The sequence below is a fragment of the Pimephales promelas genome, chromosome 16, assembly GCF_988280905.1.
Source record: "Pimephales promelas chromosome 16, fPimPro1.hap1.1, whole genome shotgun sequence".
In the NCBI taxonomy this organism is placed as follows: Eukaryota; Metazoa; Chordata; class Actinopteri; order Cypriniformes; family Leuciscidae; genus Pimephales; species Pimephales promelas.
In genome coordinates this window covers 30,557,692-30,616,029 of record NC_142784.1, presented here as the reverse complement: position 1 = coordinate 30,616,029, position 58,338 = coordinate 30,557,692, and the positions used below count along the sequence as shown (strand labels likewise).

Sequence of the window (58,338 nt, the reverse complement as noted above, 5' to 3'; positions counted from 1 at the left end):
CGAATAGAAACTCATTAACAAACACGCACACACACACATTCATTGTTAACTTCTCCATTAAGGAGTTGGGTCGGTGTCTCCAGGGTCCAGGCTATTTGGCGTTGATTTAACTTTTTAAATGAGAGAGAATAATCGAGTGTTTTGCACGTGAAAGGACCCCCGTTTCCCACGCGTGTTTCCCTCCCGCGTGCGCCCCATTGTCCCCGCGCGCAGGCAGAAAGAAAACATTTGAAGTTTCCTTTTAGTCCAACAAAAGAGCCACATGTCATTGAAGTCACTGTGTGTGTCTCTGTGTGTGTGTGTGTGTGTGTGTGTGTGAGAGAGAGAGAGAGAGAGAGAGAGAGAGAGAGAGAGAGAGAGAGAGAGAGAGAGAGAGAGAGAGAGAGAGAGAGAGAGAGAGAGGGTGCAGAGAGAACTGAGAGAGTTAAATCAGTCAATCATCTGTGAATAACTTTGTTCATTTAAATTACTTCAGTCTGAGTTTCTGTCTTTAAAATGCGTTAGGCTATAATAATAAACATGTTACTTTATATATTGATTGATATATAAGTCTACTGTTTTTTAAATATTTTTCGGTAGAGTTTAGACATAGACTGCATAGAAAGTCCCTGGATATCTTCTGTAGCCTACACTTTGGAACGCTCATAAAGCAAAAGTGCACATCTTCGACCAATCAGCTCCCGGTTACCGAATCCTGTGGACCAATCAGAACGCGCTGTTCGAGTAATGGACAAGGAGGTCTCTGCAAACTAATGAATGTCTCAGTAGTTTGAGAACTCGCGCTCATCCCAAACGTCTGCTAATAACAATAACGCGGCGATTATAGTTGTCGTCACATAATGAGAAAACAAACGAAGGACCATACACGTGGAGTGGCTGCATCTGATTGATAACTTTTCATTCCATTCTCTACTTTCTATTTTCCTTGAGGGATACAAAAAAGATCACTGGAGTTTTTTTTATTGATCGTGGAATATTTACATGCATTTTAAGCCCTGGTGGTTTGCCTGAAGTGCACTTTTAGTCAACAATGAACGGGTTGGCAGGGACCGTTCCCAGGATGATGCGTCCATCTCTCTCTCAAAACTATTCCCGCACTGGCTTCCCAATGGAGGGTAAAATGCATTAGCCTACATTAAAACAATGCACATTCAAATATTTGTAAATAGGCCAATAGTAGAAATTTGAGGTGAAATGTAAACTATCTTTGCAATTGGGGTTGCAAGTTCTGAAAACGGTGATGTTATTTTTTTATTTTAGACAGTAAACGTTTAACATATTACATACTATTAAAAGCCTAAATTGAATTATGTAATTATAAAAAAAATAATATGAAATAAAAAGAAATGTTCTTCAGTGATTTATTGGATGAGCAAATTTAGAAACAATAGCTGATGTTAGATTATTACATTAGGTTCTGCTGACCAATGTGTTGATTTCTGGTTCTCTAAAAAACAAAAACAAAAAATCGGTAAGACTTTATTTTAGTGTCCTTGTTACAAGTTACTGTAGTAATAGGCCTAACTATAAATTATGCATAATTACATGCAACTATTCCTTAACAAAATACAGTGTAACAAAGACACCGTAAAATTGAGTGTTTACACTTTATTTTAAGGAGTATTTGTTACACGGTAATTATATTTAACAGAGTAGGCTAATATTAAGTAGGCTAACTACATGTTAAGGTTAACGAGTAACAATGACACTATAAAATACTATAACCAAAAGTTGTACAGTATAAGGTACAGTTCTGGCTATGAATATTTTTAATTGTTTTCATCATTAACACAACTTATTTGCTTCAATTGAACTCTTTCGGATATTTACTGACATTTCTATTTTGTTTTATTTAACTCAATTCTAATTCAATTCAAAATATGGAAAAACCATGCTATTTTGATTGTGACCAATTTGCAACATTTTATTTTACAGTGGTCTTTCTTGTACACGTTACATGTAGACCTAGTCATAGTAGCCAAACTATAAATTATGAATAATTTACATGCAACTAACCCAAAAGAAACCCTATTATTAACCCTTTAGTAAGTAGTCTGCAAGTAGTTCATTATTATTACACAGTAGGCCTAAAGTGTTACCGCTCAAAGGCTACATGCATCGGCTCTTCCTTAAATAAGCTAAACTGCATGAATACAATTTTTCTATCATGTTTGTGCCTACTTCGATGACCGTTTCTTACATAATTTTTGCTTCAATGCAGTTTCAACTCCGATGGGTCAGGGTCGAGTTAACCAGCTCGGAGGAGTTTTCATCAACGGCCGGCCTCTACCGAACCACATTCGGCATAAGATAGTAGAGATGGCCCATCACGGGATCCGACCGTGCATGATATCCCGCCAGCTCAGAGTCTCTCACGGATGCGTCTCCAAAATCCTGTGTCGGTATCAGGAGACTGGATCCATCCGGCCTGGAGCAATCGGCGGGAGTAAATCCAAGGTGAGGCCCTGAGGTGCGGGTTCATCTATTACAGCTGGCGCGCAGGGATTCTGTGAGCAAACTCAAAGCAACATGGTCGACCGAAAGCGCTGACTTTATGACATAACGAGAGTCTTTGAACTGAACCAGGCACATTGTTGACTGTTTTTTATTTTTATATTATTTTTAACAGACTACATCTCCAGATGTGGAGAAGCGCGTTGAGGAATATAAACGGAAAAATCCCGGAATATTCAGTTGGGAAATTCGGGATAAACTGCTCAAAGAGGGAATTTGTGACCCGGACAACGTACCATCAGGTATGGGATAAACATAGGAAAGTGTGCGAATTATTTTATTATGTTATTGCTGACATTTACGGGATTTAAAAAAGGCTTTATCAGTTGGCCGTCAGCCAAGCTATCTAAAAGAAGTAGGGCTTACACAAAAAGTTTATTTCTAAAATGTCTTTAATCTAGCCTATAATAAAAAATAGAGAAATAAACAATGACAATATTTATGTTTTTATCAATGTTAGCTCGAACAGGATTAGCCTATAGCCTATTCATGTTTTGTTGTCTAAATTTTGTGGTTAGCCTACTGAATGTTTGTGAACATTGCTAAAAAGTTTAACATGTTAAAAGAAAACATAATACACACTCAACAACTTTTTTAATAAATGAAGAAAAGAAAGAAAAAAATGTTTACAACAAGTATCATTGTCATAATACATTCTGTTTAACTCTTGATCAGTGAGTTCATTAAGCCGCATCATGAGAGGCAGATATGGTGAGAGAGGTGACGAGGAGGAGGTTGAGGATGAAGAGGACATCGAAAAGCATGAGCAAGAAGAAATCGCCCGCAGGAGCGGACACAGTATCGAGGGGATTCTAGCAGACAGATGTGAGTGGATCCTACACTCTTTTTAATTAAGTTACATTTACTTACATTCATTTTTCAGAACACAAATTAAGATCTTTTAGGTGAGATTTGAGAGATTTCTGTCACTACATTGACAGCTACACAACTGACACTTTGACGCTTCAAAAAGTTCATAAAGTGATTGCACACGAGAATGAACCTCATTGGTTCTTGCTGAAGCTCAAACGTGCTGCGTAACACAAGAACACGTATTTGTGATGTTTCATAGTAGCCTATTGATGACTTTACTATCATTCTAAAATGTGGAAATATTCATAAACATTGAGTAGTCCAAACATTCGATTGGTAAAAAAGCAGACATTTAAATAACAGAAATGCGAATTGATTTGTAATATATCTTCTAATTCATTCAACCATTTCTTTTTATTAAAATTAGTTAGTTTGTGTATCCTAATAATTAAAAAAATTGACAAATATTATGGCAACAGGCATGAATAGACCGGGAGACAAAAAACACAGAACGAGTTAAACATGGGATATCTCTGGAAATTGTGGCTGCAATGATAGATTCATTTTGCGGGTTAAAATAATACAAAAATAATTGTATATACTAAAAATGATATTTGGTCATATTTGGAAGAAAAAAGAAAGAAAAGTACTCCCCTTCATGTCATTCCAAACTTCTGACTTTTATTAAAACAGACTTATTAAGATGTGACATCACATGATAGTTAAGAGGACAGGGCAGCTGTACTATTTACTGTTCAAAGAGAAAAAATAGTGTCAAATAGTCTATTTTTTGCCTTCTGGCTGAAGCCAACAGCTGGAGTGACTGATGTTTTGCTGTTCTATTATGATATTTAATGAGCTAACAGTCTATCCCTGCGTGACTAATTAAGGTGAACGTTATTTGACTGCCACCAATGCCCTGCTAACACCACTTCAGATCCCTAAATAATACTGATCGGGATGCAGTGTCACACTTAATGGCGACGGGAGTTTATTAAAGGCTATTTCGGTCAATAGGGACCAGTGTTCTCCTCGGCTGTTCCTTCATGGCCCGGAGCGTCAGTCACAATGGGGGCGAGCCTCTCGTCATGCGCGCCTCCACAAAGCCCGTCCGTCACGCTCTGCCCGTCTCGCGATCCGAGAAAGACGAGTTGCCCAAGCCGATTAAATCGGGCTCTTTATTTGAACTTCACTTTCATCTTGCCAATGAGTCAAACACATTTTTCTCCTCCGTCCTCCCCATGCCCCGTGCTACCTCTCTTGGCCTGCGGCGCATTTTCGATTAATATCTGTGGGCCGTTGTCTGTCCGTTCCATTCTCCCACCATCGCCCCTCCTTCTCTGGGAGACACAGACAGGCAAGTTGAGTTCAGTCTTCACACCCTTCATTTGAACAGGCAGCAGCTTGATTCCTGAACCCGTTCCTTCATACTGACTCCATATTTCATCTTAAAGACTCAAAGATGTTGGCGTGTGTGCGGGGAGTGAAATCTCACTGTTTGCCATCCTCCAAAAATCCAATCATCCCAGTTTACAAATGACCCTATTAAGTTAAAGCGTTATTGAATGTCTGAATGTTGAAAAATGTCCATTCTTTTTTAAATGTTTACCAAATGTATCATCTTGGTTGTGTGAACATAAACAGTTTCATCTTATAATTTTGCAAGCATTCTGGGAATCCATGAATGATTTTGAGAGCATAATTAAAGACCAGATAACTTTGAACGAACGTCCTATTAACTTTACTGGAAAAATGTTTGTTTAGTAGCTTCAATGCGAAAATGCCTTGTTGACGCTAGAGGTCAGAGGAGAATGGGCCGACTGATTCAAGCTGATAGAAGAGCAACTTTGACTCAAATAACCACTCGTTACAACCGAGGTATGCAGCAAAGTATTTGTGAAGCCACAACACACACAACCTTGAGGCGGATGGACTACAACAGCAGAAGACCCCACCGGGTACCACTCATCTCCACTACAAATAGGAAAAAGAGGCGACAATTTGCAAGAGCTCACCAAAATTGGACAGTTGAAGACTGGAAAAATGTTGAGTCTCGATTTCTGTTGAGACATTCAGATGGTAGTGTCAGAATTTGGCGTAAACAGAATGAGAACATGATCCATCATGCCTTGTTACCACTGTGCAGGCTGGTGGTGGTGGTGTAATGGTGTGGGGGATGTTTTCTTGGCACACTTTAGGCCCCTTAGTGCCAAATGGGCATCGTTTAAATGCCACGGCCTACCTGAGCAATGTTTCTGACCATGTCCATCCCTTTACGGCCACCATGTCCCCATTCTCTAATGGCTACTTCCAGCAGGATAATGCACCATGTCACAAAGCTCGAATCATTTCAAATTGGTTTCTTGGTTTCTTGAACTAAAATGGCCCTCACAGTCACCAGATCTCAACCCTATAGAGCATCTTTGGGATGTGGTGGAATGGGAGCTTCATGTCCTGCATGTGCATCCCACAAATCTCCATCAACTGCAAGATGCTATCCTATCAATATGGGCCCACATTTTTAAAGTATGTTTAATGAATGCTGATAGGGTAGACATTGTAATAGTTTGATGACGAGTTGACTCCTCCCGAACTTTGTTTATAAAGTGTAACCAGAGAACCTTGCCAGAACATTAGTTAAAGTTCCCTGTTAGTTAGGATAAACCATTGTATCGTATTGGACTAGATGCATTTAAATACGGCCAGAATAGAAAATGCAACTTTAAAAAAGTGTAAAATGTCTGACACTCCTATAATACGCACATATGCACACGTCGCCAAACATATGCACATGCACAAACATGCAAGCACATGCATGGCTGCACACACACGTACACATGCATTCACAAACAGTGCCAACTGGCCCTGTGTGGGATGGTTTGTGTGGCACCATGGAGTGTGCAGTCAGCGGCTCGTAATTTACTCTGAAAGCCCACGCAAACATAAGCACATGCACACAAGCACAAAAACACAAATGCACCACCAGGAAGACCTAAAAAAGGAAACTTCGTCAAGACCAAATTGGCAAGACAAAGCCTGGACTGAAAACAGCATTGAAAAGTGCCGTTCATTGAGCCCCGACTTTTTGAAAAGTGGTTGCTAGGCGGTTGCTATGATGTTCTGTGTGGTCCACAGATACTTTACCTGCATAAAAACAGTATACTCACATAAAGCAATATATACTATAGCAAATCTCAGCTGCATGATTGTTTTTATATCATTGCAAAAATGTGAACTGTATTATTGGATAAGTATCTCCAACTGCACATACATACAGGCTTATACGATACAGAAAACCTCAAATGCTTGATTGCTTGTATTATTGAAAAATGTCAAAGAAATTATCGCCCAGCTGTAATGTGCTAAATTTGGCATGAAGATATTAAGATGTTATAAATATTGCCATCATGATTTCCTGTAAAGCTGCTTTGAAACAACGGGCCAGCTAGCACCAGCACAAACCTTCTTTTGCCAATAAAAAACTACTGTCAGGATTTACTAAAGACACACAGTGAAAAATTAGCGCTTAAACGGCACGAACAAGGTTATTTTTTGCATTTGTAGGAGTTTCCTTTTCAAATTTATGGGAGGAGAGTATTTAAAATCAATCATGCAAGGTGATTTACTAAGGTTTGCGCTAGTCAATTGGTATTGGTACTGGTATTAGGGCCATTATATGGCACACAAAATAGCTTGTCTTAAAGGATTAGTTCACTTTTGAAAAAACTTTTGCTGATAATTTACTCACCCCTATGTCATCCAAGATGTCCATGTCTTTCTTTCCTCAGTCGAAAAGAAATTTAGGTTTTTGATGAAAACATTCCAGGATTTTTCTCCATATAATGGACTTCAATGGGAACCGGATGGTTCAAGGTCCAAAAGACAGTTAATAACTGTTTCAGATGCAGCTTCAAATGTCTTTAAACGATATCAGACGATGAATAAGGGTCTTATCATGCGAAACGATCGGTTATTTCAAAACTTATTCCAAAAATGTAACTTTTCTAAGGACAAATGCTAGCCTTGCTCTATTCTGTGAGGCGCGTTTGCAACGTCACGTATTACGTAATTACGTTCAAAAGGTCACGGGCGACGTAGCCGAAAGTACAGAGTCAGTGTTTACAAGTTGAACGCATAGGTTGAACGTGCAAACTAGCTCAAACACCGTTTACAAAAAAAGGAATTAAAAGGAAAAACAACGATGTCGGACGATTTTGATTCTGTACTTCCGGCTACGTCGCCCGTGGCCTTTTGAACGTAATTACGTATATTACGTGACGTTGCAAACGCGCCTCACAGAATAGAGCAAGGCTAGCATTTGTCCTTAGAAAAGTTACATTTTTGGAATAAGTTTTGAAATAACCGATCATTTCGCATGATAAGACCCTTATTCATCGTCTGGTGTCGTTTAAAGACATTTGAAGCTGCATCTGAAACTGTTATTAACACTATCTTTTGGACCTTGAACCATCCGGTTCCCATTGAAGTCCATTATATGGAGAAAAATCCTGGAATGTTTTCATCAAAAACCTAAATTTCTTTTCGACTGAAGAAAGAAAGACGTGGACATCTTGGATGACATGGGGGTGAGTAAATTATCAGCAAAAGTTTTTTCAAAAGTGAACTAATCCTTTAAACTAGACACTAATTTAACACTAATAAACTATCTGCACATGTGTGCTTTAATTTGCGTGTCATTAGTAGATCACGTGCATAACTTTCTTCTCCCTTCAGTGCTTTTATGGGATTGCGCTTTATTTGCCCTGTTTAGTAAATCTGGACCTATGTGTATTGTATAAAAAACTGACTTGATTTCACACACCTAAGGTATTTTAAGTGGTTTCCAGGTCGGTTCCGATTGGTGATAGTTAGAATGTAAGCCGTTGCTAAGGTGTTGCTAAGGAAGGAATCTTCAGTGGGATTTTGTTCCAGTCTGATCAGAAATATAGGCTGTACCTTGTAATCTCTAAGAGGAGTTACATGTGAAAATTTTGTTTGTGGGTTTGGAAATGTGAAAGTACAGAGTGACATTTTTATCTATGAAATATTAAAGCGTACATTGTTTCCTTTTCTGATGAAAAGAGAGACTGAAAGGATTACAGTGAGATGGACAATGCGGGGAAACCCCCCAAACCAAACTGTCTCCATTGTGTCCAGTGAGCAGTGTCAGGGTCAGCAGACTTAGGAATCCGTGTCTGCTTGCGTTCAGACCCTGAAGGAAAAATTACAGTGTGTGTGTGTGTGTGAGTTATAACACAGACAGCACGAAAACAACAGAGAGAGTTGATAACTGAACCTATTATCAAATATGAATCAACTCACCCAATCACAAAGTGCAGTTTCCTGCTCTTTTTGCTAAAAAACTTGTTTTAGGTCGCGAATTCTTATAGGAGACAGTCAGCAAACACTTGTCTGAGTATGGGTTTTCAATTGGTAAACAGAGCGGTTTGAGGTCACTGGCGTTTGACCTCCAGGGAGCAAAGGTCACATTGGTGTATGTTTAGAGAGGCAGGTGACTACTTCCTGTTTCAACTCCTATTCCCTTCAGCATAAAACCACTCTAAAAATGCTGGGTTGTTTTAACCCAACTTTGGGTCAAAAATGGACAAACCCAAACGTTGGGTTAAAAATGTAATTAAAAAATGTAACCCAATGGCTGGGGTTTGTCCATATTTGACCCAAAGTTGGGTTAAAACTGCCCAGCAATTTTTTAGAGTATCTTTGCAATCTCTGTGTTGCAATTTCTCTGTGCACAAAATTAATTGCTAAAATGTGCAATATACACACCGCTTTGAATACTATATCCTACAATGCAATGCACTCCATCTTAAGTGTGAACTAATTATATATACAGCAGTCTTTTCTTGACTCGATTATTTGATCGGATTTGAAGTTTGGAGTTGGTTTCGAATTTTAATGTTTTTGAAAAAGAAAAAAGAGAAAATCTCTCATGTTCAAGGCTGCATTTATTTGATAAAAAAATACAGTATAATTGTTTGAATATATTTAAAAATGTAATTTATTCCTCTGAATTTGCAGCATCATTACTCCAGTCTTCAGTATCACATGATCCTTCAGAAATCAGTTAATTTGCCGCTCAAGAAACATTTATTATTATTATCTAGGTTGAAAACATGCGCTTCTTCATATTTTTGTGGATACATTTTTTTTGTAAGCATAATGTAATGAATATCAATCCTTGTTTTTGAACCGTAGTCAATGCATTTCTACACAAACTTGGATTCAAACTACAAAACTTGATGCCGAATTAAACGTGCTATGTGATGAGCCCATAGCGTGCACCATCCCACTGTTTGAAATGTTTACAGTTGCACACACACTAGCTTCTTTTACATAAGTCACACAAGCAAAAAAGCAAAGAAAAAGAGGCTAAACAGACGAAGAGCACATTTGGCTCAGAGCTGAAACGTGTGGTTGTTTGAGGCCAGCTGCGAGGGTCACAGTTGCTCTTTAGCAAGTCAAGTCCTCCCTCTGTTTCTCTCTGTTCCTAAACGCTGGGGGGCAGATGGGCCCACGAGCTGTCACTCATCCTTTCTGTCTCCGGCATCTGTTAGTTCTCTATGTACTGCTTAATGTAGTCGGGCAGTCACTCAGCCGGCCTCGGCGCTCAAGTGAACCCGCCTCGCTTTCCCCTCTTCGAGACGCTGCATTTGTTCCCAAGCTTTCTTTTGTTCCCCTCTTTGTCTTTCTTTTTGGGCTGTTTTTGATGGCGAGGGGGCATGTCATTGGCTCAATTAGCCCTCTTCATTATCTGCCCCCAAGAGAATCAGAAGAACACACACTAAAACACAAACTCAGAGCGCTACACACGCACATATGGTTTTATCTCGGACCTCTGTGGCGTGCCTCAGACCAAAGCTAAGTGTAACACGTAACAAGTGCAAGGATTTTCTTCCTTAAAGGAGTCGTTCACTTTTAAAAAAAACTTTTACTGATAATTTACTCACCCCCATGTCATCCAAGGTGTCCACGTCTTTCTTTCTTCAGTCGAAAATAAATTAAGGTTTTTGATGAAACATTCCAGCATTTTTCTCCATATAATGGACTTCAATGGGAACCAAACGGTCCAAAAGACAGTTTCAGTGCAAACTGTTCAAAGGGCTTTAAACGATTCCAGACGATGAATAAGGGTCTTATCAAACGAAACGATCGCTCATTAAAAAAAAAAAAATTAAGTTTTATAAGCTCAAATGGTCGCCTTGCTCTGTTCTGTGATGTGCGTTTGTGACTCTCCTGTTCGAACTCGTTCATCAAAATGGACAAATCTTTTTCCGAGTCATTTGGTTCATTCAACAAACGAAATGAACGAATTGACTCCAATGCAATCCAATTTCATATTTTATATTTATAAGTGGTCAAACAAAATCAATCAATCAAGTCATTTTATAAAAGTTTCGGTAACACTTTAATTAAAGCCCTAATGCATAATGCATTATGAAGGCATTCATAATGTACATTATAATGTATTATATCTTTTCATAAATAATTGTAATCAAAGTTTTAATATTTGCAGATTCTGAAATTGGTAGTTTATCATGTGTTTTAATGTATTATACTTTCTAAAGGTTTGTTCAATGATTATATAAGTATTATAATGTATTACAGTTATTTATGAGACTATACAATGACGTGCATTACAAGGCATAATTCATGCATTAAACTACTTTTATAATTTATTATACTAAAAGTCTTTAAGAAAAGTGTTACCAAAGTTTCATAAGAAACTGTGGTAAGAAGTGAAAGTGCCTTTGGGTTTGCCGTCCCACGGTATTAGGTGGATTGTGTGCATGAACCCAAGAGGTAAATGCACTCGGGGTGATGTTTCGCCTCCAAATATTGAATTTAAGCGACCAGGGCCCAGAGCTGAAAAGAAACTTTGGAGATGCTTTTAGTGACCGCACCGTTTACATAGCGGAGGGCTAAAATATCTAAGCATACTCGTGTGCACTATACGCTAACTTTACATGCCAAAGACACACACACACACATACAAAGGCAAACACTTACTCTGTGTAGGCTATTTACAGAAGGCAGGATACCTCTAGATTGTCCAGTGGTTTCATTTCCATGACGCTTTGGTTTTTGGTTCTGTGTGTTTAGAAGCTTGCGGCCTGTTTTATTCTTGCTCTTTCCTTCTGTTTATTGCATTGATTCCCGTTCACTCAGCAAACATATAAAAAATGCAAGTGCTTACTTAAATTTGCAACCTGATGATCAAATCTGAAAAAAGTGCTCCTAAAAAGCTCCTATAATGACAAAAGGCACCATAAAAGTATCATAAACACAGTCCATGCAACTTGTGCACTATATTTCAAGTCATACAATAGATTTGTGTGAGAAAATGCTAAAAACTAAAGTCGTTGTTCACTGATAATCTTCCCATCTGGTGTCAAATCTCATTTGAGACTGCATTTTTCCAATTTGCCACATTGCAATCACTTTACATGATGCGAGGAAGCGGTTTGATATTGATAATGTCTTAGAATATTTACATAGACAAACATATAAAAAAATAAGATTAAAAACAGAACAGAAAAACGCAGCCCATTTGATCATATAATTTCACTTAAATAACAATTAATAGGTAATTATCATTGCCATTTAAGTGAAATCACTGAACTTAAATATACAAGCTTGATAAAAATCATCATTAAAGAAGAAAATTTCAAATGGCATTTAGAGGCTTTTGCATCTGAACTCTTCATATATATGTATATATATGTATATATATATATATATATATATATATATATATATATATATATAGAATTTGTAAAGTCACTGAATCACCCAAAATACATAAGGCTACACCCCAAAATTAAATTTAAGTGTTAGATGCCGTAACATAGCCACTTACCAGTTTTCACAGCTTAAATCACCATCTACTTTAATTTTATGGAAAACAGAATCTTTTTCCATTTTGTATTTCGCACACATATTTTGGGACCCCCTCGAAAACAAGATGATACATCTCAAGGGCTTTATCCTAATAATAAACCAATTTGAACAAAAGTTATTTCAATCATGACAGCTCTCAAATTAGTTTTGGCATGTTGATGAATATGGCAATGTTAATGTGTTTGGTATTGTCGGACTAGATCTGCAATGCTCTGGCTTATTATTGCTCCAGTAAGGACTAATAGATACACAGAAACATAAGATTTGCTGCTGCTGCATAAATAGACGTACATTAATGGCGTAGCAGATCTAGGCAGGTGGAGCTGGGGGAGGTGGAGGGTTTCAGAGGGACTAATGAACCAGGCTATTAAAATGCTGAGCAAGCAATCTCATCAAGACCAATGTGATTGCTTGCAGATTGCCTGTAAAAGACAAATCAGTCTTCATGCCTGAACTAAATATGTATGCGAGTGCACAGAACTAGAAAACCCACTCATTATTCAGCTCTTATTCCTTTAATGGGTTGGATCAGAATCAGATTTGCATTGCATGGATTTCAGATTATCTGTGTCCGCATCCAGATCTGAGGTTTCAGGTGCTTCTGTGCTTCGTGTGAATGGGTTTTTGAAGAGATTTAGCTCTTGAACTACTCTGGCCCAGCTTTTTCACTTTTCGCCCCACACACACCCACCTTTGGCCTTCTGGATGCCCCTTCCACCCCCTCCAGGGTAGGTGACAGCCTCCACTGAGAGCCCTGGCCGTCGTGACGGATTCCACAGATGGAGCGTGCAAATCAATCCAACAAAGACTGAGAGAGCGAGAGAGAGAGAGATGCACTAGCTCAATGTCTGAAGATTATAAATTAAATAAATATGAATCTCCTTTAATTCCAGCCCAATTAATATATAGTTACCAGCTTCTCCTTTTGGCATGTGTTGTTGTGAAGTCATTCCATGGCTGATGAACAGTTTTCCACAAAGTTCAGCGTTCCCTAAGCCAAATCCCTGTGAAATTGTAGGAATTTCCCATAGTTTGCGATGAGTCCTCATTGGTACAATGGCTGATTTTGAAAAACTTTTACTTCGGATCAGGTTTGATTCATTATTTTATTTTTTCCATAAGTTTTTCTCCTATATGATTTTTTTCCATTTAATATTATGATCATCCATTCTTTCTTTTCTCCTTTGTTTTTCTCTTTCGTCCTGCTTAAAGTATTTTCACATGAAGCCGACTCCATACACAGGAGTTACATCAGTAATGTATTATCAGAAGTTCATCAACACAGAAAAGTAGTCCCACCTCAAAAGAACAATTTAGACACTTTACAACTCAAAAAACAGTTTTAACCGACAATTTAATCAAAACTATGAGCTCTAGAAACATTATTTGCTGTGGTAATTGACAGCTTAAACCCTAAACCACTGCATAAAAAAGAGATAAATGTTATTTAAATTTTTGCTTCATCGCTTAAAACTTAAAAACATAATTTTTTACATTTTTTTTTTGTTATATAGGTCTTAAATTTCATTCATAATGGTCTTAAAAAAGTCTTAAAAAGTCCTAAATTTGACTTTGTGAAACCTGCAGAAACCCTGTTTGTAGTTCTGCCAGTTGAGGGAGTTCTGCCACATTTGTGCTTCTGCTTGTTTGTATTTGTGTATGTTGTTGGTCGACTACTTTATATGATTGTATGGTGATTTACCATAAACATTAAAAAACAGTAAAAAAAACCCCAATCCAATTCAAATATTTAGGTTTAATTTGTTTTTATTACACATTTTTTAGAAAATGATATAATTTATCACTTATGGGGGTAAGTTAGGTTAGTTTAGGGGTGTGAGTGTAACTGTTGTAAAGAGCTATGTGTGTAAACCTCACTCCCCTGATCTCAAGAGATCTCTCATGCAGGCGACCCGGATTTGAATCTCACTCGGAGTGGTTCGAGTAGGACCGGTTACACTTGCAGGATGTTTTAGTAGTTTTTACAAAGACCTCTTATATGTCAAAATAACAAGGTAAATTAGATTTCTAATGTCATGACCCCTTTAAATAGATGTCTAAATAATCTAATGAAAAAATCTTTGCATACTTTGCATGTGTTTCAGCGAGTCCGTCTGATGAAGGTTCAGAGGTGGAATCTGAGCCCGATCTGCCTCTGAAAAGGAAACAGCGGCGCAGTCGAACAACCTTCACGGCCGAACAGCTGGAGGAGCTGGAGAGAGCTTTCGAACGCACACATTACCCTGATATCTACACCAGAGAAGAGCTCGCTCAGAGAGCTAAACTCTCAGAGGCACGAGTACAGGTACAAATACACCCATACTCCTCAAAATGAATAGACAGAATACAAAAAAAGGCATATGAACTGTTTCCTGTTTGTCTTTACTCAGGTGTGGTTCAGTAACAGACGAGCTCGTTGGAGGAAGCAAGCGGGAGCCAATCAGATCATGGCATTCAATCACCTGATCCCTGGTGGGTTTTCACATCCGGCTATGTCCAGTCTCTCCCCGTATCAGCTGTCAGAGAGCCCGTACCCACCCGCTGGCCTTTCTCAAGGTAAACATTTTATATTAAATTTCAGTGTTACCTAAAATACATTGTGATGTATTCTGCAACCATTATATGCATGTATCTGTTCTCAGACTCGAGCACCGTACACAGACCTCAGCCGCTCCCGCATCATCAGAGTCCAGAAGGGGCGGGGCCGGAGAGCGGGGCTTCCTACTGTCTCCCGAGTCGCCATGGTTACCCAGGATATTCAGATACCTTTGGACCTCATAACAGTCACGCTAACTCTTCCATCAATAATGGACTGTCTTCTCAGGTAATAAAGTCACAGAATTACTTTCTAGTCATTTAAAAATAATTTTTCCAAACCAGTCAGTATTATTAAGTAGATTCCCAGTCTTTTTTGGGGGGTCATGACTGGTTTAACCAATGACTTGAACATTAAAGTGGATCGAATAAGTAAAGCATCATTGGCCTGATGTTGATTAGCACAGAAAAAAAAGTCCCTTATTTTGCGTACAGTAACACACCCATCATGGATGTCCAGCAGCCAAGTAAAATATTAAAAAATTCTGACGTGGCTATATGTATATACTGAAAATAATAAGAATATTATTTAATATTATATTTTTCACTGAATATATATATATATATATAGTGAAAACCTTAATATTAAATAATATTCTTATTATTTAAATTAATATACTAATACATTATGTAGTATTCATATAATTTGATGTATGCTATAATATTTAATAATATACTAATATAATAAATAATAATTAATAATCTAGAATATATTGCATAATATTACATATAAATGTTATTCATTTAATATAATAAATAAATAAATATTATTGTAATATAATATTAATTTATAATATAATATTTAGATATTTTTTATAACTTTTATAGTATTTAATTTAATACTACATATAAATATTTAAAATATATAACTTTTTCGGTGGAAAAATGCAAATATTAGTCGTTCATTTGCTCAGTTCATGATTTAATTACTGTTACATATCCATATAAATGCATATGTGCAAGTAATTAAATATACTGTACCGTATAAATAAACCAATGGAGATTGATGTAATTTACTTATTGACGTTTTTAATGAAATATTTGTTTTAAAATGTAATAGTGCATTAAAAATCTGTAAAGTATTTTCACATGAAGCCGACTCCATTCACAGGAATTACATCAGTAGCGTATTATCAGAAGTTCATCAACACTGAAAAGTAGTCCCACCTCAAAAGAACAATTTAGACACTTTACAACTCAAAATACAGTTTCATCTGACAATTTAATCAAAACTATGAGTTCTAGAAACATTATTTCCTGTGGTAATTGACAGCTTAAACCTAAACCACTGCATAAAAAAGAGATAAATGTTATTTATATTTTTGCTTAAGCCCTTAAAACTTAAAAACATCCCAGTGAAGGTGTAGTCGATCCCCCACCTGTTGACCCACAGTGGAGTGTCAGTTTAATGGGCTCTTCTGGCTTCTGTACAAACTATTACACACTTCAAGGCGACGCATTACGCAGATAAATTCCTCCATCGCAGGTCATCCACGGGCCATTATTCATTCGGTTATCTTTAGCTTTATCACTGGACCGTGCAAAGCAAAGCACAGAAGACAAAGCAACACTCACACACAGTGTGATAGATGGGACGACTGACCCACACATGTTTCTCATCTGTACAAGGTTCCTCCACGGGGGGTGTTTGTCAAGAACACTGACAGACCGCTGTGAATTACAGGTTTGACGGGTGTGAATGTATTACAGTCTCACACTCTCGCTGTCATCATCTAGTTGTGATACTATTACTAATACGTGAAAAATGTTGCTAAGATTCAAAGCATCCCAGTGTAATATTGAGATGGATGTCTCAATCTGTGCAGGTCTCGCGGATATAGAATTATTTAAATAGAAATTAATACTTTTATTCAGTAAAGTTGAATTAAATGGATCTAAAGTAACAGTAAAGACATTTAAAATGTTACAAAAGATTTCTATTTTAAATAAGTTCTTTTGAACTTAGTATTCATCAAAGAATCCTGTCATGGTTTCCAAAAAAATATGAAGCAGCACAACTGTTTTCAACATTGATAATAATCAGAAATGTCTAGCTGCAAATGATCATGTTATAGACTGGCGTAACTTTTCGAACTGGCGAATTTTCGCCAAAGGAAAATTCAGCTTTGATTACAGGAATCAATAAAATTTTAAAATATTTTTTTTCATTAGCATACCGGTATTCGCATATTTCCTGTATTTGCATATTTCCTGTATTCGCATATTTCCAATATTAGCATATTTCCTGTATTTGTATATTTCCAATATTAGCATATTTCCGGTATTCGCATATTTCCTGTATTAGCATATTTCCCATATTAGCATATTTCCTGTATTAGCATATTCCCATATTAGCAAATTTCCTGTATTAGCATATTTCCCATATTCGCATATTTCCTGTATTAGCATATTTCCTGTATTAGCATATTTCCTGTATTTGCATATTTCCTGTATTCACATATTTCCAGTATTAGCATATTTCACATATTTCCTGTATTAGCATGTTTCCTGTATTCGCATATTTCCCGTATTAGCATATTTCCTGTTTTAGCATATTTCCCATAGTTGCATATTTCTGTATTAGCATATTTCCCATATTCGCATATTTCCTGTATTAGCATATTCCCATATTAACATATTTCCTGTATTAGCATATTTCCCATATTCGCATATTTCCTGTATTAGCATATTTCCCATATTAGCATATTTCCCATATTAGCACATTTCCTGTATTCGCATATTTCCCATATTAGCATATTTCCTGTATTCACATATTTCCAGTATTAGCATATTTCCTGTATTCACATATTTCCAGTATTAGCATATTTCCCATATTCACATATTTCCTGTATTAGCATATTTCCTGTATTCACATATTTCCCGTATTAGCATATTTCCTGTTTTAGCATATTTCCTGTATTCACATATTTCCCATATTCGCATATGCATTAGCATGTTTCCTGTATTAGCATATTTCCTGTATTCACATATTTCCCATATTCGCATATGCATTAGCATGTTTCCTGTATTCGCATATTTCCTGTATTGGCATATTTCCTGTATTCTCATATTTCCTGTATTCGCATATTTCCTGTATTCGCATATTTCCTGTATTCTCATATTTCCTGTATTCGCATATTTCCCATATTCGCATATTTCCCATATTCCCTGTATTAGCATATTTTCTGTATTAGCATATTCCCTGTATTAGCATATTTCCTGTATTCGCATATTTCCTGTTTTAGCATGTTTCTTGTATTAGCATGTTTCCTGTATTCGCATATTTCCTGTTTTAGCATGTTTCCTGTATTCGCATATTTCCTGTTTTAGCATGTTTCCTGTATTAGCATGTTTCCTGTATTCGCATATTTCCTGTATTCGCATATTTCCCATATTCGCATATTTCCCATATTCCCTGTATTAGCATATTTCTTGTATTCGCATATTTCATCTATCAGCATATTTCCCGTATTGGCACATTTCCCATCATAACACATTTCCTGTATTACCATATTTCCCGTATTAGCATATTTCCGCCCTCATCGACTTGTATACTGTCCACCAAGGCATCACTGTATGTGTCCTGTGTGACACCCCCATGGAAGAGAGGGGTGGGACGAGCAGTTGCTCATTATCATTTAAAGAGACATGCACCGAAACGGGTCGCTGTGAACAGAGCTGTTTTTGAGGTAAAAAGGGTGTTGTTTTACACAACCATTGAGGAATTTTAATCAAAGTATTTTACAGACTTTACATGAACACCCTAAAGAATCATACCAACTTGTGGAAAATGGGCATTCAATGACCCTTTTAAATATTACAAACCCATGTAATGTGTATTTTCTTAAATGAAACTTAAAAAATGAAAGCTACTTAATTAAATTTGATTGGAAATATGCTCTAAAAAAGTCTCATAGATATAGCCATAGAAACATCATTAGCGGCTAGTTTTATGGGCCGGTTACTATGTATATGTAAGCCGTTGTAAGCTGCAATAGACTTAGAAGATTTTTTACAACCAATAGCTGTGCAATGTTGTGGTGTCTTGGAAGTTTAAGTTTAAATACTATCCAGGAAATTTCATGTAAATAATTTTTTTTTCTGTTGCTAAATTTTCCAAAACTCGCAGAGAAAGTCTTCCAGAGCCGCAGATCCTGGATTCGGCTCATGTCACTCTGGGAAAGGGTTTAAGCGAGACCATGTGCGTGACCGTGTCTGTGTGTGTGTGTTGTACTGCGTTTACTGTGTCCACTGATGTAATAGGATCCTGTAGCCTGGGAGACATGCTTTTCTCTTTCTGTTTCTACGTAAAGGTGCTTATTTGGTGGAGCGGCTGGAGTGTGTGTTTATTTTGGCCATAATTCTGGTGGTAGATTCAATTATGCTTCAGGAACTTTTATTCCCCAGAGCACACATGCAAAATTCCTGAAATGCAGCACAGTGTTTTCTAGGTTAAATAATACGAGTACACACACACACACATACACTGCACTGCCCTCTGGCTCTGTTCTAGTCCTAGAATCAGATTAAAAAATATATATATTTGCATATTGTACCAAAGACCTGTCCATTTGGAGGACAATCTCATTAATATGACATCATTTTCTGTATTGATAATTTAGAGGTGTTTTGAATTATGCATTGCATTTTGTTGTGTTTTGAGTGAAATGATTTCTGAATATTAAATGCACTATAATTTTAAATGCTCTAATCCCATCCTCATATACTATGTAGACCAGACAGTGTGTGATTCACACTGAGAACTCCTTCCCTGTAGGTTATGGGACTGATAACGCCAGCTGGAGTCACACACCAGAGCCAGGCTGAGTTTTCTCTGGAGTCGTGTGTATCCGTGAACAGCTCGTGCTCTCAGCGCGTCGAGAACCTGCCGACTCTACCTGTCCGCTCCAACCTGCCCAGTCCTCCGTCTTACGGCCCGGCCTCCTTCTACAGCACAGAGCACAGCGCCCCCTACCAGTACAGCCAGTATGGACAAAGTAAGGTCGTTATTACTGTCAGCCTGCTTTATGTTTATGATTTGATTTACAGGTCTTTGCACACATGCTCTAATATCTGGAGTGTGTGTGTCAAATTTTAGTTTGCATCATTTGCTGATCGTATACCTCCGACTTTTCCCTGTATGCACAATTTATTTCTCAATAAATTAAAAGACGAAAAAAAAAATAATAATAATAATAATCTGACACCAGTCTCAGCAATTTTACACTCTTCATGACATATAAATTAAAAATAATTTATACATTAATTATTCTTGATTAATCTAAATTATTATTCAGCATATATATATATATATATATATATATATATATATATATATATATATATATAAATGAACGATTGTTATAATTATACACTATTAATTATTGTAAAAAAAATTCGACATCATTCGATATTTTATATAGCTAAAAAATTATTTACATATTTATATATTATTCTATTTAAATAATTTATTTATATAGTTAAATATATATATATATAGGCTAATGTAACATCAATAAATTCATCACGAACCAAATATATTTCAATAATATAAAAATTTTTTAAAAAAAATTGACATCATTCGATATTTTATATAGCTTAAAAATTATTTACATATTTATATATTATTCTATTTAAATAATTCATCTATATAGTTAAATATATATAGGCTAATGTAACATCAATAAATTCATCACAAACCAAATATATTTCAATAATATAAAAAAAAAATTCGACATCATTCGATATTTTATATAGCTAAAAATTATTTACATATTTATATATTATTCTATTTAAATAATTTATCTATATAGTTAAATATATAAAGGCTAATGTAACATCAATAAATTCATCACCAAGCAAATATATTTCAATAAATTAAATAAATCACTTAAAGGAGATGTCACAGTCTTCGTCTTCACCTGTTTGTCCCGTCAGCAGCACTACACTTCCCAGGATCCTCTCGTCACCCTATCCCGTGTTCACTCCCTCATCAGCCACCTGTTCCTCGTCATCATCATCTGTTTCACCTGTTCTCACCCCATTATGTTTGATTATTCTGTGTATTTAGTTCCCTTTGTTTTACCCATGATTGTCGGTCGATGTCGAATGTTACCCCGTGTTATCCTGTATCCTTGCCTGTATCCTGAATTAAATGTTACCTTCCGTGTGAATCTCTGGAATCCTCCTATTCCTTCCGTCTGCACTCCTGTTCTCCTGCACCATACCCCGTGACAGATCGACCGACCACCTAAAGCAACATGGACGCCGGGAGCTTCCAGGGGATTCTACCCCCGATCCGCCGGCCCCGTTGGATACTTGTCCCCAGAAAGCCTGCGTTCACCGTCAGCCCTGCCGAGCCTGCGCGCACCGTCAGTCCTGCCGAGCCTGCGCGCACCGTCAGCCCTGCCGAGCCTGCGCTCACAGTCAGCCCTGCCGAGCCCGAGTCTTCACCGCTGGTTCCGTCCAGCTCTCCAGAGACTGAATGCTCTTCCCCGCTGGTTCCGTCCAGCTCTCCAGAGACTGAATGCTCTTCCCCGCTGGTTCCGTCCAGCTCTCCAGAGATTGAATGCTCTTCACCGCTGGTTCCGTCCAGCTCTCCAGAGATTGAATGCTCTTCACCGCTGGTTCCGTCCAGCTCTCCAGAGATTGAATGCTCTTCACCGCTGGTTCCGTCCAGCTCTCCAGAGATTGAATGCTCTTCCCCGCTGGTTCCGTCCAGCTCTCCAGAGATTGAATGCTCTTCACCGCTGGTTCCGTCCAGCTCTCCAGAGATTGAATGCTCTTCACCGCTGGTTCCGTCCAGCTCTCCAGAGATTGAATGCTCTTCCCCGCTGGTTCCGTCCAGCTCTCCAGAGACTGAATGCTCTTCCCCGCTGGTTCCGTCCAGCTCTCCAGAGATTGAATGCTCTTCACCGCTGGTTCCGTCCAGCTCTCCAGAGATTGAATGCTCTTCACCGCTGGTTCCGTCCAGCTCTCCAGAGATTGAATGCTCTTCACCGCTGGTTCCGTCCAGCTCTCCAGAGATTGAATGCTCTTCCCCGCTGGTTCCGTCCAGCTCTCCAGAGATTGAATGCTCTTCACCGCTGGTTCCGTCCAGCTCTCCAGAGATTGAATGCTCTTCACCGCTGGTTCCGTCCAGCTCTCCAGAGATTGAATGCTCTTCCCCGCTGGTTCCGTCCAGCTCTCCAGAGACTGAATGCTCTTCCCCGCTGGTTCCGTCCAGCTCTCCAGAGATTGAATGCTCTTCGCCGCTGGTTCCGTCCAGCTCTCCAGAGTCTGAATGCTCTTCGCCGCTGGTCCCGTCCAGCTCTCCAAAGATTGAATGCTCTTCACCGCTGGTTCCGTCCAGCTCTCCAGAGATTGAATGCTCTTCACCGCTGGTTCCGTCCAGCTCTCCAGAGATTGAATGCTCTTCACCGCTGGTTCCGTCCAGCTCTCCAGAGTCTGAATGCTCTTCGCCGCTGGTCCCGTCCAGCTCTCCAAAGATTGAATGCTCTTCGCCGCTGGTCCCGTCCAGCTCTCCAAAGATTGAATGCTCTTCACCGCTGGTTCCGTCCAGCTCTCCAGAGATTGAATGCTCTTCACCGCTGGTTCCGTCCAGCTCTCCAAAGATTGAATGCTCTTCACCGCTGGTTCCGTCCAGCTCTCCAGAGATTGAATGCTCTTCCCCGCTGGTTCCGTCCAGCTCTCCAGAGACTGAATGCTCTTCCCCGCTGGTTCCGTCCAGCTCTCCAGAGATTGAATGCTCTTCGCCGCTGGTTCCGTCCAGCTCTCCAGAGTCTGAATGCTCTTCGCCGCTGGTCCCGTCCAGCTCTCCAAAGATTGAATGCTCTTCACCGCTGGTTCCGTCCAGCTCTCCAGAGATTGAATGCTCTTCACCGCTGGTTCCGTCCAGCTCTCCAGAGATTGAATGCTCTTCACCGCTGGTTCCGTCCAGCTCTCCAGAGTCTGAATGCTCTTCGCCGCTGGTCCCGTCCAGCTCTCCAAAGATTGAATGCTCTTCGCCGCTGGTCCCGTCCAGCTCTCCAAAGATTGAATGCTCTTCACCGCTGGTTCCGTCCAGCTCTCCAGAGATTGAATGCTCTTCACCGCTGGTTCCGTCCAGCTCTCCAAAGATTGAATGCTCTTCACCGCTGGTTCCGTCCAGCTCTCCAGAGATTGAATGCTCTTCGCCGCTGGTCCCGTCCAGCTCTCCAAAGATTGAATGCTCTTCACCGCTGGTTCCGTCCAGCTCTCCAGAGATTGAATGCTCTTCGCCGCTGGTTCCGTCCAGCTCTCCAGAGTCTGAATGCTCTTCGCCGCTGGTCCCGTCCAGCTCTCCAAAGATTGAATGCTCTTCGCCGCTGGTCCCGTCCAGCTCTCCAAAGATTGAATGCTCTTCACCGCTGGTTCCGTCCAGCTCTCCAGAGATTGAATGCTCTTCACCGCTGGTTCCGTCCAGCTCTCCAGAGATTGAATGCTCTTCACCGCTGGTTCCGTCCAGCTCTCCAGAGATTGAATGCTCTTCCCCGCTGGTTCCGTCCAGCTCTCCAGAGATTGAATGCTCTTCACTGCTGGTTCCGTCCAGCTCTCCAGAGATTGAATGCTCTTCACCGCTGGTTCCGTCCAGCTCTCCAGAGATTGGATGCTCTTCACCGCTGGTTCCGTCCAGCTCTCCAGAGATTGAATGCTCTTCACCGCTGGTTCCGTCCAGCTCTCCAGAGATTGAATGCTCTTCACCGCTGGTTCCGTCCAGCTCACCAGAGAATGAATGCTCTTCACTGCCGGTTCCGTCCAGCTCACCAGAGAATGAATGCTCTTCACCGCTGGTTCCGTCCAGCTCACCAGAGAATGAATGCTCTTCACTGCTGGTTTCATCCAGCTCACCAGAGAATAAATGCTCTTCACTGCTGGTTCCGTCCAGCCCACCAGAGACTGAATGCTCTTCACTGCTGGTTCCGTCCAGCTCACCAGAGAATGAATGCTCTTCACTGCTGGTTCCGTCCAGCTCACCAGAGAATGAATGCTCTTCACTGCTGGTTCCGTCCAGCCCACCAGAGACTGAATGCTCTTCACTGCTGGTTCCGTCCAGCTCACCAGAGAATGAATGCTCTTCACTGCTGGTTCCGTCCAGTTCACCAGAGGATGAATGCTCTTCACTGCTGGTTCCGTCCAGTCTTCCAGAGACAAAATGCTCTTCACTGCTGGTTCCGTCCAGATCACCAGAGAATGAATGCTCTTCACTGCCGGTTCCGTCCAGCCCACCAGAGACTGAATGCCCTTCACTGCTGGTTCCGTCCAGCTCACCAGAGAATGCATGCTCTTCACTGCTGGTTCCGTCCCACTCACCAGAGAATGAATGCTCTTCACTGCTGGTTCCGTCCCACTCACCAGAGAATAAATGCTCTTCACTGCTGGTTCCGTCCAGCCCTCCAGAGACAGTATGCTCTTCACTGCTGGTTCCGTCCAGCCCTCTAAAGACTGTATGCTCTTCACTGCTGGTTCCGTCCAGCCCTCCAGAGAATGAATGCTCTTCACTGCTGGTTCCGTCCCACTCACCAGAGAATGAATGCTCTTCACTGCTGGTTCCGTCCCACTCACCAGAGAATGCATGCTCTTCACTGCTGGTTCCGCCCAGCCCTCCAGAGACTGAATGCTCTTCCCTGCTGGTTCCGTCCAGCCCTCCAGAGAATGAATGCTTTTCACTGCTGGTTCCGTCCCACTCACCAGAGAATGAATGCTCTTCACTGCTGGTTCCGTCCCACTCACCAGAGAATGAATGCTCTTCACTGCTGGTTCCGTCCCACTCACCAGAGAATGAATGCTCTTCACTGCTGGTTCCGTCCAGCCCTCCAGAGACAGTATGCTCTTCACTGCTGGTTCCGTTCAGCCCTCCAGAGACTGAATGCTCTTCACTGCTGGTTCCGTCCAGCTCTCCCGAGAATGAATGCTCTTCACTGCTGGTTTCGTCCAGCCCTCCAGAGACTGAATGCTCTTCACTGCTGGTTCCGTCCAGCTCTCCAGAGACGGTATGCTCATCACTGCTGGTTCCGTCCAGCCATCCAGAGACTGAACGCTCTTCACTGCTGGTTCCGTCCAGCCCTCCAGAGACTGTATGCTCTTCACTACTGGTTCCGTCCAGCCCTCCAGAGACTGTATGCTCTTCACTACTGGTTCCGTCCAGCCCTCCAGAGACTGTATGCTCTTCACTGCTGGTTCCGTCCAGCCCTCCAGAGACTGTATGCTCTTCACTGCTGGTTCCATCCAGCCCTCCAGAGACGGAACGCTCTTCACTGCTGGTTCCGTCCAGTCCTCCAGAGACTGAACGCTCTTCACTGTTGGTTCCGTCCAGTTCCTCCGAGCCCGAGCTCTCTTCTTCGCTGGGCCCGACCAGCCCAGCCCCAGAGACCGTCCAGCCAGCGCCAGAGACCGCTCAGCCTGCTCCGCCCTGGCCACGCCCTCAGCCTGCTCCGCCCTGGCCACGCCCTCAGTCTGCTTCGCCCTGGTCTCGCCCTCAGCCTGCTCCGCCCTGGCCACGCCCTCAGCCTGCTTCGCCCTGGTCTCGCCCTCAGCCTGCTTCGCCCTGGCCACGCCATCAGCCTGCTCCGCCCTGGCCACGCCCGCAGCCTGTTCCGCCCTGGCCACGCCCTCAGCCTGCTCCGCCCTGGCCACGCCCTCAGCCTGCTCCGCCCTGGCCACGCCCTCAGCCTGCTTCGCCCTGGTCTCGCCCTCAGCCTGTTCCGCCCTGGCCACGCCCTCAGCCTGCTCCGCCCTGGCCACGCCCTCAGCCTGCTCCGCCCTGGCCACGCCCCTCTCAGGCCCCAGTTCGTCCCCCCTCCTTCCTCTGTTCCGCGGCGTGAGGTCACGCCTCCCGGGAGGGGGGAGTTCTGTCACAGTCTTCGTCTTCACCTGTTTGTCCCGTCAGCAGCACTACACTTCCCAGGATCCTCTCGTCACCCTATCCCGTGTTCACTCCCTCATCAGCCACCTGTTCCTCGTCATCATCATCTGTTTCACCTGTTCTCACCCCATTATGTTTGATTATTCTGTGTATTTAGTTCCCTTTGTTTTACCCATGATTGTCGGTCGATGTCGAATGTTACCCCGTGTTATCCTGTATCCTTGCCTGTATCCTGAATTAAATGTTACCTTCCGTGTGAATCTCTGGAATCCTCCTATTCCTTCCGTCTGCACTCCTGTTCTCCTGCACCATACCCCGTGACAGGAGAACTCCGGCGCAAAATGAACCTTTGGTCTAATAAAACATCGGTACTACCTAGTCGACCGTTCTCTGAGATTTGTTTTCATGATAATCGAATGTAAAGAGTTTTATCCCTAAAAACTGTTTAGCGTATACGCTAGTATATGGGGGCATATAATAAGTAATAAGAAATCATTAGTTTATACCACTAACAAGGCTCAAAATAGCCCCACACTCACACAGTAACATAATGAGGCTCCATACATGCAAAATGAAGCATTGAGAACTTTGTAAGAGTTCAGACTGTTTAATAAGAAGATAAAGACTCACTTCGTGTATACAGGCAGGAGCCATCTTAGCAAAACAGTCTCGACAAGTCGAACCACGAACGCCGTTCATACAGTTCAGCTCACTTGGCACTTGGCTCACTCGTTTGTGGTTCGAACGACGTTTAAAAAATAGATTTCATTAGTCAACTTGCATGTGTATTTCCAGTTTACAGCTGCAAGACACAAAAAAACATTGCTAAAGTAATCACTATGTCGATCATAGCGTGATAGTGTGATCATCTGTACACTGAGAATAACTCCGAAATGTGATCGTCACTCCCAATACTTGCAGTTTGTTCGTGACCTGAGATTTTGAACCTGAACATGTAATAGGAGGGTAAAATTCTTCACGCTCACATCAGATGTTTGGATATAGTTGTGTGTGATTTGCAGAGGTCTGATTCTGTAATATCTGGACTGGGTTTGCGTGTGTGTGAATGTCATGGTTGGATGCTAATCTCCCGTGGCAGTATCATGATGAGAAGCAGCTGCTCTTGTCTAACTCACTATCCCAGTTTACAGTCAGCTCATACAGTTACGCTCTGATGAAAAGGCCGTCGCACAAATACAGCAGCTCTTTAATGAAGAGGAGGGTCAGCGTTTGCCGGCATGATTACTGTGTCCAATGGACGACACATGCTTTCTTTCCGAGTCCGGCAGCTGCAATAACTCATGCAAACATTATCACAACAAATATTACTAAAGATCTGTATTACTTTTATATGCATCTTTAAATTTTTAATCCTTTTTTTCTTTTCTTCCAGATTCCTTTCATTATCTGAGGCCTGAAATTGCCTGAACGGGTCGCGCAACTCAACTGTCCCAAAGTCCTGCATTTTAAAAGCCGGAATTAGGATTTGATGAGAGATAAAGACTGAAATACAAATTCTTTGATTTGGCAATATTAATAAAACTGTTATGCCACAGACACACAGCCGGCAGATCAAAAGGGCTTTTTCTGTCTGAAACATTCCCTTGAACTCCTCTTCAAAAGCCCTTCCAGCTGAATTATCCACAATCTCAGAAAACACAACAAGACAAGTTGAATCAAAACTGAAACGGAGACATTTGTGTGTGATTTTACTGCAAACATGTTTAAGTGCAATATGAGAAATAGAAATGGCCACATTCATTCGAAACATTCGCAGCCACTGAGGTCTGTGCAACCGGCGGCGTCCAAATCAAGAGCGTGGAACGAGGTCGGCCGTTCTTATGATGCCAGACACGTCGCTCTCTGACCACGTTGTAAATATGCTTTTCCCAACGCATTCCTTGACATTTGAATGATGTTTTCGGGTTTTTTTAGACAAATGATTGGAACATTTTACAGCATTTCGGACCTTAATATTTACTTAAAGGGATTGTTCACTTTGAAATTAATTTTTGGTATGTTTTAGCTTACCTCAAGGGCATCCAAGATGTAGGTGTCTTTGTTTCCGCAGTAGTTTCAATTTTGATATTTTTAGGTCAAACCGTTCTTGTGTGTCAGTCATATAATGGAGGTCTATGGTCACCACCTCAAAGAGCATGCACAGAGACTCGTAAATGTAAGTACACATTGATGGCCTAAGACACGAAACGAGTGGTTTGTGTGAGAAAACGAACAGTATTTATATCATTTTTACCTCTTGTAAGCACAGCCACGTCCAACTGATCTGAGGGTGCGGACGCTTCGGTCTGCGCAAACGCCGGAAGTGATCTCTCGTGCGGTTGCGGAAAAAAATTCAACGTTGTCTGTTGATATATCTGTTCGTTTTCTTACACAAACCACTCCTTTTGTGTCTTAATCCATCAATGTGTACTTACATTTACGAGTCATTAAATCATGTTTAATTTGGACTTCTCTGCGCATGCTCTTTGAGGTGGTGACCATAGACCTCCATTATATGACTGATCATCAACGGTTTGACCTAAAAATATCAAAATTGAAACTACTGCGGAAACAAAGACACCTAGATCTTGGATGCCATAGAGGTAAGCTAAAACATATCAAAAATTAATTTCAAAGTGAACCATCCCTTAAAAGTACACTTGCATGCATTTTGTGGAAGAACATTGTTTTGGTTGTGCTTTGGCTCTGTGTGAATACAAAGTTCTGTCATGATACTCTAGATGGCTCTTTTCAAGACCAAACATATCAATTTTGTCATATCCATTACCATTGCAAACACTCCAAGAGTTGTCATGACAGAAATACATTACTCCTGCTGCTCATAAAACATTCACTACTAGACTTCAGAGATATAACCAGTTTATATGAAAGGATCTCAAGCTGACAAGCTGAACACATTACTGTAGCTTTACACATTAATAGAAATGCTACTTCTTTGAAAATGAATTCAAGCACACATAATGAAATGAGCCTTCATAATAGATAATGCTACATATGGCAATTTATCTGTTCAATAAAATACTTTACTCACCTGTTGAGTACTAAAACGGCATCTTCGCATACTTTTACAACATTTTAAATACCAGTTCTCGCCATCTCTGAAAAGCCAAGCCAATGTTGATTCATGTTTTATTACGAGCTCATTTTGCCAGCAGACTCTCCTCTGTTCTGTTTGTTTAAAACGGCTGATTCGGTTTGAGATGCTCAATATCAACCTGTCTCACTCGTTGTGACAACTAACCTGTGCCACTCACACACCATACGTGTGTAACTCTATTTATGGATATGATGAGACACAGAAGCTAGTGACATATACACAATTTCTTACGAAAACCATCCCGTCAGGTCTAAAATATAAACACTTTTAACAGGCTTACTATAAGACAAAAATTGCAATCGTTTCATTCTTTAAATGTTGTTAATTTTGAACATAAAAAGATGCATAGTGTACCTTTTAAAGTGAGTTCGAAATATACTCCTTTTTTACATTTCAAGAATAATTCCTTTGGCATTGCTGTAATTCGTGGTGTTGGAAAGATGCACTGTGAAAATTACTTTTTTATTTTTAGAAAATATATTTCTAATGATTTGCTTATGATTGCCATTTAAGTTTGTCTTTCCCCACAATAATTAAACCCCAACTTGTTGTTTTTCCTTACAAGAAATACAAGAGATGGTAAAAAACTAAAAACTCTCAACAATATTGACAATACAGCCACACAAACTCTGAATGTTTTTTTTTAATTAATTTATTATGTATTTGTATATGTATCCTACAGATATTTTGCCTAATTAAATCATTCATTGTATGACAATAAACCCTGTTTGTGTGTGTATGTACTTAGCTATACTTTGAAGACACAACTGCAGACATTACCTCATTTTGGTGAAATTTATGGATATTGTCAATTGCAAAATAGATTCATAAAGAGCTAATATGGCTTTTATTAAGGGTTCAATTAGTCTATAGTCATTATAATTCACTCAAAATGTCATTATAAAAACATCATCTCTCACACATCTGTCTCATAGCTGATGTTTCACACTTTCCAGGATGATTCATGTCTCTGCTCTTCCTCATCTGATCGAACGCTTCACCTGTGAATACTGAAACCCTCCTCAAAACACCTCAAGAATAACAGACAGTGAGACAGATGCTGTTTTATGACAAACTCATGCATCTTTCTTCCTTTCATTGGCTCTCTCAGAAGCTTCTTTTGACCCGCAGTCTTCCTCTGTAAATGCCAACCTTCAAACAGAGTCCTTTCCTTCACCCTGCTTCATCATCTGAGAGGTCAAAGGGTAAAGTTCATAGGTCTGGCACATGTTCATCACAGAGAGAGAGAGGACGAGCTCAAGCTGATGAAAATAAAACTACAGTCTGATCTGTTTTTCATCTGATCCTCAAACATGTCTTGACTTCATTACACTCTCATAGCAGGGAAACTATAACGTTGTAATGATACCGACGGCATCGTCGACGACACCACATGGCACCTCCGATAAATATTTATATTATTCGATGACAGATTTATCGATTTTCTTTCATTTCTTTCATCTTTCATTTCTTTCATCTTTCATTTCTTTCTTTCTTTCGTTTTTTTTTTTCAGCAGAAAGCTAACGAGCTAGCCGTCACTGGGGCGTTTTCCTAATTAAATTACTAGATTCCACTGGTGAACGTGATTTCACCGAGTTCCACATGTATGTTCCTGGATCAACTGTCCAATCAACCAATCAGATTTTAGGGACAAGTTTACAGTTTATGTCAAGTTTAGGCTTAGAACCAGGGTGAAGTTAGTCATTCTCAATTTGCCGGAAGTTGTCTGGGTTTTTCCAGGCTAGGGTGAAGTACATCAGGGTTTATTAATCTTTCATTAGGCCTACCCTCTGATTTTAGGGAAAAGTTATGGGTAGGATTAGGTTTAGGAGTAGGGATTGGGTAAGGACTAGATTTTGGGGCAAAATATGTTGATCCAGGATCATGTACTTGGCAAAATGACGGTGACCGGATTCCCCTCGTGAAAAGACTTAGAACAACAGAAAATTTAGACCACTCATTACAACTCATTTTTAGTTTAAAGGTGTAAGAAGCAGACCGTCTTAAACTGAGAAAGTGAATATTGATGATTGCTTCAGAATCAGTAAATGCCACGGGCTCGTGATGCCTGCAGGCCACGGATTCCAGCTGTCACAGAATCAGAGTAACATAGCTGCTTCAAATTTCAAAGAAATTGGCAAATATGCTTAAACCATTGAGACATTTATTAAAATATATAATATTATTTTTCTTATAGTTGAGCCATACAAACAAAAAAAAGGTCAATGGAATTATTCTGGGAAAATCAGTGATGAAAGCATGCAGTTTTCGTAGTAATTTTGTGGTCTTTTTTTGTTTTGTTTTGTTTTTTTAAGAAGAAGGCTGGTCCAGACTCAGAATAAATCCCATCCCCGTTTCTCCTTCACTCTTATCACTCCTCCTTCTTTGAAGACTTACAGATCGTCTCTGGGCTTTAAGATTTGAAACAACAAACATGGTCAGTCACATTCAAGATTTAACAATTATTATTAAGATGTGGTGTCATACAGGTCTTTTAAATGGACTTATTTTCTATTATAATGATAATGCACTTGATATTTATCCATTCAATTAGTTTTTCTCTGTGTGTGTGTGTGCTGTTTTGTGACTTTAGAAGTTCACTGTGTTTCTGAGTGGACTCCTGCTGCTCTTTCTGCTTCCCGACTGGACAGAAAGTGTTGACACTGTGGACATCAATACTCTCGCCCGTATTATTAACTTCTTTGAGCAGAAGTAAGTCTCCAATCTATGAAAAAGTAAAAGTTTAAACTAAGTTAAGCAATGAGTAAGTAGAGCAAAAAAGAGGAAGTAGAAGCACTCAGTAAAGCGGCCATGCATTGAAAACATGGGTGTGTCATTAGTCAAAACTTGATCTTGTTTACTGTTTTACAGATATAAGAGAGTCGATATAGATGGACATGCCCGTCAGTACGCCACCGCCATCAATGTGCCGAAGGATCAGTGTCAACAGAACTTCAATCTGAACACCTTCCTGACTCAGGAGAATGCTGCAAATGTGAAAAATGCCATTACTGATGAAACAAACGCACTTTACCAGGGTTCAGAGCTCATCGCTGCAGGAACTAGGAAAGTTGTAATTAGTAGAAAAAAGCAATACAACATGCATTCAGAGTCTCTCCTGCTGAATCCTGTCGACAACTCACCCATGAGCAAACTTTTGAATAAAAGAAAAGACGGCTGCTCTGTTTTCTACACCTTTGAATCTCCCTGTGTCGACACGTGTCTGAATCCGTCAAGCAGTCACAACATTATAAATGCTCTGGAGAAATGGAAAGAACACGATGGAATTAAAGCTTTCGTCTTCAAGGGTTTCTGGAAGTTTGACATTGAAAAAGATCTTCAGACTGCGTTTAAGAAGATTGCGGCTCATGTTCCTCTTTTCCGCTGTGTGAGTGAGACTGTGTGTTATGCTTGTAAAGGGGAAGGAAACACTCCCATAGATGCACGCTGTCTGCCTTAAAGAGAGATCTAACTGCAGTAACGTTCACCTCTTATGCAATTCTGTATTAGTGAGATCAACTATCCTTTGTTTTGATAATCAGCTTATATGTAGTAGTAAAATGCATTTCGAAAATAATCTTGCTTGCAACTTGAACTAATAAAATACTTCTGCCTGGCAAACTTTGTGTTTGTGTTGTTTTTTTCAAGAGGATGTGGGTTATAAAAAGTCAAAAGGGAGTTATGATGCAAAAGTTGGTTTATTGTGCACGGTAGATGTATGGGTGTTTGTAGCTATTTATCTGATAACTCGGGTGCCTTGGTAACAGTACTATCAAGAATTAAAACAATAAGCTTTATGCAGCTGTTGGGATGAACGAAGACAGACAGGGTGCCGACATCAGGCCTCAGAGATGAGTTTAATTTAAACAAACAAAACAGAAGGATCTAGGTTAACAAACTGGAAAATGAGGCGAAGTGCAGTAAATATAGACTATATGAGAAAAAGCAGATACACAAATTGATGATGATCGCAACAGCATTCAGTGATGTTATAGTTTTACACTGTAATGAATGACTGTATGGACTGGCAGAAAACTGCCATGATCCTATATGGACCAAACTGAATCTCAAACAGTGTTACCGTATCTCTCCATGTCATGAGCAAACTTTGACCTAACAGATAGCTCTCCTCAGATAGGAAAATCATTGGCCACCTTATTAGGTATACCTTGCTAGTAAAGGGTTGGACAACCTTCAGAACTGCCTTAATTCTTTGTATCATAGATTTAATGCTGGAAACATTCCTCAAAGTGTTTGATCCATACTGACACAATAGCAAGCACGCAGATTTGTTGGCTGCACATCCACAAAGTAGCCTACTTTTAGGCAAGTCATGCCACTCGACCGTCATCTTGGCGATGCTTCCGGCCGGGCAGCTATTTCGGACTAACAAGACCGGGCTCCTATCTAAATTAATGGGCAGAGAGTCAGAACTTTCACTGGTCATCGGGACATAAACCGCATAGAAACAGAAGTAAAATATGATAAAAAAAAATCTGTCAATTAAGCACGGTCAAAATAAATACCCAATTTATACAATTTACTTTCCTGTTATCCGGACCCCACGACCCAGACAGCAAACTGACATTGAATCAACGTGGAAACGACGTCTCTCATGACATTGAAACAACGTTGATTTGCTCATCGAATTGAACCAACGTCAGACGCGGCATTCTTCAAAGCTAAATGAAATCGAAAATTAGTTTGCTTTCATAACGTTGAAACAACGCGTTGATTTCAAGTTGATTTTCCGTTATTTTTGAAAGAATGACGCATCTGACGTTGGTTCAACGTTAATTCGATGAGCAAAACAATGTCAGATCAACGTTGTTTCGATGTCATATTTCCACGTTGATTGAATGTCAGTTTGCTATCTGGGGATGGCCTACCCCTAACCCCGCCCCTAAACCTACCCGGCACTTTGGTTAAGACCAATCAGGGACGATGGCCTACCCCTAACCCCACCCCTAAACCCGTCACTGGGGTTAAGACCAATTAGTGATGACTATAGTTCCGAAATGGTATATGTGGGGTCCGGATAACAGGATAGTACCAGAGTCCGTCTAAGGGAGAGCCTTGGCACTTCCTATTAGCCCTATTGTGTATCATCTTGGTTGCAGTTTCATTAGAATTCCACGGTGATCGCGGGCGAGCGCAGAATGAATGGGAGTCTATGGGGCTAAACGGATAAATGTGTCTCTTTCACCTGCTATTCGTTAAATCAACATAGATTTTATTGTTGATTCCGCAAGTTCAATATAGATAATAGGCCAAAATTCGAATGAACGAGTACTTATGTCCTTTTGATTTCTTACAGGTTAGGCCGTTGTTGGCCGGAACACGCTAGCATTCTGCTATTGTGTGACGTCATCACAGTTTTGAACGGATTTTTAGAACAGATAAGTGAACTTAAAAATGCAATTTTCAGCTGAGTGTATTATCTTAGCCCTCCCTTTTGAATGCAACTTTCAAATTACTTGACAAAAAATTACATCCTGAGAAAAGTGGATTTCATTGACTCCTATTCTGCACTCGACCGCGAGCGCCCCTGCATGGACAGAGACGTGTTACTGCAGCCAGTCCATGAACTCGGAAGTAACCAGCTAGTGCCAGTTCTCTTCATTCTCTGAGTACCAACTGGTCTGCATCTTCATTTAAGTTGTTCCACACAAATTAGGTATTTAAACTATTCATAGATGCCACCTACGTCACTACAATAAATATCAGTCAAATAAAAGACTGCCATATCTGTCCTAAAGAACAGATGTTCAGTTACAGAGAAGGTTTAATAATCACAAATATCGAAATGAAAGAGTCTTTCGAGTCGAAACTTTTTGAACGATTTGTCTGCGATTAAAAGCTATCAACGCTCTTCAGTGATTGTATTATTATTATTATTATTATATTATTATTTAGGAATAATTATGTTTCTTTTCTCCTGCAGAGGTCCATGGATCACCTTTTGCCATGCGTCAACTTATCCACATCTTTTTATCCCTCTTTCACACATGCATCGATTGTGAGTCACATCTTAAAATAAATAATGTTGTAAAACAAGAACTGGAATATCCTGAGCCATCTGGGCTAATCAAGGACCTTTCTCGAAATTAACATTTGACCTCTCAACCATTGTATGAATGTTTGTTAAACTGTTTGACATTCAACGATAATTCAGTTCATATCACAGTTTAGTTGACAAAAAACAAACAAAATGAAACAGCTCTACGGAAGATCATTCAATTAAAATCAGTTATTGTCCAGTAGCCTCAGTTTTGCGCTCATCCACTGTCAATGTAGTCAAATCGATAATATTTCTGAAAGCCCAATTCACTTTAAAGCCACAACTGACCAAGATAAAGGACTTATTTGTAAAAAATAATACATCGGGAATGCTTAAATATTTCATACAGACAGATAAATGCTCAATTCAGCTCAATTAAAACTGAAGCAACAGAATTTGTTTAAAATTTTGTGCAACAGCATTTTTTTTTTTTACCTGAAAGAATATGTGTTAGTTTAGAGATCATTTTGCATTGAACCTTATTTAATCAAACTTGCCTATCTGACTGGCTCAACCCCTCTCTGCTTATCATGTTATTGCTCTCTGTCCAGAGTCCAGACTGAGCGTTTGGGAAACAAATGTCCCTTCCTTGTGCGACAAGCAACAAAACCACATGCAACCGTTTTCACGGTGGATCATTTTAAGTAGACTCATTTCTCTGTGTGGTTTACTCTCTATGACATAACTGCTACCTCTTACATATTTTGTTATAAATGAATCTCTCGCCACAGAAAATGTTTGGCTGCATTGCCTGTCATACTAAAATGTAAGATATCCACTGTAAACCTCATGCTGTTGCTCTGAAGTAAAACAGAAATTATGTTTCAGAACAATTATGACAAAAAGTTCATTCATGGTTAAACTATTCCTTGTTCCTGATGACTGAAACTGATAATCTGATCTGTTCAAGTGAATATTGTACTAATGTTTATGTGTTAAATGTTTATACACCATTAACTTATTTAGTGTGATAATCACTCATGACTGAATTCTTGACTTAAAGTTGTTTATAAGGGCTGTGAATATCTATCAACTTAGTAATTTTATTTGTCACAGAACTCTGAATAAATCTCAATACTTTTATATAATAAAACAGACACATCTACAACCATTTCAAATTATTGCATTTAAGAAACTTTAATTTGACTTTGCAGGACATAAAATGCATCTTTTTGTTTTGCTGCTCTGTTGTCATTCAGAGGCGCATAACACAAATAGCCTAATGCAAAAAATTTTTGTAATTGCTACACAATTAACAGAAAATGAAAAGAGCTTAAAATTATCTAAAATGTAACACTTAATAAATGTCTCATCAACTTCTCATCTCCCATGTCAGATCGTTTGTGGTTTCCCCGGTGTGTGTTCCAGTGTCGTTCGAGTCTTGTGCTTTTCCGGTTCTTGTTCTGTGGATTTATCCGGATATCTGTTCACCACACCACTGCACGCTGTTCATCTGACCATCGGAGTCCCTGCGCCACTAACCTGCCTGTCTGGGTTGGACCGCCTATCTGTGTCATCATTTAATAAAGAGTTTAACTTGCACTTGCTTCCGTCTACTATCATGACAATTATTGAGCAAATATTTATTTTCCATCATCCAAGCATATATAAATAATTTCAAGACAGATGCCATCTAAATACAGCATAAGCACATTGATTTTCAGGAAGTCTACTAAACATTTTTTACACTATAAAAACTTTAGTTCAGCTCAGACACTACCAGAACCTAAATGAGCTGCATTTAATATTTAGTACAGTAATTAATTAAATGTATGAGAACTTGTTCGTTATACTTGATGGGGACATCAGACTCATTCCCTGATAAGCTTGTCCATCACTGGTGTTAACATTGTTTTTCTATATGAATAACGCTATTATTCACAAAGCGATAGAGGGGAACACAAGAGTTGATAATCTCTGTACAGTTTTGTACAAGACTAGAGCATTTATGGTCAATTTCATTTTTGAAGACAAAGGCTTTAATTCCACGGTGTTTCTTCAAGGTTTCAAGGGCTGGTTTAATGTTATATCTGCCTGTCAAATTTTGACAGGAAGAATAAGCTGTGTAGATGACAACGCAGCCGTCTTCTGTACGGTTCAAGAGTTGTGAAAATGCTGCGTTTCCTTGGAGCAGGTAATTCACTGGTTCAATTTCGACAATTTTTGTGCAATTTTTTTTTTGTCCTGCAGCAATGAGGTCTGAGCGATTATCGAAAAATGTATTATTTTCATTATAAATTTGATTTCGCACAGTTGCGTTCTCCTTAGTTGTTAAGTTCCTAGGATCAAATCCCCCTTGACATTGATTCCTCGGTACATTGATGGCCACAGCAAACGGCTTGGTTTCATTTGAATAGCTGTAAAACATTGAATGAAGTCATTTAAAAAGAGTTTCATGATGTCCGGCAGCCGAAACATGAATGACATTTAATTCATTAACTTTCTCTTTGTTATTCATCATAAAATAAAATAATATTTCTAAACCTTTATTTTACTCACTTGTGATCAAAGAACTCAATTATTTTGGCAAGAGTTGTAAGGTTCATTTGCTGTTCCTCCACACTTTCTGTCCAATGAAGAAGCAGAAAGTGCAGCAGGAGTCCACTCAGAAACACAATGCACTTCTAAAGAGATAACACACACATATATAAAACACAACTTACACATAAATGAATCGACAGTCCTCTGCCTTCACTTGATCAATATCAGATGACAAAATACAAATTAAGAATTAATATGAAGTTAAACAACTACCTTTAACACATAAAATGATAATCAAGGGGATCATATTAAGTATTATGACTATGAATATTACTGACCATTGATGCTGAAGGTTCAGGGTTGATGTGTGAGTCTTCTTCAGATGCAAGAGTGAAGATGTAAGGTTTTGATGCTTTTCATACTATTTATAGTCCTGGACATTTGACCACCTGGACGTTTGATCCCCCACCCCTACCAAATGCCACCCAACAAATGCCAATTGGCCCAAAACTTAGACAGACTTTTGGAGGGCACATCATTGCCAGATTACCAATGAATGGCTTCACATATATTTTAAAAACCATAGGCCTAATGTGGACATGTATTAAATGTGAACTGCTCTTAACTTCAGGTTGCACAACAAACAAATGTTGATGTTTTATTTGACGTTCTATTTTATGTATATAGGCTAAATAATAAATTAGAGGGGTGAATTCAGGTTGATTGGGACACTTTTTGCTATTAAAGGAGTAGTTCACTTTAAAAAAAAAAAAACTTTTGCTGATAATTTACTCGCCCCCATGTCATCCAAGATGTCCGTGTCTTTCTTTCTTCGATCGAAAAGAAATTAAGGTTTTTAATGAAAACGTTCCAGGATTTTTCTCCATATAATGCACTTCAGTGGGAACCAAACGGTTCAAGGTCCAAAAGACAGTTTCAGTACAAACTGCAAACTGTTCAAAGGGCTTTAAACGATTCTAGACGATTAATTTTTGTTATCAAGCGAAACGATTGCTTATTTAAAAAAAAAAAAAAAAAAGTTTAAGTTTTATAAGCTCAAATGCTCGCTTTGCTCTGTTCTGTGATGCACGTTTGTGACTCTCCTGTTCGAACTTGTTCATCAAAATTAACGAATCTTTTTCCGAGTCAATTCGTTCGTTTCGTTCGTTGATTGAACCAAATGACACAGAAAAAGATTCATTCATCTTGATGAACGGAGAGTCACAAACGTGTGTCACAGAACAGAGCAAGGCGAGCATTTGAGCTTATAAAACTTTGTTATTTATTTATTAAATGAGCGATCGTTTCGCTTGATAAGACCCTTATTCATCGTCTGGAATTGTTTAAAGCCCTTTGAACAGTTTGCAGTTGACACTGAAAGTGTCTTTTGGACCTTGATCCGTTTGGTTCCCATTGAAGTCCATTATATGGAGAAAAATGCTGGAATGTTTTCATCAAAAACCTTAATTTCTTTTCGACTGTAGAAAGAAAGACATGGACATCTTGGATGACATGGGGGTGAGTATTATCAGCAAAAGTTTTTTGAAAAGTGAACTACTCCTTTAAGATGACTGGGAAAATTGTCCCAAATAACGTTCACCCCTATGTGGTCTGGGGAAAAGAATTGTTGATATACTCGCAACATTATAACAAGTGATTTCAAATTAAGCAAAATTATAAAGAAGCCTCTGGTCATGTGTGTAATGCATAAATCAAAAGTGCAAAACTGCAAATGAGCTGATTGACTGCCAAATTAACATTTACACAGGAAATAACACACATTTAAGTCACAAGACCTAGAGTACACATATTTGTGAACTTAAGTTTACTGAGACAGAGATGCTTTCAGAAACGCAGCCATGACGTGATGTCTCCTGATCTGCTGCGTGTTCAGTCAGAGTAAACTGAATTCCTTCAAGTCGTGGTTTTCCCAGATAAAACCCCTTAAATCTAGGTAAATATGTGTGCTGATTTCTGTCCAGACTGACATTTACTTAGCAGTCATGTAAACAGCACCAACAGAATACGTATCCGTAGTTCGTTGGTTGTAGTTCCTAAATTCATTCATAGTTGAGTTCTATGACGTAATCACTCATTTGCTGCCACACAAAAAATAAATAAAATGTGTGTGTGTATATATTGAATATTATTTGAACAAACCAGACAACCAGATAATACAAGTATAATCCAACAAAGTAACAATTGATGAAAGTTTTTTTTATATATGAAAATAATTATATGTGTAAAAAATAATATAATTTAATATAAAACGTGCTCAAGTAATCCAGGTAACATAACAGCTTGTAACACATGACGATACTGGACAACTACGCTGAACACAAAGAGTTTTAGTTCTCCTTTTTCCCAAAGTCTGCTTTTTTCCCAAAGTCATGGGTACATGATGTTTGAACCAAAAAATTATGCAGCTAGACATTACACGCAGTTGTCCACATCTATCACCATGGTTACTATGGCAGAACGAGTGGCGGGAAAACGCGGATATTACGTCAGTGACATGCGACGAGTGAACAGGGATTCTGGCACGGGCAATTATTTAAAATTGGAATTTCTCTGATCTTTGGGAACTTTTGGGATAATGTAAGTACACAACTGCAGGAAATAATCACACTGTGCAAGTGATTTTGGGATATTTTATTACAAAATTCTTACATTTTGTACGTTTAAGGGCACCAATGATTCCTAATTGATCAAAAAGCCTCTGGTCAATGACAATGAATGTCTATGTCTGCCTGGAGATAAAAAGCAAAACTCCAAACGTTCATCAACATAAACTGAGCAATACAAGTTTAATTTACATGGCAAAGATATTATAGGTGGCAAATGTTGATTCTAGGTTTATCGACACATAGAAAGGCAGTTTTGAGAAAAGCAGCCACTTACACATCTTGATCTGCAGGGTCTTCATGGGTCACGGCTTTACAAAATTAGTTTCCCCTCTAAATTTAAAGGTGCAATGTGTAAAAATTTTGAGTATCTACACTGTAAAAAAATATTTTCAAGATTTGTTATCACAACATTTTTTCTTTTGTTAAATCAACTTAAATAATTTATTTAGTTGAGATAACTTATTATTTTGAGTTTCTGGTGATTAAATTAATCTCCTTCATTGTATTAACTCACTTTTTCCATTTCAATTAACTTAAAATTTTAAGGGAACCAGGTTATTTAATTTTTTAAGTTAAACCAACAATATTTTTTTCACTGTAAAAAAATTATTTTCAAGATTTGTTATCACAACATTTTTTCTTTTGTCAAATCAACTTAAATAGTGTATTTAGTCGAGATAACTTATTATTTTGAGTTTCTGATGATTAAATCAATCTCCTTCATTGTATGAAATCACTTTTTCCATTTCAATCAACTTAAAATTTTAAGGCAACCAGGTTATTTAATTTTTTAAGTTAAACCAACAATATTTTTTTACAGTGTTTATGACATCCATAACTGTTTTCAGTGGTGTTTAAACGAACTTACTCAATAAACCGTAATGTTTTTATTGCCTCAGAATGAGTCATTTATATAACTGCGGGCAACCCCTTCTATGAAGGTCGACTTGTTGTGAGGTCATGTTTCTACCATATAGTGCTACAGTGTAAAATATGTAAATATGCAAAATATTTTTCAGCTCAGCCACAGTAACAGCTCATATGTAGCATGCTAAACTTTTACTACCCTGCTAGAAAAAATATATATAGTTGCATAGTTTCATGTGGTTCTTCTCCCTCGCTGTATTATGGGTTTGCTGTGGGGAAAAATGTGCTGGTTACGTTCGTGAGACAACCAGCTGATTACTATTGTTATATTATATATTAAGACCCTTGATCCTCACCTGACTATGGTTTTCGCAACTGAACCACTAGATGCCTCTAAAATCTACACACTGCAGCTTTAATATGGCGTGAATTCCAGCATCTTTACAATAATCTCATTTGAGTGGAGGGCTCAGCACCTGATTAAAGAGGTTTCAACTCTGCCTTTGTTTTTATCACAACCATTTATTAGAATTTTTCAAAAGTATCAAAATCATAGTCCGATGTTTTATTGACTAAAATCTTTTTTCTTATACTTAGCTGTCGTGTAAACAGGACCTCCAGGTGGAATGTCAACACTTTGAGTCACTAATTTAGGTTATTTTTAGCTTGTATAGTGGCAGTCTATTTTCAGTAACTCCGCCTTGACACGTGGATAATTTTTATGAGTTTGTTGGCCGTTTTACTGCCCCACTGATCATCGGATGAGGTGAGCCTTCATCTTGTAATGCCAGTCTGTTTTCAGTAACTCTGCCTTGACACATGGATAATTTTTTTTTAGTTTGTTGGCCGTTTTATTGCCCCACTGATCATCGTGTGAGGTGAGCCCTCATCAGCTGCTAGACAAATATCAACAGATGCCAAAATGATGATGAATTATAACTTTACCAGCAGTGGATGTCGGACCACAATCGGTTAATCCCAAAAATACCCACATAGGCCTAATCCCGGCTTAATCTATAAACCCTGTCTGTGAAACCAGGCCCTTATGTTTGATCATCAGTGATTCCCATAAACCATTCATGTTTGAAGTTACAATCATGATTAATTTCATCATTTCTTTGTAGGCTTCTTTACATGTTAATAATGCATTCAGTTGCTTTTAGTGAATGATACTCAATGTAGAAAACACAATTCACAGTCAGCAAGTTCCACTGCCTGTTATTAAATTGATAAATAATCTTCAAGTGTTTTATGTAAAAGAACAAACTGCTTGGTGAGTTTGTTTTGCCATATTGTTGGTCAATTGGCGCCCCCTCCTGGACAGTTACTTATTTGGATACTCTCTACATTCAAGCTAATAGTCACGCATTTTGTTTCTTTTTCTTACGTAATGGAAGTCGATCTGGTGATATTTGGCTGGCAGGAAACGAGGGCTCACCTCATATGACGATGATCGGTGTGTGGACACATGATCTCGACGATTCGGGTGGAGTTACTGAATTTCGACACAGACATTAGCCAAAAATAGCCTTAAAAAAATAGCCGAAAAGTTGATATTCCGTGGTGGTGCTGTTGACAGGACTGCTGGGTAAATGTTAGTCATCTAAAGAGAAAAATCTGACAACAACCTTATTTACTTTTAAAAGTGTTCTGTATAATTTAGGCTTGTTACTTGTTTGACTTGGCAAACTTTTTACAGTGTAAAGAATGATGACCAGCAACAAGTAGCCTATTACGGTATTATTAAATAATTATTAATGGAACTGTACAGGTTGATTATTCTATGATTATGATGCATAATAAAAAGAAAATAAATGTTTTATTATAAATAAAGGCAAAGGACAGAGTGTTGACATTTTAAATCAAAATTCAAATATGTTTGACCAGGTCACAGGTGTATTTGCTGATCACCCAAGATGGGAATGTCCCTCATATTAAAAGTACAGAGGCAGGGCAGTTCACGGCTGGCTTATTCCTTCCAGGAAATCACTGAAACACCCTGTAAATCAGGAAATCTCTGGGCTGTGTTTCTAAAAAGCATCTCTGTCTTGATATAAATGTTATGTTTGCTTGTATGTCATGTGAATGTGTGCATTAGGCAGTTTAAATGGCAGGGTAGGCTATTTGTTCCCTGGAGAAATTTTTTTTTTATGCTGGTTGAAAGTCTCTTCACATCCTGATCACAATCACAAGGTTAACCAGTCTAAATGTATTTATATATATATATATATCGTCTGTGGAAGGCGTAGGACCATAAAATGTTTGTCCAATCAATCATAGGCGTAATTTGCAGGTGGGACATGCTAGCACTTTTTGCCAGGGTCGATATTTTCAATGTAAACTTTTTTTTAAACATCTCGCTGCACGGATATATCTAATGCATATCAAACATATCCAGTTGAAATTAATTTGTCTTAAATCAGAAGTGATGCAGGGACAGTGTTCTCTTACAGTGAAATCACAAAACAAAATGCACACAAACGTATCTTTGTAAGGGTGGATTGCAGGGGTTCAGGCTGCAAGACTGCCGAATGACTAAAGAAACGTTGCCAGCAAGATGGTAAAACTGTACATTTCTTGTCTATTCCACCCACTGCTACTCATGGAAATGAGCAGTTACAATATCTTGAGAGAGAGCTTTGCTATATGTGACAATATCGTATTGGAATAGATGGCACTTCAAAGCCAATACCAAATCAAGTTATCACATTATTTGGAGTTTAATGACAAAATATGGTTATGATTACTCTTAAAATAGTTACAAAACAGATTTTTGAGATAATTTATATCATTAATTGTATACACACCATATATGTAAAATGTTACCAAAGAGAGCGAGAGAGAGGATGTAAAAAGAGAGAGCCCCAATATAATTAAAGAGAGCCAGAGAACAGAAAGATTCCCCTTTTATCCTTTCTCTGACCATGAGTAAAACCCAAATGTGAGACATTCAAACTGATCAATCAGATAAATACAACTTTCCCCATAATAAAGGTGTGACAGTTTCATAGACCCATGTTGTCCACCCAGTTTGGCCTATGCAGGCTTGGATCACCATCAGCCCCCCTGTGCCTTTACGAATTACGAATTGTCCCTTAATTTTCAAATTTCTTGGATTATTTACAACCCTACACTGTTAGAAAAAAGGGTTCATTGGGGTTCCACATATGTAGCATAGGGTTCTTTACTCAAAAGAACCTTTTATGCTGTAGGTTCTATAATGGTTCTAATTGACACAAGGGTTCTTTATAGGATATTATTCATTCATATATTACATTATTCTGCAACATTTTGTAGTTGTAATTAAGTTATTGTTTATTAAACTGTTGTAGTAACTTAATTTCACATTTTAATCATGCTGATTTTTGGAGGAGAAAAACTGAAATGACACTCTTCCTGTTATATTGATATTGAACTACATAAAATGATATAAATATACACATTTTCTAACCCCCATATCTTGAATTTTTTGATCATTCACATTTTAGGGTTTTGATGTTTGTCAATAATATGAAATGTTAAATCCGGAAAGGACAAAACAAATGATAATAAATGAACCCAAAAGGTTCCATATATAGAACCTTTTTCCTGGTGACAAAGAACCCTGAAGGCTTCTGTATAGAACCTTTTAGGGGTTCCAAATACGTAGTAGGGCTGATAGAACCTTTTAAGGTTCTATATAGAACCTTTTCTTCATCTTGATATAAAATCATTATATATGTTATATAGAGAGATATTAGAATTAATACAATATACATGCACATTTTTAAAAGAGAAATGAATGAAACATCTTGACCAGTTGTTTGCTTTATGAGTAAAGACATTCTTCAATATAAAGTTGGCAAATTTTTGCTGATTTGCCCTCAAAGGTATGTTTGTGTTTTTTGGCCATTTGAAATGTGGGTTTGTGGTGAATTACTCACACAAGGAGAAGCTTAACCCCGGCCAAAGAGAGAGTGGTCATGTGGACACTTTCAGGCCAGGGTTCAGGACTATAAATAACATCTACATCACTTACATCTTCACTCTGGCGTCTGAAGAAGACTCACACACCATTCCTGGACCTTCTGCATCAATGGTCAGTATAATATTCATGCTTTAACACTTAACATGATCACCCTGTGTGCTAGAGATAGTCATTTTCTCTTAATTATAAAGATTATTTATTGGCACTGATGGTTCCATGAAGAACCTTTATCATCCATGGAATCTTTACATTCCTCAAAAGGTTCTTTATAGTGGAAAGGGTTCTTCAGATGATCAAATTATTCTTCACATTAAGACAAAAGGGGTTCTTTTAGCACTGTTCTCTGAAAGGTTATTGTTTTTTTGGTTGTTTTTTTTTTATTAAACAGTCAGACATACATACAAACCAACATAGTGCAGAGGTGAGCAATCTTGTAATTCCATAATTCCAGAAGTGACATAAGAGTGATTTAAGTGTTTGTTCTAAGTGTGTATATGAGTGAGTGTGGGTATGTGTATGTTTGTGTATGCGTAAACAAAGTAACCATTTATTATTTATTACCATTGTCATTACCATCACCACCCCCACTCCCCACTACCACCATACTGCCAATATTGTATTAGTCGATTTTTATCCTTTCTCCTATGTACCAATTGCCATTGTCAACCCTGTATAAAAAAGATGATATAATAAGATAATAATAAGATAATATGATAACCTTCCCCCACATCTCTTCAGTCCCTATCTTCTCCTTTTTATTTTATTTTAATTTTATTATTATTATTATTATTTGTGTGTGTGTGTGTGTGTGTTATGTGCAATGTCAAAGGTGCATTAAAATAGTGAGAGTGTCTCAACTTGGGACAGAGATGCTGTCCCGTTGAAACCACTTCTTGCCTGTCATGCTTGCCCTGGTGTTTGTGATGTTTTCCATATATACATATTCCCTTTTTTTTCTTTTTTTTTTCTCCCTATTCTATGTTGTGGTGCATTAAAAACCCATGAAAAGATAAGGGGGAAATTATTGCATTAGTGATGATAATTACACTTAATTCCAGTACAGCATTGACAATGGCAATATTGATGATTATAATAGTAATAATAATAATAATAATAATAATGATATTAATAATAAATGATAATGATGATGGCAGTGGTGATCGCAATGGTGAAAGCAAAAGACAGCAACAATAGAAAAAGTACAAATGAAAATAGTAATCACAGTAACAGTAAAGATAGCAATAACAATGATGACAGAAACAAGTTCAAACAATTAAAATGCATTAATATTCATGGGTTGATTAAGAAGGTGAGAGACGTCAGAGTTGAAAACAGAGAAAGGATTCATAGCTGTAAGAGGTCAGAAAGTGTTGAAAGGTTATTGTTGAAATTACTTGTACTTGTTCAGTATTTCATAAAATTGAGCTGACTCGACACAATGGATGCATCTAACCCAAATTAAAATTTGATTAACTTTGACAGGTACGAGGACAATGTTTAGATCAATCCTGCTATGATTTTTGCCGCTAAAATTGCCTTTTTTCTTTTAAGATGCACAAGAATTTTCCAATGCGGTCTTTTTCTCCACAGGGTTGCTGAATGAAGTGCCTGCAATAGGGTTTGTTGATGTATTGTCAATCTTGATAGGGAAAGATGGTATTGTGTTTTACGCTGTTTCATTTTTGTTCTCCATGTGTTCTCTCTATCTATATACTCCTCAGGAATAATGAATGCTGTCTGGAGACTATGCTGAATACATTCACCCAATCAGGTTTCTGTTCTGAGTAACACCTGATGGATAGCATTGGAGAAGTGCCATTCACCAACTTTTCCTAGATGATCCTCGTATCCTTGCAATATTAGGTGCCATCTCCATTGCAAAGCCTTCTCTTCCTTCGAACCTGACATCTCATCGGACCTGAACCTCTTCCTTGAACCTGACATCTCATCGGCAGTTGTGGCGATCTTCCCATCTCGCTGCTTTACTCTCATCCTCAACAGAACTCATCCACTGACAAGAAATCCTCTTTTGAAACTCCATTCACGGTACTGGTTTTGTGATAAATTTCCACATTGCGACTGTAATCAAAACGGCATCTGTCGATACACATTTATGCACCTCGTTCCCATTAATTGAAGAAAATGGGCTACTTTCGTACCGTCACCATTATTATATTCCTCGTCGCTACAAGTCAATCTAATGACGAAGGCCTAAAACAAGTCTTTGACCATTCCCATCCTATGACTGCCATTCAGCCAGCACACCAGGATAATATGTGGTGGAGATTGCTCAACCACACTGCTGTACACGAAGGGTATTCTGAATGTTATGTGTGTGCAAATTCTCCACATTCGACCGACAAACCGTTCAGAGTTCAACCAGTGTCAGTTCAAGAGATTGAATTCAAATGTTTAATGTGGTTACAGGCAATGACTAATTATCTTCCAAAAGTTCCTTGTTCAATTCTCTTGTCTAATATTAGTCATAAACTGACCACACTCGGTATTGACGTTGATGTTTTTAAAGAATGTGCTTCAAGTTGTGAGTATATACACTCCAGTGACTTTGTTCCAGCAAAAGCACATGATAAAGCTGGAGACGACACCATGCCTAAAGCTATTCAAGTCTATGTGAAACCAAAATTTATAGCTCCAGTGTGTGTGTGTCAAAATTCTGGAATTAATAATAAGTGGATTGGACATTCACGTTGTGGCAAACGATATGTAAATAATAATCCTTTCTGGGGTCCAACAAATTCCTCTGGAAATATGTGGTCCATGACAAAATCTATAAGTTATATTTTAATTACCAATCATGGGTTTGAAAATGTTTCAGTTTACCCTGATTCAATCATTCCTATCTCAGAAGAACGATACGGATTGCTGAAAAATAAATTCTGGATTTGCGGTAACAATGCTTATTCATCGCTACCACCGCAATGGTCAGGGTGTTGTTATATTGGCTATCTCTCAACCTCACTGACCTTCATTCTCCCAAATGATCAAATTGTAAATAAGAAGTTCACTAGACAAAAACGTGGAACACACAACACACCGCATATTAGAATCTCTTCAAATTGGAAAACTGTGGGAGGCATTTTTCCTTGGTATGGAACAGTACAAAATGCTCTTGTCATTGATAATATTAGCATGCAATTGGAATCTTTTGCTAATTATGCTATTGAAGGATTTAATTTACTGAATGATCAAATGAAAAGAGTGAAATTAATGGCCTTAGAGAACAGAGCTGCTTTAGATTATCTCCTTGCAAAAGATGGAGGCGTCTGCGCTGTAATCGGAGATCAATGCTGTACGTATATCCCAGATATAGACCACAACATGACTGATGTGATCCAACATATGACTCGGTTAAGGGATGAAATTAAAAACAGTAGTGAGCCTTCGACTGACACTGATTTCTTTTCTTGGGTTGGAAATATGATTGGAAAATCTCTTTGGAATCCTCTTAAAGATTTGGGGGCCTGTTTTGCTTTAATTATCGGCGCTATACTCCTGCTGTATTTCTTTGTACGAATTACTATTTGTATTTGTACTACTGGTTTTAAGGAACATGGTTTTTACTCACCTGCTACTAAGATAACGGATAATGTGTATGAGGATATTGCTTAAAAGTCCAGGTGGATTTAAGTGTGTGTGTGTGTGTTTATATGCAAAGCTCATGATAGATGAGTTCCTCATTTGATCTAAACACACACACATATAGATATATAGACTGGTTTATTATCCCTGCTTTGATATTAAAACGGATTATTACTTTCAAACTTTCAAATTTTACAATTCATTGCTTTATTATTAATGTTATTCTTCAGAAAAAAAAGAAGTTCAAGCTTCAGTCTCTTGTGGAAAAGCAGAGACTGAAGCAATCACATCAGTGATAATGGAAATATTTGAGTGTGGAAAATGCGGAGTTTAAAATGTATTTTCATGAATATGTATCTTCATATTACATTTTAAATCAGAAATGCAGAAATTCGAAAAACTGAGAGGGCAAATTATTTAGAAAACGTTTTGAAATCAGTGTGCTTATACTGTATTTATATGACAACTCTTGTAATATTTACTGAATATTGCTTGATAAAAAATACATTTTTGCTTAATAATTGTTGTGTGTTGTTTTCATTTCTGAATAATTAATGAACAAATGCAAACACAGAGTTCTCTGAAAAATAAAAACCTAAAAATTTTATAGATCTTCACTTTCACAACTTAACAACTGTATGTTAAGACAATAATTTACTCATGAGTGTTGATCACACTAAAAACTATTTTGTACATAAACATGGTACATTTTTATAATTAGAAATAATGTTCACTTGCACGGATAGGATTATCAGTCCTACAAGTCATCAGGAACAAGGAATTGAGTTACACTAGATCTCCATACGTGATGATGTAACGCAGACCTGCACTAGACAAACAATTGTGGTTAAAAAGTATATAAATGTTTATTTATTTATTTATTTAAATGAGCGATCGTTTCGCTAGGTAAGACCTTATTTCTCAGCTGGGAACGTGCAGAGCCGTTTGAAGCACTTCATAGCCTGTGGAAACTGCATTGATTTGGACTTGAATTGAATCGAAGTCCATTTTGGAGAAAAATCCTGAAATGTTTTCCTCAAAAAACGTAATTTCTTTTCCACTGAAGAAAGAAATACATGAACATCTTGGATGGCTTTGGGGTGAGTAAATTATCAGGAAATTTGTTTTCATTTTGAGGTCAACTAATCCTTTAAGGCAGTTTCCCAACCCTGTTCCTGGCACCACTGCACGTATTCTTTATCTCCCTAATCAAACACACCCGATTCAACTCATCAGCTCATTAACCCATCTGATTGAGCTGATGAGTTGAATCAGGTGTGTTTGATAAGGGAGACAAAAGCCGTTTCTCAAAACCAAGAATGCAAAAACGGACTTGTGTTCTTGGGAAGAAGAACAAGAGAACAAGAAGAAAGCTCTTCCGAAGAAAGCTCTTGTTCTTGGAAGAAGGAACTCACGAGGTGACGAGCACGCAGAACGCTGCTGACAGTTTGAGACGATGTGTTCTTGCTGGTATTGCGCAATAGTACACTGTAAATCATTTGGAGTAGGATTTATTTGAAAAAACCTTGCTAAACTATCTCCCTCAGAAAATGCTAGTAAATTTACAAAGATTTGCCAAGTAAAAACAACCTAAACATATTTATCAGTAGCTTTAATTAGAAATCTTTAGGTTAAATTTACTTGGAATGTGGAATTAAGTAAACTTTACATAAAATAAGTAATTTTAACTCGGCCAGTAAAAGGTTGATTAATATCGATTTCCTTTGCCTTTGTATTACATTTCACTAAAACAATCATCTTGAATTTTATTAGTCATTAAAGTACGTGCTTTACTTAGATCATCTAAGTAATTTATATATATCCATCATGTCAGACAATAAGCCTCATGTGAATGCAAAAACCTCAATACTTGGTAGACAATACACAATGGCATTGGCGGTAACATTTGATGGGGCGTTTTTGTGTTTGAATGTGTCATTTTGAGCAAAAAATTTACTAGAAATGTCACAAAATGGGAATTTACTAATACTGACAACAAAAACCAATGATAAAACAGTGTAAATACAGCTGGAAACCAGTGAAAAATGAGCCTCATTAATTATTCAAGGTCCAGTGCATGATGGGAACCCCAGTATCAGAAAAGTTGAGTAATTTTTACTTAATTTTATTGAGTTGATATTTACACTTTCATTTCTACTGGCTTGAATTAAGTACTGATATGGAATTTACTTCGTTTTTTAAATTCTTGTCTGAATTAACTTTTTCAAGTAAATTACATTGGGTTTTTTCACTACTATTTGCTTCACCAAAAAATAATTTTTTACAGTGGTACCCCCGCACAGATGCCGTCTGCAGTGTCCAAACATAACGAGAATTATTATACAGCCAGGCTTTATTGCCCAAGCCTAAGGGATTCTACACTACAATGTAATGTATATTCATAACAATAAAGCAACACCTGTCTCATTTTTAATTCTGTTGTTTGTTTGTGTACATCGCTATAGCCAACGGCAGGAAAAAAACGCCGGTAATATTCAGGTAACTTTTGACCTGCCTCTCTCTGCTTCCCGCTCCTTCCGCGAATGCCGAAATGAATTATGGGATATTTCTGCTGTCAAGTTCACACAAGTTACTAACCGATGCATTCTCGGTAAAATGGGAGTGTCAAGAACACATCCGGGATTTTTAACCGTTCTTGCCTAAATGCAAACTTGTGTATTGGGACAGTACAGTACGACTGATGACGTTTTACAAGTGCACAAGTAGACAAGAAGGCAAATTGAGAAGAATTCGCACAGTGTTGGTGTGCCGCCAGGAACAGGGTTGGGAAACACTGCTTTAAGACATGACAAAGTGTGAAAGTTTGATCTAGACAGAACACACTTGTGTAGGCCTATATATCACTGTTAAATTAGCTCAAATTGGCATGTTCTGAATCTTTCTGTAAGAAGTCTTGAAGAAATCCATAATTATTACTTGTATATTTAGTATATTTATAAGTCCAATTGTGTTGGTCTTACTGATGGAGCACTTCACTGCTGAACTGCAGTACAGAGGACATTCATTGTAATGATATTTGACTACTGATATGGACTGAATTATATATGCAAATGTCAAACACTTAATTAAACATTCACACAGCCTGCTCTGTTAAAGATTGAAAGTGTTTTATTTGCATATGGCTGATCACGAAAGAATATTCTCTGAGTCAGACGGGACCAAAAACATCTTCTCTGAAGAGCTCAGAAGCGTCTGCCTTCTTCTCTAAAATTAATTATGGTGAGTATTTTCATCATGGCTGTTTTGTTGCTTTTGTTCTTTTGTTTATCAGGTTTGTCGTTTTAACTTTAGGCATCTGGTGCACTGAGGATGTTCATGTTCTGCCTGCTTCATCTGTGTATTCAGTGCGATCATGAACAAGTGAACATTGACATTCTTGTTAAAATGATCCAGTTTTTTGATGACAAGTAAGTCTATATTTGCACAATTTACTGTAAAAATATGTGAAATGTGTTAATGCTGAATGTGTATGTACCAAAGTTAAAGATACCATTTCCCTCTCTCTTTCCCAATTCACTTCATGTCTACTCACTGTCCTATCATAATACTCCCTACTCCTCCCCATCATTGCAGCCGGCAGTAGGCTTTATAGGAAATTGGAGGCGGGAAACATAAATGAAAGTCGTACCCTCCTAGACAACTGCCGCACAAACATAAACACAAAACACAATGTAAAATGCAGGCCTGGTCCTCTCTCAACCTTCACTGTCATCATTTCTCCTTTTATTCTCCCGGAGCTCCTCTGTGGGACTTGAGGTCGGTATGGCTCGCTCCATTCCCATGGATCTCGCTACGTCCTGCTTGCCACAGAGCATAAGCAAGGACAAATGTCATTGATTCTGTCTCAGACGCAAGATTTAGTTTTTGAAAACTGTAATATTTGTGATTTTTTTCTTCTGCAGCCAACCAATCATGACAAGCTTTATCAGTATTCTGTAGTCGTCAGGGTGCCTTATCAACAGTGTACAGAACATTTTAGTCTTGAATCGGTTTTCAACACGGACGAAATGGAAAATGCCTTCAATGATTTCAAGACTAATGGTCAGCGAAGGCTTTGTGAAGTCACCCAAGACTTGATCAGTCTCGCTGCTGCAAAGCCGAGCTGGATCCAAATGACCAGTTCTTCTGGAGAAACATTACATTCTGAATGTGCTCTTATCTATCCTATGGACGCCACAAATACATCACCCATGGACAAAATTTTAAGACTGCCAAATGATGATCAATGTGTTGTTTTGTATACTTACTACTCTCCTTGCATAGAAAAGTGCATTAATTATAAAGCTGACACTATTTTGTATGACCTTTCCAACTGGCTAAACACACATAAAACTGGGATTAAAGCCTTAGTTTTCCAAGAGATCTGGCACAAAGACTGGTCTGTTGTCAGAGATCAGTTTGCAAAGATTAATAATCGAGTGCCTCTCTATCGCTGTGTGAAGGAAAATAGTCAAACGAAATGCTACAAGTGTGAAGATGCTGGCAGTGAGACGTTAAATCAAAATTGTGTGTCTTAAAAAAGCCTTTTATGTCAATAATCATGCTGCATATTTTCAAATATGTCTTAAACCTATAAATAAACTTGTTTTGTCCATGCAGTAAGGGCATGAATAACTTGACTGTTCATAAACGATTCATCACATCGTCTGTGTTCGTCCAAAGAGTTTTGAGTGATTATAATGGTTGCTACTCACCTGACTCGATTTTTCCACTACACACCTGACTTAAAGGGATAGTTCACTTTGAAATAAATTTTTAGTATGTTTTACTTTCCTCAAGGACCTCCAAGATGTAGGTGTCTTTGTTTCCGCAGTAGTTTCAATTTTGATATTTTTAGGTCAAACCGTTCTTGTCTGTCAGTCATATAATGGAGGTCTATGGTCACCACCTTGTAAAAAGGGCCACAAAATCGATCAAATTGCGGGGTTTGATTCGTGGTGAAGGTTTCAAGCGTGTTCCGTCTTTTCCAAGCAAAGTGAATTTTAGTTAAATGCAACACATTTAATCTTATGTATTAACTCGTTTCATCTGACTCCATAAAATGAAAAGGGTTTATCAATGATATCTGTGCATCATTTAATACGTTAATGCTCGACTATTCCTTTTAACTCTAATGAAAATAAAGTCAAAGTCTGTTAGAATAGTCAAGTATAACAATTTATTATGTCAGGTAAATGTATTATTACAGTTCCAAAAGATAATCAGAGCAAACCATCTAATGTTTTAAAACAAAGAAACTTTACCCAACATATTAACTACATGAATGCAGAGTCTCGGAAGACTCAGCATCATGGGCTGATCTGACACAGAATGGCAGCCCTGAACTCTTGTGCATTTTCCTTAAATAGATCTAGACCTGACCCAATCACCAAATTTACCTGATCTAATCACCAAACTACAATGGAAGGTTACTGAATCCCCCACCATGCTTACTGGGGGAAGGAGAGTTTGCCTTCAGACAAAAGAAGGTGATTAACTCAAAGACACACCCTTTTGTGTGCAAGATATTTTTATATTCTTAAAAACCTTATTACCTTTTCTTTTACTTCTTTGGAAATGAGACATTATTACCAGTCACCCTGAGACTTTTGAAATGATTCTAAACAGTCCTTAAAGATTGTCACATTCACATTAAAAATACATATTCTTGTGTGAGTTTCCTCTGCAAGAGTGGGTGTGTGTGTGTTGTTCAAGCAAGGTCCTCTTGTCTTCAGAAGACACTGGTCACTGATTACATCAACCAGTTCCAGTTTTCCAGTCTTACAACCTCAAAGAGCTTGAACAGAGACGTCCATATTAAACATGATTTAATGACTCGTAAATGTAAGTACACATTGATGGCCTAAGACACGAAACGAGCGGTTTGTGTGAGAAAACGAACAGTGTTTTTATCACTTTACCTCGTAACCACTAACACAGTCTCATCCCAAATCGTCATATAACTGACGTTTTGGGACGTATTTTGACCATACGTCAATATCCGCCTTTTTAGGGCCCCCTTAAACGTCGGTAGATGGCGATCCCGGGCCGTCATACAACTGACGCTTTACCTTTAACGTCAGTTAGGTGACGGGTTAGGTTTAGGGTTAAGTTTAGGTATGGGGTAGAGTTAGGATCCCATAACCTCATCTACCGACGTTTAAGGGGGCCCTAAAAAGGCGAATATTGACGTATGGTCAAAAGACGTCCCAAAACGTCAGTTATATGACGATTTGGGATGAGACCGGGTTGTAACCACAGCCACGTCCAAGTGATCCTTCGTCCTTCGGTCTGTGCAAGCGCTGGAAAGCGCCGGAAGTGGTCTCTCACGCGTGTACGTCACTCATTGTTTACACCGAGATTTCAGAAGAGTTACCCTTCACTGTGAAGATCTAAACATATTTAGATATACAGTTAATTGCAATGGAAGATGATTTCAATATATATCAACAGACAACGTTGTTGATTTTTTTTCGCAACCGCGCGAGAGATCACTTCCGATGCTTTCCGGCGCTTGCGCAGACCGAAGCACCCGTGCCTTCAGATCACTTGGACGTGGCTGTCCAAGATGTACAAAACCATACCAAAAATCAATTTCAAAGTGAACCTGGGACATCTTCTAATCGACGCCCCCTAAACATCTCCTGATTGACACTCAATAATATTTATCCTCTAAAGTGTCAGCGTATTGAGCACTATAAAATCTGTTCCTCTAAGCTGCTGTGCAATATTCAAACAGACTTCAGACAATGCAGAATATGCTTTAATCAGGAGAGAATCCCAACAGCAAAAAGAATATAGCTCTACAATTCTGAGTTTTTATAACCAAGGTGACATAATTTATTACATAATTTCTATACAATATGATTGGTTCTTCATAATTCAGCAAACTCTTCTGTTATTAGGTAAAAACAAATCTGGATTTAAACCTAAAATCTTGAGATTATAAATTTAGATATCTGTCTAATTTTATTTCCCCTTTTGTTGTATTCGGGCATGATTCACAGTGACTTTGACCAAAGGACATTTATGTTTTAAAAGGATACATATTAATCCTGCAAGGAAAAGAAATTTTAGATTAGTTATTCCATCACATGCACATTTCACAAATAAAATAACTTATCAAGTCGATACTGAAAGACAGTATACTGACACAATAACAGCCCTAATCATGTGAAATAGCCTTGATGCCGCTTAAGGTTAAAAAACAACAGTGAAACACTCGGGTGTATTGTTGCTCTTCATTGAAACTGAAGGTTAATAAAGAGCTACAGGTAAATATTAATCTTTGTAGAGACAATAACTGTCTAAATCCATTTTATTGGATATCTTTATTGGAGGAACCCATTACAGTTTTAGAGTTCTTGGAGGAATTATTAATTGTTTTATTTCTTATTGACTATTTTGAGGAAGTCCAACAAACCGTACGGGGCGAGACACACACAGACGCTCAGTGTGGCATTATTAAAGGCGTCAGTGATGTAAGTGTGAACTGTTTTAATTGGTCATTTCATGGTGGTGAAGAAGAGGGCTGGTCCAGTGTCAGAATAAAAAGCCTCTCCTTCTTCTTCTTCCTCTTCACTCCTGCTTCACTGCAGACTCACACAACATCTCTGAACCTTCTCATCTCAGCAACAGATAACATGGTGAGTCATATTCATACTACTTCATTTTTTAATACCATCAAGTCACATTACACATTGCTGCATAGTAGATGTATCGCTTTTATTTAGTTTTTCCTTTTTTATTCACAAAATTCACAAACTTTTTGGCTATGTCATTGTTTGATATTCTGATTCTCAAACACGAAAACCATCTACATCAAATAACATAACAGCATGTTCAAAAATAAAGAAAATAAAAGTGCAGCTGTGTCATAACTTGCATGGAATTCAAAATAAAATAAAAATGCTTAATTTTTAATTTAACTGAAGTTTTGTGTTGAAATGAGTGATGTGTTCACTTTAGGCACCTGTGGTACCACTGAGGGGTCTCATCTTCCTCGGCCTGCTTCATCTGTGTGTTCAAGGCATTCAAGGCGATGTAAACACTGCTATCCTGGCTAAAATGACACAGTATTTTTATGACAAGTAGGTCCATTTGCAGTACATTCAAATGAATCAATATTCAGTTTTTAATTAGTAACGTGCATTTAAATTTGAATTAAGTTTGAATAATTCAAAATGCACATGGAACAAGGCAAATAGTATGTTTATTAAGAATTATGATAACCTTATGTTACTGTATGTCTTCAGTGTCCAGCCGAAGACCAAGATGGGAATTGATGCTCAGTACGCGATAGCGATCAGTGTCTCAAAGGATCAGTGTACAGATGAAGAACAATTTGATATCCAGACTGTGTTCAGCAAGCAAGATGCAAAACATGTAAAAGATAAGCTCAATAAAGGAGAGAAATGTTTAAAACTCACTGAAGACGAGAAATGCACAAGTTTAGGCAATGTCATTGCTACAAGGCCAGATATAAATGTAAAACCAGAGGAGCATGCTGAGCATATTCTGCTCTATCCTCCTATAGGTGAAACTGAATCTCCAATGGACAGACTTCTAGCAAAGGCAGGTCAGAAAACCTGTGTAGTTTTCTATTTTTACAACTCACCTTGTGTGAAAACATGCATTAAGGGTCAAAACAATAATATTTTAGAGGGCCTTTCAAACTGGATAAATAAAAATAAAAATGGAAATAATGCATTTGTCTTCCAAGAGATCTGGCAGAAGGACAGCACGAAGAAGCTGCAAGAAGAATTTCTTAAGATCAATGAGAGAGCGCCTCTTTATCGGTGTAAGAAAACCAATAATGTGATGGAATGTCAGAAATGTGTGGAAAATAACTCTATGAACGCTTTCTGTCTGCCTGGAAAAAAAAATAAGTAGCCTAATTTTCTTTTTCTTGAAAATGCTTCGGTCAATGATCAAACTGTGGCATAATAAATCTTTAAAGTATCATTTTTGAATACCTGTCCTGTACCTAATAAAATAAATTGAATCATGTATCCTTTGTGGAACTGCCTATGATTTATACAGTAGTTCACTATATATTATGTTGTGATGCTGCATGTCTGAAAGACATCAACATTGCTTTAAATACTAAAGAATAACACAAAACATGGAGGCATGAACTTGCAATAAGAATTTGTATTAATCAAGCTCCCAGACCTGGGTAGTTTATACCTCATGGAGACAGAAGGTCAAAATATCTCTAAACTCTTAAAACCTTTATTACCTTTTGGTTTACTTCTGTGGGGAGGAAACTGTTAAAACTGTTAAATGACTGTTACAGTTTTTTTTTACAATTGCTATAATTTTTTCAATACTTTTAGCAAATTTTCTAAACTCTTAACACACCAACACACCTACAACACACAATTGGCACAAAAACGGTTAATTTCATGCTCAAAATCACACACTGTAAACTAAACTCCAACACTAATTTTCAAAAAACAATAATCCACTAACACAATACACTATATGTCTACCAAAACACTAACACGTGTTCTCTTCCAACGGGGACATTTAGTCAATCATAGCACAATGTCACAAAAAACACTGAGATGGAATTACAGAAACTGCATTATTTTATATACAGTATGTCAGGTCTGCCCTTATACAATATACAGTATATTGGATTACAGTAGATTGTTTTGCACTGTAGTTTATTTTGAAGCTTCTCAACAGTTTGTTTTGTTTGGGTTTAGAAAATGCGTGCATTTTGTTTCCTATGTTGTAGAAATTCAATAAAAAATTTGAAAAAAACTAAAAAAAAAACCGAATGACCCTTCTCAGAATAGCAGAACACAATGTACGGTTTATGAAAAAATGAGACAGAGAATTGGTGCAGTAAAGGCTTTATTTGCAACGGGACATTTCTACAAGAT

General features: G+C 38.3%; 4 protein-coding genes and 1 long non-coding RNA gene across 6 annotated transcripts; all 5 read left to right on the top strand.

Moving 5' to 3' along the window:
* The first annotated feature begins 598 nt into the window (after positions 1-598).
* Positions 599-27,805, top strand: pax3b (paired box 3b). 2 transcript variants are annotated; one of them, XM_089121518.1, is made up of 9 exons: positions 599-1,115; positions 2,222-2,457; positions 2,630-2,756; positions 3,190-3,339; positions 14,352-14,551; positions 14,637-14,802; positions 14,889-15,070; positions 19,619-19,838; positions 27,117-27,805. In XM_089121518.1, the coding sequence occupies exons 1-9, from the start codon at positions 1,031-1,033 to the stop codon at positions 27,149-27,151; spliced, it is 1,401 nt and encodes a 466-aa protein (XP_088977644.1). In that variant the 5' UTR covers positions 599-1,030; the 3' UTR covers positions 27,152-27,805. The 2 variants fall into 2 exon arrangements, with proteins under 2 accessions (XP_088977644.1, XP_088977643.1); XM_089121517.1 differs by lacking the exon at positions 599-1,115 and having other exon boundaries at positions 2,173-2,457.
* A 3,359-nt stretch (positions 27,806-31,164) lies between these two features.
* LOC120483592 (uncharacterized) lies at positions 31,165-32,463 on the top strand. Its single transcript, XM_039678724.2, has 3 exons — positions 31,165-31,279; positions 31,436-31,554; positions 31,714-32,463. The coding sequence occupies exons 1-3, from the start codon at positions 31,277-31,279 to the stop codon at positions 32,300-32,302; spliced, it is 711 nt and encodes a 236-aa protein (XP_039534658.2). The 5' UTR covers positions 31,165-31,276; the 3' UTR covers positions 32,303-32,463.
* A 14,445-nt stretch (positions 32,464-46,908) lies between these two features.
* On the top strand, positions 46,909-48,490 carry LOC148973378 (uncharacterized). The gene has a single exon (XM_089121516.1). It carries the CDS (start codon positions 46,988-46,990, stop codon positions 48,473-48,475), a length of 1,488 nt encoding a protein of 495 aa, XP_088977642.1. The 5' UTR covers positions 46,909-46,987; the 3' UTR covers positions 48,476-48,490.
* Positions 48,491-49,480: 990 nt separating this feature from the next.
* Positions 49,481-52,613, top strand: LOC120483593 (uncharacterized). The gene is made up of 3 exons (XR_016146906.1): positions 49,481-49,545; positions 51,602-51,685; positions 51,758-52,613. It is a non-coding gene; the product is annotated as an uncharacterized LOC120483593 (long non-coding RNA).
* A 3,341-nt stretch (positions 52,614-55,954) lies between these two features.
* On the top strand, positions 55,955-57,454 carry LOC120483589 (uncharacterized). The gene is made up of 3 exons (XM_039678722.2): positions 55,955-56,091; positions 56,414-56,535; positions 56,701-57,454. The coding sequence occupies exons 1-3, from the start codon at positions 56,089-56,091 to the stop codon at positions 57,335-57,337; spliced, it is 762 nt and encodes a 253-aa protein (XP_039534656.2). The 5' UTR covers positions 55,955-56,088; the 3' UTR covers positions 57,338-57,454.
* Positions 57,455-58,338: the final 884 nt, after the last annotated feature.

Excerpts from the sequence above, each read along its gene's own strand:
- LOC120483592 (XM_039678724.2), top strand. Across the intron at positions 31,555-31,713 it reads ATTAACTTCTTTGAGCAGAA|ATATAAGAGAGTCGATATAG; the intron begins GTAAGTCTCCAA and ends ACTGTTTTACAG.
- LOC148973378 (XM_089121516.1), top strand. The coding sequence starts at position 46,988 with ATGGGCTACTTTCGTACCGTCACCATTATTATATTCCTCGTCGCTACA.
- pax3b (XM_089121518.1), top strand. The coding sequence starts at position 1,031 with ATGAACGGGTTGGCAGGGACCGTTCCCAGGATGATGCGTCCATCTCTC. Across the intron at positions 3,340-14,351 it reads GGGGATTCTAGCAGACAGAT|CGAGTCCGTCTGATGAAGGT; the intron begins GTGAGTGGATCC and ends CATGTGTTTCAG. Across the intron at positions 15,071-19,618 it reads ATAATGGACTGTCTTCTCAG|GTTATGGGACTGATAACGCC; the intron begins GTAATAAAGTCA and ends CCTTCCCTGTAG.
- LOC120483589 (XM_039678722.2), top strand. Across the intron at positions 56,536-56,700 it reads ACACAGTATTTTTATGACAA|TGTCCAGCCGAAGACCAAGA; the intron begins GTAGGTCCATTT and ends GTATGTCTTCAG.